This window comes from Garra rufa, chromosome 14 (genome assembly GCF_049309525.1).
Source record: "Garra rufa chromosome 14, GarRuf1.0, whole genome shotgun sequence".
In the NCBI taxonomy this organism is placed as follows: Eukaryota; Metazoa; Chordata; class Actinopteri; order Cypriniformes; family Cyprinidae; genus Garra; species Garra rufa.
The window spans coordinates 15,761,069-15,828,278 of NC_133374.1; the positions used below are offsets into that span (position 1 = coordinate 15,761,069).

General features: G+C 35.5%; 1 protein-coding gene across 1 annotated transcript; it reads left to right on the top strand.

The window, feature by feature from the left end:
• The first annotated feature begins 27,416 nt into the window (after window positions 1–27,416).
• LOC141285395 (sialate:O-sulfotransferase 1) lies at window positions 27,417–60,228 on the top strand. The gene is made up of 9 exons (XM_073818409.1): window positions 27,417–27,701; window positions 38,857–39,581; window positions 39,761–39,875; window positions 44,281–44,465; window positions 50,451–50,572; window positions 50,988–51,159; window positions 54,237–54,401; window positions 55,627–55,827; window positions 57,473–60,228. The coding sequence occupies exons 2-9, from the start codon at window positions 39,164–39,166 to the stop codon at window positions 57,823–57,825; spliced, it is 1,731 nt and encodes a 576-aa protein (XP_073674510.1). The 5' UTR covers window positions 27,417–27,701; window positions 38,857–39,163; the 3' UTR covers window positions 57,826–60,228.
• The last annotated feature ends 6,982 nt before the right edge of the window (window positions 60,229–67,210 follow it).

Genomic DNA, 67,210 nt, shown 5'->3' on the forward strand with positions numbered 1-67,210 from the left:
ACATTTACATTTTAGATGGTTACATAATTACATAAGCTGTTTCTCACTGATTATCTTCCACTTCAGTGCGCTGCAAGCTCAAGAACTGCTGCAAATGGAGTCAGTGAGTTAAACTAGAGAAACAGATTCTAATTCATGAATGAATAGTTCTTTTAAACTGATTTTGGCCAAATAAATGATTTGGTTATTACACACACATATGTGTTAACAGAACAAAAACCTTGATGTTTTGAAGGCTTGGGATTAGAATTGCAGCAGAAAAACAGAAACTGTCCCATTCCAACTATGCTCACACAAACAAGTCTCTCAGGCTCATGTGGTTTGCAGTAATCAAAGGAAAGCAAGTTCATTGCAGCCCAGACAACAGGTTCTAAACATCCTCCTCATCTGATACTCATATAGAAACAAGCTCGGAGCCCGCTGGCTACACTTCATCTCTTACACACAAGAGCCATCATCTAATACGATATGCTGTGTCCAGTCATGTAAAATGCATCGTGAGTGCACCATAATACTCTCTCCTGTCCTGCACTGCCGAGTCAGCCTGAAGAGCTTTGAACCCTGAATGAAGACGGACTGAATTAATACTGAAGTCTGAAAGCCGAATGGATCCAAGAAGCATATGGCAATGAACTGTGTTTTTATGGCTGAAGATGAAGAGGTGGGAGGGTCTTAAACCATATGCAGCCGCTGTGGAGTTTTATAATATCTGGGCACCCATAACTTTTGATCTGGATACAGTTTTTCCTCACTTTCCGTTAAAGATGAAGTGTGTATTTTTGTGTGTGTACTTTCTCCTATAAAAAAGATATATATAAACAAGTAAGTTATTTTTACTTTCAACAACGCTTGCAGCCAACAAATGCACTGAGCAGCACTGTCATCGGAACCTTATTTCTGCCACGGAATAAAAATCATAATCTCACAATTTTGACTCTTTTTTTTTTTTAGCAATCCCAGTTTACATCTCACAATTTTGACTCTTTTTTCCTCAGAAATCTCAGTTTACATCTCGCAATTACCCTTAACAGATGAAAGGACAGTACGATAAAGATATTGCTTTCCTCAGCGGACAAACAAACTGATGTTTTATTGTGAAAATGAGATTGAGCTGAAGAATGAATGCTGTATCAAATGTAGGTAATCACACTCGCTCAGTCCATCTCTCTCTCATAATGCTCTACATAATACAGTGAGCTTTTAATACAGTAAGTTTTCAATGAAGCAACTCAACATTTCTTCATTACTAGTTTTAAAGAGATGTTTTCGAAATAGTAACAGAGGCTTGGGCTCAGCTGTTAAACTGTCAAAGTGAGATTTAAATTTGCGGTGAAACGAAGTAGTTCTGCACAAAAAAGGGTTTTTTAAAGACACTACGTTGTTGTTTGTTATGTTTTTACACACTGGCGTCGAACTGTTGTACAGAGACATTGCACTATACATCACGATTTGGTCAGTCAACCGGATGCATGGTCATATTGTCGATACTTGGATGTAAACAACAGCATGAATTGCATGGTTAATGAGCTACTTACTAAATTGTTCTGCTAATTTATGCTGTCTGAACCACAGAAAAACGTGTGGAAGTTGCTAAATCATATGGAGAATGACTTAGTAAGCAGGAAAGGGTGCAATATTTTGACAAATTAAAGGTGATAAAGATACATACTAATACTACAATTACTAATTAAGAGATGAGTGTAATATTTCACCTACACGACCGGAAATAGTAAGAACAAACAGGAATGTTGTTAAGATTCTTGCCCTGGAAATCCTGGTTCAGTTTGGCCAACCACAAATGACTTTCGTTCCTCAGACAGTTTTTTTGCACTCTTCCCCTTGATTTGTTATAAGTTTTGGCAGTCTATAGTACTCCAAATGTTTTTCCCGGTCTGACCGATTAGTACAGCTCAAAACATGACAATAATTGACCATTTTCAGCAGAAATAATCAGCAAAATATGCAAGTTTCGTTTGGTTCAGTGGCATTGTTTATGTTCAGTGTCGCCAATATGGCCGATTGATGACGTGTCTGAAAACACTCCATAAACGCAATATCGCACTGGTGTAATATGGTTCTCATATAAATGATGAGAACAGATGATATATTAATAGATAATCCACTTGGCTTCAAAATGCTATTCAGTTAGAATGGGCATGGAGCCTAATAGTGGTGCAGAAATTACACTCTTCACCTTTAAGGAAGGTCAGAGAAAATGCTGCATTATTATTCTATGATGAAAACTTGAGGGAGGAATGGAGTCTGAAACTTCACCCTTGATCACATCCTCTCCACTAGATGCCTCTTTGGCCTTCATGTTAGCCCTCGTGGACAGGAAAAACCTTATGACCTTCCTTGTTTTTACCAGTCATAAATATCCAGCTGCAATATGAGTCATTGAACTGTTCATAACCAATGAAGGCCATAAAAATACAACTGAAATATTCATCACTAAAGTAGAAGTTAAAACGACTGTGTTTGTCCTGAAATTTCCACATTTCTCTGCACCTGAACCTTCACACCTGAACTTCTGTAAAAGCAATAATACAAGATGCGTTTTACTGATGTTTGGTTGCAGAACATATCAGTAAATGAAGTACATGTGAAATCTTTTGTTATGAGGCAAAAGAAGCCCATTCCCTTCCTCTCAGTGCCTCTGTTTAAGGTGCCAATTTCATACGGAGGGTCTTGGTTTGTGACATTTACAAATCTATTCCAAAAAGGTCACCTTCTTATTAGAGCCTTTTATTAACACTGGAGAAGAATGGCACGGGAAATGTCACACCTTTTATCTATAATTTTATCTATTATTCAAAGCTGCTTTTTGCTTCTGGCACTCAAGGGTTGTGTGTGTGTGTGTGTGGGGGGGGGGGGGGGGGGGTTTACTGGCACTAGCTATTCTTTGAGGAAATTTTGCCCCCAGAAGTAAGCTGAATCTGATAAAAGCTTCTTTAAAAGCCTTCTTATTTGGAAAAACATAATAAATGAATTCTTAATAAAAATCTAAAAATGCAAACATCTGAATGTAAGATTTAGGAGCAGGAGATAGAAAGTAGCATTTGGTTGTATAATAATTACTGTATTTACAACTATTACAGAAAGCTCTGAAACACTAATTTCTGGTCAGTCATGCTATATAGTTGACTGATTTCACATCAAAAAACTGCTTATGCATATTTCTGACATAGAATAATTTACATCTCACAATTTTAATTTTTTTCCTCAGAAGTCTCAGTTTTCATCTCACATTTTTTACTTTTTTTCTCAGAAATCTCAGTTTATCTCACAATTTTTACTTTTTTCTTGGAATTCTGAGTTTATCTCGCAATTCAGATTTTTTTCTCAGAAATCTGTTTACATCTTGCTATTTTTTTTTCCCTCCGAAATCTGTTTACATCTTGCAACTTTTACTTTTTTTCTATGTTTATATCTTGGAAATCTGACTTTTTTCCCCTCAGAATTCTGAGTTTGAATATTACAAATTTGACTTCTGTTTACATCTCACAATTCTGGCCCTTTTCCCCTCAGAATGGTTTACATCTTGAAATGTAGATTTTTTTCTTAAGAAATCTTAGTTTACATCTTGCAGTTTTTACTTTTTTCTTGGAATTCTGAGTTTACATCTTGCAATTCTGACTTTTTCTTCAGAATTCTGAGTTTACATCTCTCAATTGACTTTTTTCCCCTCAGAAATCTTTTACATCTCGCAATTCTTACTAGTTTATTTCTCAAAATTTTGACTTTTTTTCATAAGTCTGTTTACATCTTACAATTTTTTCTTTTTCCTCAGAATTCAGAGTTTACATTTCATAATTCATATATATTTTTTCGGTCCCACTTTATATTAAGTGTCCCTAATACCTGTGAAGTTACATGGTAACTAGATGTGTACGTAGTATGTAACTACAGTGTATGTACACATTGGTACATTGTATCTACAGCTCTAATACTGGTGTAATTACACACATGTAATAACTCACTGAATAGCATTTGTAAGTACAAATGTGTAACAGGACATTGGTAACAACACTTTTTTCACTTCTTGAAGTACACATGTGTAACAAGAATTATGTAACTACATTTTGTAACAACAATATGTACTCACAGAAGTTTTTACACTTCCACACAGTCTTCAATACTGCAGTTACCGGTTTGGAATGCCCGGAAACATTATTGAAATCGTGATGATTCCTATGTAGGCTACATATAATTTTTGTATTCATGTATTTGTGAACACTGAATTAGAATTAAAGTATCAATTTGTAATACCAGTGTACTTACATGGTAACTCCTCAGGAACTGTCTACTTAATATAAAGTGTAAAATGGTCACAACCTACAGAGTAATATATTAAATGTAAACCTCTGTGCAACACTTTAATATCAGTGTACTTACATGATAACTCCTCAGGAACTGTCTACTTAATATAAAGTGTAAAATGGTCACAACTTAGAGTAATATATCAAATGTAAACCTCTGTGCAACACTTTAATTTCAGTGTACTTACATGATAACTCCTCAGGAACTGTCTACTTAATATAAAGTGTAAAATGCTCACAACCTACAGAGTAATATATAAACTGTGTTTTCAAATGCATTATTAAATAGTTTACTTAATATGAAATTATAACTTTCCATCCTGTTCTGTGTGATTTCTGTTGCCAACTCTATTCCAAGCATATGTAAGCATAATGTTTAACAAGACTACACTTTAAATCTTTAAAATAAATAACATTTCTACAATCGTTTAACCATTTATGTAATATTAACTTCGTTTGTAGCGGTGGGACACAGCAGGCGTTTTCTGACATCCCTGCGACTAACAATAAAACCATAAAATACACCGAACACGCATCATAATTATAAAATGAAACAATTTTATTTGTGCGCTATAAGATCTTCAGAATCCATACCATTGCGAGGAACATGCCCAAATTCAAATCTTTATCTTTATTTTACGAATTCAAATACAACTAGGGATGTGCATATCGATCCTAAAGTATCGATATATCGATACTGATGCGAGTATCGAAAGTATCGATACTCAAATTGAAAATATCGATACTAAGGTGTGTTTTATTTACCAGTGATTTTGTTTATTTAACAAAAAGCCAGGAGTACAATGTGCATTTAATTGGATGCATAACCTATGTTAGAGAATAACTGTTCACGATAGAACACTTTTCCTACTCATCTGAATGCACGCAAATGATGCAAGACAGAACCAATCAATCACAGAGAGCATTCACTCCCTTTAGACAGTGCATTCAAACAGGGCTGTGTTTCCTAAAAGTATCATAAGAAATCATTGATGCTTTTGGGAACGACAGCCCTGTACAATGCTTATCAGAGGACAGAAAAAAAAAATGTTTGAGCTATTTCTCAATAAACAAACTGAAACTGAAGCTTACATAATTTGCATTTCACAAGTGCAATTACATTTCTTTAAATTAACACTTAAAGTTCATTGATCATGTTTTGTAGTAACGTTAATATAAATTATACACTGGCAGAATAAAAATGTTGTATTTTATGTGTGCAACAGCCTGTCACTGGCAGCCCCTTATGAAACCAAGTATTTTCAACTGTAGGTTTTGTAGTTACCACTAAAGTAAACATATTTTAACCACGTGTAGAAAATAAAATTTAATTAGTTGCATATTAAATGTTAAAATGCATTTCAAATATAAAGTGTAAAAGGTTATAAAAAAAGGGCATAATTACATATTTTACTCTTATTAATTTAATAAATGTAATAATTTAAAAATTAAGTTTAGAAGTATCGTATCGGTATCGATATCGATGATACTGGCCTTAAAAATATCGGTATCGTATCGAAAACAAAATAAGTGGTATCGCCCATCCCTAAATACAACCGCGTCAGGAAACGGCAGATTTTACGGCAGGAAAATCGAGCTCTCATTGGCTCTCGCCAGCATTCGTCACAGTTTACGACATGCCGTGTTTCTGGTGATATGTGTTTGGTTTGAATGTTGCGCGGGCGCATACTCTTTGGCCGCATTTACGGAGAGGATCAGGAAAATAATCTGGATAATATTTCAGCGAATAATAACTTTAATTCCGCTCTGCACCTCAAACAAACCTACTGTATTCTGCCAGAGAGGACTGCGGCTGCAAAAGCATCGTCATTTGGATTACTTTTTGGTATGGCTGTTGATATTTTTGCATTAAATAAATTATTGTAATTGCAATTTTTTGTCTGTCATGTTTTTTTTATTATTACTGTACTGAGAGAGATATGGTTAACATTAGGTTTAGAGGTAGGAGTGTGATTAGTGACTATAAAACTATTTTTATGCTATATTGTTAGTAAAAATGATAATTTCCCTGCATATATTGTTGTCAGTTACGATTTATATCCTTTTATATTTGCTATAAAATGGGTAGCTTTAGGTTTGGGGGTAGGTTAAGGGGGCTAAAAATATAAATCGTGTATTAATAAAATGATAAAAAAGGCATTGATACGAATATTTAATGAAATGAAAGATACGTAAATATTTTACGTTTTTAGCAAAACATACGTAGCTATTTGTACGTTTTAAACGTTGAAATACATCTAAATTGTGCATCTAAAAATACGTATAAATACCAACGTATAAACAATGAGACCAGGCTGGACCATTTTACACTTTATATTAAGTAGACAGTCCCTCAGGAGTTATCATGTAAGTACACTGAAATTAAAGTGTTGCACAGAGGTTTACATTTGATATATTACTCTAAGTTGTGAGCATTTTACACTTTATATTAAGTAGACAGTTCCTGAGGAGTTATCATGTAAGTACACTGAAATTAAAGTGTTGCACAGAGGTTTACATTTGATATATTACTCTGTAAGTTGTGACCATTTTACACTTTATATTAAGTAGACAGTTCCTGAGGAGTTACCATGTAAGTACACTGGTATTACAAATTGATACTTTAATTCTAATTCAGTGTTCACAAATACATGAATACAAAAATTATATGTAGCCTACATAGGAATCATCACGATTTCAATAATGTTTCAGGGTATCCCAACCTGGTAACTACAGTATTGAAGACTGTGTGGAAATGTAAAAACTTCTGTGAGTACATATTGTTGTTACAAAATGTAGTTACATAATTCTTGTTACACATGTGTACTTCCAGAAGTGAAAAAAGTGTTGTTACCAATGTCCTGTTACACATTTGTACTTACAAATGCTATTTAGTGAGTTGTTACATGTGTGTAATTACACCAGTATTAGAGCTGTAGATACAATGTACCAATGTGTACATACACTGTAGTTACATGCTACGTACACATCTAGTTACCATGTAACTTCACAGGTATTAGGGACACTTAATATAAAGTGGGACCATTTTTTCTTAGTTTATATCTAACAATTCTGACTTTTTTTCTCAGAATTCAGAGTTTACATCTTGAAATTTGGACTTTTTTTCCTGACAAATATGTTTACATCTTACAATTTTCACTTTTTTTCCCCTCAGAATTCTAAGTTTACATCTCAATTTTTTAAAAACTTTTTTTAACCCTTGGAATTCTGAGTTTACATCTTGCAATTATGACTTTTTTTTGTTTTGTTTTATTATTAGTTTACATCTTACGATTCAGTTATTTCTGCCGTGGAATTTCAATAATTTCAAATCAAATCAATGCATATTTTACGTTTTTATTAATTTGTTCAGTAGATGCTCCAAGTTGGAGTTCTAATTAGAAACATAATGGCTTTACAGTCTTACATTATAAAACACATTGCATTAAAATCAGCAGAACTTATTGGAAAGTTGATGGCAAACTAAAATATATAGGCAGTTAAAAACTAAAAACAAATAGATTTGTTTGTTTGGTCCTTTGAGAAATGTTCTCAAAGAACAATTAAAGCACATAGTGGATTGTCTGATCTAAACTTGCAGAAGTGTTGACACATTCTGTAATGTCCCTAATTGCTTGCTGTCGCTGTCATTGGGTGTTGGGGAATGTGTTGGGTGGGTGTTAGCAGTTTTAAGCAAAGCTCTCCACCACTGTGTCTCAACATGCAGCTTTCCCATTAACATTTCATCTGCATGCATTAAGCAATCAGTTACAGGTCCCCTGCCATGACTGTCAGCCTCATTACGTCGAAATCTTCCCAAGGAGTTCTTCATCCCTGCTCCCAAGAGAGCCCCCGACATCGGAGCAGTAATAATGATTAAACTGCCATCAAATGCCTGGCTGGACTCTCAAGCCCTACACCAGTAAAGCTCACCAAGTGTTCAGCGCTGAGCACTTTTTAGGTGTACTCATGGAAACAAGAAGAGAGAGAGAGTATAAGCAGTGGAAAGATGAATTTAATTTATGTTTCTGTAATAAATGGGTATTTCATGGTTCAAGGGAGGGCTGCTAATGCAGGGACGGGGTCTACTTGAAGAGTGACATTATTTTAATTGGAGAAAAAAAATCCTCTCCAGGATGCATTCGAGTGTGTGCTGTCAGACAGAAAACGATACAAATAAGGAGGTGAGCAAAGAGGGTACTTGGACCCAGTAATGAATGCTTTGTGCAAGAAATATTTAGGATAATCCTGGCAACAATGATGTTTTCTTTTTAATACTTTAGCATGAAAACAAATACTCCTTTTACACTTATAAAGGTGCTTCAAAAGGTTCTTCAAGCGATGCCATAGAAGAACCATTTTTGGTTCCATAAAGAACCATTTCTTGCTTACCTTTTTATAATCTGAAGAACCTTATTTGCCACAAAGAACCTTTTGTGAAACAGAAAGGTTCTTCAGATGTTAAAGGTTCTTTATGGAACCATTTAGACAAAAAGGTTCTTCTATGGCATCATGAGGCACCTTTATTTTTAAGAGTGTAGGTCATTCTCAAAAAATGTTGTGCTCCACACAGAGATCTGATCTCATCAACATTCATGTCTGAAATGACATGAAGAAACAGAACAAACTGAGACAGACTAAATCCAGAAGAACTGTGGCAACATCTCCAAGATGCTTCAAGAGACCTACTTGCAAAGCTACAGTACTGTTTAAAGTTTTAGGCACTTTGGTAAAATTCAGGTAGCTTTGCAGGTAGGTCTCTTGAAGCATTTTGGAGATGTTGCCACAGTTCTTCTGGATTTAGTCTGTCTCAGTTTGTTCTGTTTCTTCATGTCATTTCAGACAGACTGGATGTTGTTTGACTCCTTGTGCAAACAAAAATCTCACTGGATTATTACAAGTCATGGCAAAATGTTTGAAAATGTAAACTGACATTTCCCACTGACACACTACAGCAAAATATAGAAAGAAATAACTGACTTAATACCATTTTTAGCTGGTGAACCACCAGTGGGCCACCAGTGTTTTAATAATTTTGGCCACCACAGTACAAAATGTTTGACTTCAGAACAGTTTGCTCACATTTACTGAGTTGGTTTTTATTCTTTATTTTATTATTTCACAAATTAAGTAATGGTTCTAACATCAAAAGAATCCAAAAATATATATGAAACAAACTAATGACGATAACGCTCATTTTTCTAAAATGGCATCAGAACATAGCGTAAACTCCGGTGAGAATATGCTAGTCTTGCAAGAATCAAGTTTTGTTTACAGCAAAGGAAAACCAGTCTCCTCTTGGCTTATATTGTTTTTATATACATTTTTCTTTACAAATCCTCATTTAGTACTTTTAATTTGTGACCGGTGTTTTCTCCACATTTGCCTTTGTATATATATATGACTTTTGATTAATCTTATGAAAATTAATGTTCAGCATGGATGTAATCTTAGGGATTTGTTTGTGAGGATTGAGGGATTTCTGAATTTTCTTGGTACTGAAAAAACAATAAAAGAAACTTTTTTTGAAGCCTTTTAGCCTTTTATTTGGAGTTGGGCCGGTCATCTTTGGTAACTTTCCTATGTAAGGAAAAATAAAATTAAATGTGATATTTTGTACTGCTTCTGCATTCATACCACTTTAGTTCACATACAGTAAATGTAGTGAACCTTTGACCTCTTCTGTCATACGAAGTGCAGAGAGATGTAATATATAGAAGGAGATATGGAGGAAAGAACATAATCATTGTCATTTTTCCAATAGCATGGCAGCATTATCTCTCGCAGGCAAACCCTTGGTGTAATCCAGTTTATCCAGCGCAGCAATACTGGAATTGTTTTCCAGCCCAGGACATGGACATCAGCAGGCTGGAGTGATTGTTTGTGTAAGATTTTGAGTAACCCCCTTGTTATGACTGCCTCTGGGTTGACAGTGGCGAGGTCCAGATCCAGGCACCTGTCAAAGCATGTCTCAACAGGACCAGCTGTTTGGAGGAAGTGGCCTGTCAAAAAAACCAAGATGAAACTGCCCTGAAAAAGCACAGTAAATTGCTCTGTTGTCATTATTATTGCACGGACACAGCAATGACCTTAATCTCGAGGTCAATTTATAAATCAATAATTTGAAAATATGAATTTCCTGAAAGAACCAGTATGAACCAGAACCAGTCTGACATAGCAATGTTTGACTTAACAAACAGCATGGGTTTGGGGCAAGGCTTTTCAATTTTCTGAGAAATACCAGATGTGTCCAAAAAAAAGAAAAAAAAAAAAAAAAAGCAGTTTGGAAACAGAATTACTGTAGTATTATTTATATACTTTTTTTTTTAGTTTTAGTAATTTCGTTATGTGCTTTCATATTCATTATTTCGGGGTTCAAGTGCTTTAAGGCATTTAAGCATATATGAAAAAAAACATTAAATATTATTTAGCAAGTGTGTAAAAGCATTTTTGGCAAATACAGGTAATTAGCTCCTGAAATATGTTTTATAACATTTATGACTTTTAAAGCACCAGTTGTGGATCTGATCTCTCGAAGACTTTGCATGCTTGTTTAGAATCATCTGAAGCTTATGCTCACCATGTTTTGTGAAGTTTTGAGTTTTCATTTAGGCTTTATAGGCTTTTGGATGTATTTGGACAGGCCCCTTATCTAAACGACCCCATTATAGTTTCCCAAATAGTAAATCTCAACATTTTTTTTTTGCTAATTATTGATCTAGAGAATTGCACTGCAGTGTTTTTTTTTTTCAGACTGAGTGAAAAACTAGTTCACAAAAGTATTTCTTTTTTTACATTTTCTCAATGATTCAACAAACTGTTTGACTGACAGCAGCAGTTCTAGACGCAAAGTTCAGAATGAGCTCTATCGTACGATACAAATATTGTACGCAAAACGCACAATATACAATCGTTTATGCCCTTGAAAAGGCAATATCGCCTCCCCAATGGCCAATTACTTTCGTCAAACAGGCCCACAGTTTCGTTCCATTTGACCTCCGTTAACCTGGTCTAATAGGTGCTCAAAGTCCATCAAATGTTGATAGGAAAAACGGTTGTGTAGTTATGGCTGTTTTAATGTTTTTTTCCCCCTCTTATAGCGCCACCAAGTGTCCAAGCTCCACAACTTTTTTCTTGTGACCTCAGATTCAGTTCTTACATATGTGTTGTGAGTTTGCCAAAGATATCTCATTCCATTCAAACGTTATAGCCTGGACCTTTCGAACATTTTAGCGTCCCTTTGTGACGGACTATCGAAAGTTCAATCCTCCTGCAATAGTTTGGTTCTGATAGGCCAAAAAGCTAGGACTAATTCGCAAAAGTAAGTTTTAAAAAAAATGCAAAATACCCCAAAATTTTGCCAGGATGGATGAATCTGAGGCATGTGTCTAGCTGCGAGCCAAGGATTCTGATGACGTAAGACATGAGCCTGCGACGAATGGTGGGGTTATGAGCGATTTCGTACTTTTTATCTCTGTAGCACCCCCATCAGGCTGATTGGGGTGAGCTTTGGTGACGTTGTAGATGGTTTGACTACTACCATCCCTCCGAGTTTCAAGTCTCTACGACTTATGGTTTGGTCTACCTGATCAGTTTTACGTGGAGATTGCTGATCTTTGGCCATTCTAACAATACCAACAGGGTTTCAGATCATCCCTAATAACAAAAGCAAATTCTGTAAATAAAATCTTTTTTGCCAAGTCTCTGAAATTTTGAGAACAAAATGTTTCGACCTTGGTATTTTCAAAAGGGCATGACATTTTTAAGAATAGATTGTAGCCCTGTGACAATGCTGAGAACAAAAAGTCTTGTTTTAATGGCTTGGATATATTTCAAAAGTGGACCACACTGGCAATTCGGAAGAAGAGCTGCTTCCCTGCGTAACATGTCAATCTGTATGACCGGAGGACAGGATGCCTCGCTGGGCGCTCAGAGGAGGGTGGAACGAGTGGTGCTTAGCATTCATTAGCCACAGCTCTAACAGTAATCACACTAGAATTCTGTCAATTACGCTCATCGTCCAGACCCGGTGTCATCGGCCCATCACACAGGCTATTTTCAGCTCTGGGGTTCACAGTAAAGAGGACATGTCTCTCTCTTTCTCTCTATAGTCCAGCACAAATGACTAGCTATTTCTGTGCAGCCAATCTCAAATTCACAATCACAGATAAGCCACTTGGTTGGATGATTCTCCAGTAAACAATGCAAAAAGTGCAATATTCTCTCAATCAATGAAGTTTTGGCTGGGACTACTTGTCTAACAAATGGCAGACAGAAGGAGTGTTCGGTAACTGGTTTAAAATACAAACTGTGTACAAAAACGATTACAAGTGCTCGCCGTTTTACCGCCTCTAGTGTTCGTTTCTGTTGGAAACTGCAGTGATATGTACTTATTGGGATGTATTTCGCATCTTGCGAAAAATTTCCCACAGGTACGTTCGTTTTCGCCATGAGATCAGGCCAACAGTCATTGATAAGCCTGCAGTTTCACAGGTCAGAATGAATCAAATGAACATTTCATAAGCACTGCTTTGTGATATGAATTCAGTATTTATTGCCCCACTTTTATGAATAGAATAAGACCCATATCACTCTTGCGTTAAGTGCTAACATTGAGCAGCAAGACAATGCACATTATTTCTTAATACTAGGGCCAATCATCTTTCATTCTGCAATTGCTACAAAGTACAAAGCTGCTCTGACATCAGCTGAAGAATAAAGAGAGAAAAGATGTCCATGCAGATGATACAGGCAACACAAATGTGTTCATGTTTTCTGACACCTCCCATTTCTGATCCACAGCTGTCAGTCTGGAGCCCACCGCTCTCTTATCCTATATCTGCTGATGTGTGTTTGATGTTTGTGCGTAAGGAGTGGGTGTGTTCCTCCATCTTTATTGTAGCGGAAAACATAGCTCTTTGTACATCAAAAGCTCTGTTCCACTGTTAGCCCACACTCCGCTGACACCGAAAAGCACACAGGAGGAGATGAGAGGAAGAGAAGGAGGAGAGGGGGAAAAACAGGCCCATCAGAACAGATGTGAGAAGCGAGACTGGAGAAGCACCTGAGGGAGGGTGCATGGTGAACACATCATTAGAACAATTTACAGTCAGTGTATGATTTCAAAAGGGACACTCAAATAAGAGGCGTGCTAAAGCCGGATATACACTTCTACTCTGGATGAGGATTTGCATAAGAAGTAAATACATAAATAAAACTATATATAAATAGTAGAAATGTCAGTAAACTATGAAGGACATGAACAAAGCTTCACTATATCTCCAATAATTTGAAGCCAGTAATTTGATGTTTATAGTGTATATTTTAAAATACTGAATGATACTTTACCAAATTGGGATTCATAAAATTTTTAGCATTTTAAATTGATTCTTGACTGAAACAATTCGCCATTCAAAATTCTTGTTTAATTAAATAAAATTATTTTATGAGTAAAAAAGCTATGCACTCATATCAGTCAGAATTAGAATATAAAAACATGCACATAAAATATTCCAGTATTAAAAATATACTTCATTACTGAGCACAAACCTGCATGATATAAATAATGTATAAATGTCACAGAATCCTATCAACAATTTAGAGTCATCAAGGTCAGAAAACAAACATGCGAACATTAGCTTTTTAAAGGTCCCATATTGTCAAAATTGAAATTTCCTGGCTTTTTTCATGATAACTGAGGTCTAGGGGCTATGTAACTACCATATGAGTTTCAAAGCAGTCAATCCACAGTAAACTGCACACAGCCTGCTTAAAGTAGCTGTTCATTTTCACAAGCCACTGTGACTTCCGTAAAGATGTGACGTCCGATCTACTCAGTCACCACCCCAGCACCAATCACGTCCCACCCACCTTTTGTCAAACCCAGACAATATCGTGTCCATAACATTGCTAAGCAACAACAACACGAAAACAAGTCGAGAAAACGCTGTTCAGTCGATAGATGTCGAAACTACATCATTGCACAGGCTTCAGAACAACGTGAATATAAGAGACCAGTGGCACGTCAACTTCAGCCTCTTTCACACAGCGATTCCGGTAAATACACGGATAATGTTTCCATGATTTGTTCCGGAATTGTTTAATTTGGTTCATTCACAGTTGTTTTCCGGAATCTGTGCGTGCTTTACACACAACCCATAAAGACATGTGACGTTTGGATGTGAGATGTAATGCAACGCGTACGTTTCACTAAACTGAAACTAACCTGAACAAACTGTGCTTCAGCGCTGATAGTGAGGAGCTGGCTCTGTCTGATCGCCGCTTCATTCCACTTTGCACGTATTTTTTTGTCGTGAAGAGTCGCATGATAACGTGCATCATCACTACAACACTGCCTTTATGATTCTGGCTTTTGTTCACACAGCCCTCGTTCCCGTAATTTTCCAGAATCAGCGCGCATTGTGAAAGGGGCTTTACTAAAGCAACAGTTATGTAGCTTACTGCATTCGGTGTTTGAAAAAGAAAAAACATTAATGATCATTCTGAAATATCCTGTTGAATATCAGCAGGCTAGGCTCTTTCTATGGCTCTAGGCTCAGCCAGAGCCATATAAAAAGAGAGTTGCGACACTCCCATAGGCTTCCATAGGAACTGAGGAATGCGGAAGTAAAGCGTGTCATGGAGCGGTCAATAGTTCCAAACAACCAATAGCTCCTCCATTGAAGCCCATTCATTTCAGCGCTTCTCAAGCACAGTCGCAAGTATATTGAAGAAATTACTGCATTTCTTTACATTTTAACGCATCAGTTGACCTCTCGAAAAACTGGCCAATAGTGGTGTTTTATGAAGCGTGTTATAGTTAATGTTTATCGTTAAAAAATAAACAGTTAAACTGTAAATGCAGCTGGATAACGTGAGAAACACCGTAATAGAGACCATAACCAGATACTAGTTGTCATATTTTTATGTTTTTAGTCTTTCTGCAATCTTTCTCTCACTGTAGGAGGTTGAATGAGTTTCAGTAAAGACTGCATTCAAGAAACACGATAAAAATGTAGGCTGAATGCAATTCGTTGCCTTGTGTTTTTTAAACATTATTTTCATCTTTTCTATTATGTTAAATGCCATTTTTGCTCGCCTTTTATAATATTCACTTATGTTGTATATTTGAATATCATAAAACAAGAGTAAATTACTTTTTTTTATTTAACATTAAATCGTTAAATCGAAACATACTGTATAAAAAAAGTGTTTGATCATGTCCAAATACACATGCAGATGTATTTAACCTTAAATATTACACTAACTGTAATCTAAATACTATATTAGAAAATGTTATCTTTTAAATGGTCAGGATCATTATTGCACATATTAAGTACAAAAAAAACCTCCTCAAAATATTTACTAAATAGAACTTAACTATATATATTACAGTTATTTAATTGAATAAAAGTTACACTTAAGGTGTTTGGTCACATTTGACTGCCAAAGAGTATGAGAACATATTAATTATGTCTCTTTATCACTCCCCAGAATAAAATGCGATTGTAAAGCGTATTCAGAGAAGTTATCAATACACAATCAATGCACATTATGTGTTAATAATTACTCGAAATTGCTGCAAATATAGTAAAACTGCTGTCTATCCTATTTAACTCCATTCAAACACATTGACAGCGCGGAGCTGTTTGGAACTATTGAGAGCTCCATGAACCACGTGACCGTGCGGCGGCGAGATCAAAGCGTGTCGCAACTCTCTTTTTATATGGCTCTGGGCTCAGCTAAAGCATACATGACCGTAGTTAACTGTGATTGGCCTGGCTGTGCGTCACTCAGAAAACAACAGGCCAATCAGAAGAGAGGCTCATGAATATTAATTAGATGGGCCAAAATCTACCTGTTTTTGACAGAGCTCCTAAAAAAGGAGCTGTAAAAATATATTAAGATGGATTTTGGCACTTATACCGCAAATATATATTCTTAAGGACATTAACAACTAAAATAAACCTCCAGAAATGTGTACAATAAGGGACCTTTAATGTTTTGGGCCTAATAAAATAGACTGCGAACCTTATTATTTTTTAACATTATCGATTTTATATGTATCTTTAAATCTACCTGGTCTCATGGCGAAAAAGTACCTGCGGGAACTTTTTTCACACATAAGCACATATCAGTGCAGTTTCCAACAGGAATAAACACTAGAGGTGGTAAAACAGCTAACACTTGTTGCTTTCAAAACAGTTATGATGGTTACAGCTCCATATGTTTCGCTTTCTGGATATAACAAGCTTGCTCAGTAGCTCAGCCAGCATGGATTTAGACTTAGGATGCAGAATCATTGGGTACAAATACCATCAAAAAAACATGACTCATAATGAAAGAGCTGAAAGACTCAAAATCGAAAAAAAAACAAGCTAAAACAGCATGCTTGCGATTGTGTTTTTTCATCACATTTGCTTTTGTTCATACTATCGGGCAGGTTTAGGTGTACGGTACATTATGTTAAAATGTCATTAGAGTTATAGCACCACTCAACGACATTTCAAGTCAGAACAGTAATGACATGTACAAAACAAACGTCAAATAGTTACATTCATCTGTTCCTAGGGGAAAAAAACTAACACTTTTTTTTAACGCCACCCAATGTACATTTCACATCGAATTTGTCACAAAATGTACATGGCAGTATGTATTTTGTGTCTTGTAAAAAAGTTCCCAGAGGTTTGTTTTCATCATGAGACCAGGTTGTTTTGAATTTCGAACTTTGTCATTTCTAATTTTAAAGAACCGTGTCTATATATATATAAAAAATATATATATAAAAAATAGGTATTCATGTTTCATATTTTTATGAAACAGTCAGATCAGTTTTTAAAAAAAATAGGTATTCATGTGTGTGTGTGTGTATATATATACATATATACACACACACACACACACACACATGAATACCTATTTTTTTTAAAAACTGATCTGACTGTTTCATAAAAATATGTAAAATAAAACACAGGTCAGAGCGACTCAGAAAGAATGTTTCATAAGCACTGCTTTGTGATATGAATTCAGTATTTATTGCCCCACTTATGAATAGAATAAGACCCATATCAGTCTTGCGTTAAGTGCTAACATTGAGCAGCAAGACAATGCACACTATTTCTTAATACTAGGGACCAATCATCTGTCATTTTGCAATTGCTCCTACAAAGCTACTCTGACATCACCTCAAGAATAAAGAGAGAAAAAAATGTCCATGCAGATGATATGGATCTCCTGGAACCTGGAAATCTCATTTGTTTATATAGTGCTTTACTTAGTAGGTATAGATTGTTTAAGAGCAGCTGAAATTTAATAAACATGTTTTATGTTTTAAAATGAATTAGTTATACATTTTCAGATTTTTCCAGAAGGCAATATTGTCATTATTCATCTTTATACAATTTAATGTTGATTCAGTTTAGTTCAATAGTTGTTGATCATCATCTACCTAAGTTCCTCAGTTGACTTCAAATTTTGCTCTCATTTGACGCCAGTTGATAATATTACAGAATATGAATTGCTTTTGAAGCAACATTCCATTTTAAGCTGAAGTTATTAAAACTGACTGCACACTAGAGGGTTTTCAAATTATCGTCTCGAACGGGAGCAGTTAAATAATCGTAATGACACCACACAATAGAAGATCTTTTGGACAAAAAATTGCTTGCGACCCCCCGATCATTCTATAAAATCAGCCTTATAAAATTAAAATAAACTTCACATTGACGTAAAAAACAAACAAACAAACAACAAAAAAAAAACACTTGACCATGCTTGGGTGGAATATAATAAATTACCTGAAGCACTCAATGCCACAAGATATTGAAAAACATCTAGTCATACGTAAGCCATCACTCTTCCATGATCTGTCATAGAAGGTGGCAGATCAATATAGGACAGACTCCCTCTTCTCATCACTTCTGTCACACATCAGTCAAAGCACCTGTGTGAATAACCCACCAACCAAAAGCTATTAAAACACGATGCTCTCCCTCTCAAAGCCACAGGCTAGGAATTTCAGTCATGATGGGGTCCTGACACTTAAAGAGAGAAGGGGATTTGACTCTGGGCTTTGTCCCACCTAATCCCAGATTAATTGCACTCTAAGGCTGCAAGAGGTTTTGATGAATACATGTATCATATCTATGGCAGCTTGGTTTCATCTCCCTTGTGTGTGCATTTTTTTTTTCTTTTGGAATACATCATAGCTGTTCATTGAAACGGCTTTGCTGAAATCGTGCCCGATGGGATTGAAGTATTTCTGAAAAGGTTTGGGTCTGTTGTTTGGACAGTGCTCTTTCTTTGCCTCCCAGGGCTATTGTGATTGGAAGCTGTTGAAGGGAGATAGGGGTCCATTGACTGACAGAAGCAGGGTCCTGAAGACTGGCCATGTGGATGCACGGCAAACCCAGATGGAATTGAGCGGCGCCGCTCTCTTTCAGTCATACATCATACAGCTCCATCAAAAGTCTATCCCTCTCAGCTCAGAACAAACATGTCACTGGTCTGCACAGCACAAAAAAGAGTCCTTCAAAAAAAGTCTGTGAATGATCTAGCAGTCTCAACTAGAAATTTGTCGTTAAGTGGTGGTAAGAATGCAACGAAAATATCAGACTGTATTGATATGTGACATTTAGTCTGAAGTAGTCTTTAGTCTTACACTGAAAAAAAATACTTTCACAAATAATTACAAAGAAATGCCAAGCAAAGTGTTGAATAAAGTGTGAAATCTTGAAGAAGAAAGACTGAAAAAGCATTTTCTTGCACTTTGAATTATTATTTTTTGTAGAGTTTGAGTAAAAAAACCAAGTGAATTTTTCATGCAAATGCTTTTTTTTTGCACCACCAAAGTCATTTTTGCTTTGTATTTAAATTGCAGTCAAACACAGATTGCCATATTTACTGGACTGTACTGTTTGCTATTTAAAATGTAAGGGTAAAATGAAAATTTTCACAATTTACGCACCTTCTTTCACTTAAAATCTTTTTTTTTTTTTTTTTTTGGATCCTCAGACTGCATTGGCTAAGCGGCGTTTCAGGATGGCTCCTTTCATTGTTCACTCTGCTTGAATGGGTTTTCGATGATCCTTTCTCGTCGATTTTTCCCGGTACAGTCAGCTCACAAATGCACCTTGGTCCCCAAGTTGGTGCCAACACTGGTCCGGATATTAAAGAAAGAGAAGAGAAAGAAGAAATACAGAATCAAACTTATGTGAGAGGGTAGATGGTCGCTAGGCCATTTTAAAAGAATACAACGAGATTTTACTTATGGAAACTTATGGAGAGAAATAGTGCAGACACTGGACGAAGATGAAACTGTCCAGTGTGCTTGTGCCTATCTACCTTTATCTTCAATGCGGAATTAAGCTTATAAGCGAGACTTCCAGTTCATTAGCAACTATAGAAAAATAACGAGAAGAATAACAACGTGCAGTAAATAGTAAAATTGTTTGCACTACAAACCAGTGTGTTCATAATTAACATTATGCATTAAAATAATATGGTAAGACACACCAATTTGCAACCAATTTGAGGAGCAGGAAAACAAGCTGTTTTGTAAAACATAGTTGAACGCAGATGAGACCAGAAGCCAAACCAATAAAATTTTGCATTCAATTTTTGACTAATAATGGCCGTGCACACTCTTACATGAAAAAAGGTGGATAATCTGAAAGACTAGACAAAACTTTTTATTTTGGCTTGTGGTGAGGATTCACTCATTATTTCTGCAAATTACACTGATACACCAGTAGACAGTAGTCTTTATGACAGAATAAATCATAAAATCAACCAATTCTTCCAAAACTACTGAATATTCCATGAACAAAACAAAAGTGGCTGGCTTTATGAAGTCATTGAATTATTCACTTAACCAATTCTTTCAAAACATTAATTCGGTGAAGAACAACTCTTTATGACCAAAGTTCTCTTAAAATGACAGTTCACCCAAAAATGAAAATTCTGTCTTTAAATACTCACCCTCACTTAGTTCCAAGCCCGTAAGAGCTTTGTTTATCTTCAAAACACAAATTACGATATTTTTGATTAAATTTGAGAGCTTTCTGACCCTGCATAGACAGTAAGGCAACTGTCACATTCAAGGTCCAAAAATGTAGCAAGGACATTGTTAAAATAGCCCATGTGACATCAATGGTTCAACCTTAATTTTATGATCAATAATCAATAATAATTCAATAATTTCTACTCTTCTGTGTCAAACTCGTTCATGAGACAACCACTACGCATGGTTAGGGTGAGTAATTAATGACAGAATTTTCATTTTTGGGTGAACTATACCTTTATAGTGTTTTCACGTTGCGTCATCAATCGGCCATATTGGCGTCACTCAACGTAAACAATGCCACTGAACTGAATGAAACTCAGTTGCTGAAAATAGTCAATTATTGTTATGTTTTGGGCTGTACTAATCGGTTGGACCAGGAAAAACTTTTGGAGTACTATAAACTGCCAAAAGTTAAAACAAATCAAGGAGAAAACTGTCTGAGAAACAAAAGACATTTGATTTATGGTTGGCCAAACTGAACCAGCATTTCCAGGGCATGAATCTTGACAACATTCATGTTTGTTCTTATCACTTCTGGTCAGGTAGGTGAAATATTAGACTAATATATTTATTAATAAAGCTTGTACGTATCTATCTTTACCACCCATTAACTTTAGTTTCTCAAAATATTGCACCCTTTCCTGCTTACCAAGTCCTTCTCTATATGATTTAACAGCTTCCACGTGTTTTTTGTGGTTTAGACAACATAAATTACCAGAACAATGTATTTAGTAGCATATTAACCATGCAATCCATGCTGTTGTTTACATCCGAGTATCTACAATATGCCACACATCCGGGTAACTGACCAAATCGTGGTGCCAGTTCAAACCCCTCTATTGGTAAACCATAAAGAAGAAATTAATATAAAACTACAGTTTTTAAAGACAGTTCAAAAGATAAGGAAACATATGGGTAACAAGCATTAATACAAGAATCCGACATTCCTTATCTGTATGTGCTGTAATGCAGAAGTTATTTCCATAGCCTTGAGCCTGCAACTGATAGAAGAGAGCAAACCTAGGAAAACAGTATTATGCTTAGATTCAGCTGCATCTTTGTGTAGCATCCAATCTAGTAAAACAAATAGAAATGAAAAATATGCATACTAGCCTTCTAAACATAAAAAAGATTGGGAATAGATGTGTATTTCTGCTGGAATCCTGCTCATGTTGAAAAAGAGGGAAATTAAGCAGCAAACCAACCAGCAAAAACAGTACTAAAAATAGACAGACATATTTTTTAAATCGCAGAAATGAAGGGAAATCAATAAAAAAAAGCTGCCATCAACAAATCCTGAGATAGATAGGGATGGACAATAAAGCAAGAGAGTATTCAAAGCTTCAAAATTCAGTTAAATGATGAAATTCAGAAGAGGATATATATTCTAGACTTAGATTGAGACCCAGGATTAAATAATACATTCTTTTTCATGAACAGAAAGCTAATAATAAAGATAAATGAGAACATGTATTAATGAAATGCAAAAGTAAAACTTAAGCGATGTCCAAAACAGACAGAGAAGAAGATTTATATTGCCTGTAATTGTGTACCCAGACTCATAGGGAATGTGCAGAGGCCATCAGAAAATTTACATGCAAAACCTTGGTGGATAAAGTTGTTGTTTGACGAGAGTATTATGAAAATGAAGCAGTGTGTACTAAGGAGAATGTGTCTGCGCCAGTAATCATGTTTCACTCTCCTTTCAGTTCAGCACTGCAACTGAGGGAAATGGCAGAACTAAATGGATTTGCAAAGACCTTGATAATCAGAAGGGCGTGCTAATGTTTGGCTTGGATTTGCACACGGACAAAGTCCCTTTTGTTCGGATGTGAACCAACAGAAGAGACCGAAGAAAGCACTATACATTTGTCTTTCACTAAAAACATCTAATTTTAGTGGTTAAATACCTAAAACTCACCACATCAAAGCTTTTTATACCAAAAGCAACTAACAATAAGGGTTATAAAGTCCATTAAGTTCAGTTATCAGTATTTTGGTCTCCTGTGTGACTTGCTATTACCCAAATTGCCTCTTTTGATAAAAATATCAAAAATCATGTTATCTTTCAGTTGGGGTTAGCAATTTAATTAATATTAATCCGTCACAAGCTTATTCTCTCATATACTGGTCTACGAGGAACATGCAAAACAAAAAAGCATATCCCTCGAGTATCGTCTCATACAATAGCTTTGAACAATTACTTTCTTACACAGTGAAACTGCGATGATGTGCTAAACAAAAGGGCTGAGAGAGGCATGAAGAGATTTATGGCAATGCTTATCTTAACTTAATAAAAATGTAAATGATAGCGCAAACAGGCCTTTGAATGCTAATAAACTTATTGTTTGGTGTGAAACTGACTTTTATATTTGAAGCAAAGACCATTTGTCTTAAAGATTATTACGAAAAATTAAATGAATGTAGTGGTGCTCTAACCCCACTTTGGTAGGAGAATAAGTATCTAGGGCTCTCTCCAATTATCCTCGCAAATATAATAAGATAATTGTGGTCTAGTTATTGTACATCTGTCATATATCTGCTCATGTCTAATTTACATGAATTGAATCTATGCAAATGGCAAGGTAATGACTTCAGAGACATTGTTAGGCCGCAATGTTCGCTTTACAAACCTATTTAGCAATCAAGTGGCCGCAACGCACTTTACATATCTGGTGTTAGAAAAAGTCTACTCAACATCATTTGGCAACCTATTACACCTTCCATGCATTAGGCTGCATTCATCAGCGTCACAATCAATTTGCATACAATTTATCTTCCCACGCCCAGTCAAGCACTGTCGCAACACAAAGGACGCACAGGCACAGAAACCTATACAACGCTTTCATTCTCATTTCAGGGGGCTTTAATTCAAGACCTCTAAATTGCTTTGCATGTGTGCTGGGGGACAAAAGACTGCCAGTGCATATACCATTAGTCATCTGGCCAGTCATCGGATCTGGTTTTCTATCTAAATGCTGCCGAGGGAGTTTCCACCATATGCTAAATGTTTATGTTAAAGGAATAGCTCACCTCAAAATGAAAAAATGCTGAAAATGTACTCACCCTCAGGCCATCCAAGATGTAGATGAGCTTGTTTCTTCATTGGAACATATTTTTTAGAGTAAATGCAGCATTCCTTCACTTGCTCACCAACGGATTCTCAGCAGTAAATGGGTGCCGTTAGAAGGAGTCCAAATACTGTAGCTGATAAAAACAACAACAGTAATTCAAAAGTACTCCACACAACTTCATTTTGCATATTTCTCTCTTGATTCAGACAAGATGACTTTTCACTGGAGAAAGCAAAATTATGGATAGAGGAAACATATTTTAGCCCTGAAGCAATGGTTTGGAGTTAAAAGCCTGTTGTGGATTACTTGTGGATCAATGTGATGGTTTCATCAGAAGTTTGAAGTCTTATTCTGATGGCACCCATTCAACTTACATAATGGTTAATTTTTCTCCAAATCTGTTCAGATGAAGAAAAAAAAACTCATTAACTACAGTTGATGTCAAAAGTTTACATACACCTTTAAGAATCTGCAAAATGTTAAATATTTTACAAAAATAAGAGGATCATACAAAAAGCATGTTGTTGTTTTTTTTTAGTACTGACCTGAATAAGATACTTCACATAAAAGACATTTACATATAGTCTTAATACTGTGTTGTTACCTGAATGATCCACAGCTGTGTTTTTCTTTTTGTTTAGTGATAGTTGTTTATGAGTCCCTTGTTTGTCCTGAACAGTTAAACATCCCGTTTTTCTTCTGAAAAATCCTTCAGGTCCAACAAATTCTTTGGTTTTTCAGCATTTTTTTTTTTATTTGAACCCTTTCCAACAATGACTGTATGATTTTGAGATCCATCTCACACTGAGGACAACTGATTATAGAACTATTACAGAAGGTTCAAATGCTCACTGATGCTCCAAAAGGAAACACAATGCATTAAGAGTTTGAATTTGAAAATCAGGGTAAATTTGACTTATTTTGTCTTCTGGGAAACATGTAAGTATCTTCTGTAGCTTCTGAATGGCAGTACTACATGAAAAAAAACATTATATTAAGGCAAAATAAGAAAAATGTACACATCTTCATTCTGTTCAAAAGTTTACACCCCTGGCTCTTAATGCATCATTTTTCCTTCTGGAGTATCAGTGAGCATTTGAACCTTCTGAAATAGTTGCATATGAGTCCCTCAGTTGTCCTCAGTGTGAAAAGATGGATCTCAAAATCATACAGTCATTTTTAGAAAGGGTTAAAAAAAAAAAAACTTTTGAACAAGATCATTTTAATAAATTCAACTATTATTTTCTCTTTTGGACTATATGCAGAAGTCTTTTATGTGAAATATCTTATTCAGGTCAGTACTAAATAAAAAAACAACATGCATTTTGTATGATCTCTCTTATTTTTCTAAAATATTTACCATTTTGCAGATTCTGCAAGGTGTTTGTAAACTTTTGACTTCAACTGTATTTCTTAACTGCTGTTGTTTTCAGATCTGGATTAAACAGACTTCCATCCATTTTGTGTTTTGCATTTAAATACAGTCATTAAGTTACACCAACAGTTGTTTTTCTTCCTTCTGCTTTTTTTGGCTGCCATTTATTTATTTAATACTGTTTTAATTATATAATTGTAAATGTATGTGCTGCTGTTTAATGCATCTGCATTTGTGAGTGAGTTACACAGACATATCAGTGATTTCCATAATCATTAATTTACAACCTCAGATTTATTTATTTTCTCGCCTCTCTCAGCCACTGTTTATTTATTCATTCATTATTTATTTATTTTGCGTCTGTGTGGGTTTATGAGTGTGTGTGTGGGGGATTTGTGTACACTTGTGTGAATTACAGAGGCAGCAGTGTTTTTTAGAGCTGATAAATATGTTGGTACTTTCTTCAGAAGCATACAGTGACTTATTCTCCCAAACAACACACCATAAATCTGATGAGAAGGCTTATTGCGCTATCAACACTTATGTTAACGATTATGAATCGAGCACTCAGCCTAAACTTCATCTGATATGAAGCGATACGATATGATAATCAACTTGAAAAGGAAAGAATGGAATCTGAAAGAGTGATTTCTTCTCATTATATAGTATAGCTATATCAGTGCACCACATTTCGAGGCTCATTAACTGTGAAAGAAAAAAAAATACTCTGTTAGACAAGGGTATAATGAAATGTTCCAGATTGAGGACAAACTTTCTTCTTTAATATCTATGGTGGTTATGGCTCTGCTTTTTCAGGCTGATGTTTAGATTATATACGTTTATGAGCAGTATGATGATGCATGTGATTTTAATATTTATAGATGGTTTGCACTTACGTCACGATTTGGTCAAATACCCAGATGCACGCCATATCGCAGATACTTGAATGTAAACAACAGCATGGATTGCACAGTTAAAGGAGTAGTTCATTTTCAGAACAAAAATGTACAGATAATGTGCTTACCCTCTTGTCACCCAAGATGTTTATGTCTTTCTTTGTTCAGTCGTAAGGAAATTATGTTTTTTGAGGAAAGTTTCTGGATTTCTCTCCATATAATGGACTTCTATGGTGCCCCCGAGTTTGAACTTTCAAAATGCAGCTTCAAATGGCTCTAAACGTTTACAGCCGAGGAAAGAAGGGTCTATAGCAAAATGACTGGTTATTTTCTAAAAAAAAATTACAATTTATATAGTTTTTAACCTGAAATGGTTGTCTTGTCTAGCTCTACGTGTACTCTGTGTAGAGATTAAAAAATATATAAATTGTAAATGTTTTTAGAACATTTTAGAATCTTCCTTCTTCCTCGACTGGGATCATTTAGAGCCCTTTGAAGCTGCATTTAAACTGCATTTTGGAACTTGGGGGCACCATAGAAGTCCATTATATGGAGAGAAATCCTGAAATGTTTTCTTCAAAAACAATTTCTTTACGACTGAAAAAAGAAAGACATGAACATCTTGGATGACAAGGGGGTGAGTACATTATCTGTAAATTTGTGTTCTGAAAGTGAACTACTCCTTTAATGTACTACTGAATGCATTGTTCTGCTAATTTAGGCTGTCTAAACCATGGAAAAAAAACATGTGGAAGCTGTTAAATCATATAGAGAAGGTCCTAGTAAGCAAGAAAGGGTGCAACTGACAAATACTGCAGTTAATAGGTGGTAAAGATACATACAAGCAGTATTAGTTAGGATATTAGCTTAAATTTTTTTCCCTACCTGATCGTAAATGGTTCTTGCTCTGCAATCCTGGTTCAGTTTGGCCAACCACAAACACAGTTTGTTCCTCAGACAGTTTTTTGCACTCCTCTCCTTGATTTGTTATCATTTTTGGCAGTCTGATTAGTACAGCCTAAAATATGACAATACTTGACAATTTTCCACAGCAGAAATCTGCAAAATATGCGAGTTTCATCAGTTCAGTGCCGCCAATATGGCCAATTGATAATGCAACATGATAACACTCCATGATTGTGAGTATAGATAATATAAATAACAAAGATGTCTGACATGTACTAACTTATGGAATTATTTAAGAATAACTTAACAAATCTTTGTTTAAATAAAATAACAACACCTCCAACAGCCTCCAATCTCTCATTAACAAACGCACACACGTTATAGATCGCATTTCCATGGACACAAAATTAGATACCTTTATCTGACTAAATCTCACAATCATATTTATGTCCTGTAAATGTTTTACATAGATTTTTACACAGATACTTACACTACTGTCACCTCAGGAGGGTGGCATTCATGTATGATAGTGTCACGCGTAGCTCATTTCTAATTGGTTAAACCACAGATGTTAACTCCAGGTACGTTTTGAGTAACAGATTCCTTGAAAGTGCTCCTGATGCTCCGGTCCCAAACTCTCTCCTCCCGGTGTGGTCTAGTCCTGCTCTCTCTCTCTCTCTCTCTCTCTCTCTCTCTCTCTCTCTTTCGGCGCATGCGCAGACGGGCAGCGCTGTCCGACTTAAAAACAGCTGGGCTCTTACGTGCATTCACACAGAGAAACGTGGGACTGCAAAGCAAAGGCAATACGGCAACGGATTTAGATAAGGATTATCGCTGTTATAGTGGTTTCACATCTATGCAAAATAAGAAAATGCAAGAGGATTAGTGACACACATCAAGTGGAGCAAAATAGCAAAACAGAGTGAGAAAGCGAGATGCGGCTCGCCTCAGATGAAAGAGATGCTCATGTTCATGAAGAGACATTCAACCCAAGGAAATCTCAAGCTCTGAAATACATTTAATATGCTGAGATTGTTGTTCTTCACTGCCGAGGGGTAGTTGCGAAAGGTAAGAGAATTTCGTATGATTTAAGAAACGATAAATGCATAAAAAACGCTTTCCCTTTAACAAAAGTATTGTTTATTCTAGTATGTTTTATAGCTTCAGTCTAAATACATTGGAAAGTTGAGGTGAATTATATAATGCGTCACTTTTATACACCAATGTATCTATTCGAGTCATAGTGAGTTTTGTCCAAATTAATGCAAACAAGTGTTGATGACTGATGTCCAAGTGACTGAACCTGCTGTTTTTGCTGTGAGGATTTTCCTTCGTACTCAAATGCGTGTAGACTCTACTCATTCATAGTCTAAAAAGTACAATTAATGTTTTAGAATCGAAGAAACTGCAGTGTAATTGGTTAAAACCAAGCCTTCAGAAGTGATCAGAGTGATACATATAGAGCCAGTGAAGGTCTTCTTAAGGGTCTATGGATTAAAAAAATGCATGTATATAAATTTATTTAATTTTTAAGATCAATTATGTATTGTAGAAAAGTGTATAGAAAATCTATCTTTTTTATATTTTGAGAATCTAAATAGGAGTCCTTGAGTCTGTAAATAGAGGAATAAACCTTTTTTTATTTTTTTACACAATATCCAATCATTTTATTGTACAACATTGATTACCTTGTGCTTTGTGATATGACAAACCAGCTGTTGTATACCATGTCTTTTTTTGAAGTTGTCTGTATAAATATGTGCCCAGTGATAGGATTTGCCCATAGGAGCTGCGGTTATCTGATGAACTGCACTAACATGTGTCTTTTGAGTGCACCCAGATGCCATAGATTTCATTAGTGTTTTCCTCTCTCATCCTTCATCATTAAAGCAGTTCTTTATGGTCATGAAAAAGGAATATATCCAGACTGACTGTAAATGAGTCAGTCTTCAGCCTTCATGTCTCACAGGGTTAATCAAGATCATTTTGTCATGGTTGACCTTTCAGCAGCATACATTTACCGCCTTTGGGGCAAAGCGCCTCATCTCCAGAGGGGTATCTGTGCATTAGAGTTGTGAATAAATGCATGATCTTTCATGATTGCATTGCATCGTGATTAGTTTTTATCCATGCTTCAAACAATATGGTAACTTGTGCATGAAAGGATTATGCTTTTAAATTAATGGCACACCTTTACATGTTTAACAAAAAAAAAAAAAAAAAAAAAAAAAACTTTTTTCAACATGTGATTACATTTCTGGCTGCAAGGTCAAGTCTCTAAACAATAATTACAGCAAGAGTTTAATCTAACTCAAGCAGTCAGATAAACTGATTATTCATCCTTGAACCAGGTCTCAATTCATGTAAATATATTTAATATAATACTGTTTTTGATTAGCACATGCTGCTGTTTTCCCCTTCAGATTTCCAATGGCTTGACCAACCACTGGTGACTGCAGTGTTTCTCCAGCCTTGCTAAAACCTATTCTAAATAATGAATGCATGGAGGGTGGTTGATTGTGCGCCTAGAAATTCTTCTGGCCTTAGCACAGTTTGCCAGGGACAGTCTTATTTCCCTTCCGTCTCCTGTGGTCTCGAAAGCCTGATGGAAGTGTTCTGAATAGATTGAATGGACTGTTTTTGCCATGGCTATTAATATTTATTTGCAAATTTTGGAAAGAGCCTTGTTGTAATTTTCATTTTGGGCTGTCAAAAAACCTGCAGGGGGTTTGGAAGCCTGGACAACTGTATTCTAAAACTATATGTGACCCTGGACCACAAAACCAGTCTTAAGTAGCACGGGTATATTTGTAGTAATAGCCAAAAATACATTGTATGGGTCAAAATTATAAATTTTTCTTTTATGCCAAAAATCATTAGAATATTAAGTAAAGATCATGTACCTTGAAGATATTTAGTAAATTTCCTCCCGTAAATATCCTAAATTAACTTTTGATTAATAATATGCATTGGTAAGAACTTAATTTGGACAACTTTAAAGGCCATTTTCTCAATATTTTGATTTTTTTTGCACCATCAGATTTTCAAATATTTTCACAACCAAATATTGTCCTATCCTAAAAAAAACACACACCAATAGAAAGCTTATTTATTCTTATTCCTTCAGATGATGTATAAATCCCGATTTCAAAAAACTGACCCTCATATCACAAAAACTCAAAGCGAGAATTCACTAAAAATAACTGATATCATAGTTTATTTGCATATACCCAGATCCACACTCTTGAATCCATTTTTAAAATACAAAAAATGTGTTTGCCTGCACCACATAGCTGGATATCTGTTATTACAAGGATTTTCTTCATCATCTGATCATCATTTGATAAATTACTGCTGCCATGATCAATAAAATCACATGTAAATGTCTCATTAAAACAATAATTGCACTAGATGTAAAGCAGAGTTTTGTATATAATAAACAATTATAAGTTTACTATACCTAAAAATGAAAATTCTGTTATTAATTACTGACCTGGGAACATTTCAGTTGCGTTGCTGTCTATGGAGGTTCAGAGAGCTCTTGGATTTCATCCAAAATATGAATGAATGAATGAATGAATGAATGAAGCATTTATATAGCGCTTTCATTGTGTATTGCCGTACACCCAAAGCGCTTTACAATCATATAGGGGATCTCTCCTCAACCATCACCAGTGTGCAGCATTAAGAATTAATATCTTAATTTGTGTTCTGAAGATGAAGATGATTACAGTTTTGAGTAATTAATGACAGAATTTTCATTTTTGAGTGAACTAACCCTAATAATAAGCCTAATTTACATAGAAAAGATCATCAGTAATTCAAGTTGAACTGAACTGCAGATTGTTGCACTTAAAATGGTTAATTTGCTCCTTAAAGGGAAAGTTCTGGCAATAAAAAAAGAAAATTGTATCATTTACTCACCATCATTCTTTCCAAGTCTTTCCAAAGCTTTCGATTCTTCTGCAAAACAGAAAAGAATATATTTCAACAGATGTTTGCTCAAACAATCATTTTGGTGACCATTGGCTAAAAAAACCATTGGCATTTCTCAAAATATCTGCTTTTGTGTTCCTGCTATCCCTTTAAGGGCTTATACTACCTTTAGGAACTAGGAACTAACAAAAGCGGAAGATAGGATAGTAATAATGCAGCTTGTTAAATTTCATTGTACAGAACCAGACAGCTGAGTCTGCACAGATGAAAGACTTCACAGTCGATTCGTGATGAGAAACCACTACATTTACTTACTGCAGCAGCTGAAAAAAAATGAAGACATTACACTGGAGAAAGAAAGGGCTACATTTCTTGGAAGGCAGTGTCATCCTCTGCAGCCGATGGTGATGAGTTCCTGCAAAATACATGGAAATAATACTGCAGTCTTGTCAGTTTGTGTCAGCGAGCACTACTGTATATGCATGCGTGTGTGTTGTGGTTTGCCAGGACTTGCTTCCGTCTCCCAGAAGAGGTTACAGAATGATCACACTTACTTGTCTGTGGTCTGTGGGTGTTAAAGCGCTCTGGTGTCAGTACTTCGGCTACACCGCTTCGTCCACACATCCGTTGTAGTTTAGTGGTCAATAAACCGGTGTCCAGGGGCCGGCAGTCGCCATCTTTTCAGTCAGCATTTATTGAGCGAATTTTAGTTATAGTGCCTTGTTTATGGCCGGGCTGTAAATCTGCAAATGTAAATGTGCCTCAAGCAACACAAAGCATAAATAATCAAAGACAGACTATTCCTAACAAAATTTTAATGCATCGTCTAATTTATCTCCTTTCCTCTCTTGCCGCTGTAAGTGTCTAGTAAATACTGGACGTGAACCAGCGAAATGGAACATGTTTGAAATGTATCCGAGTATACGGACGTATGCGTGTATGTGTGTTTTGAAAAAGCTTTATGAGTTTTTAACCAAAAGCTCAGTTGGCTCAAAAGCAAAATTGGACCAAATTAAGAACTAATAAACAGTTTGGTTTATATGGAGCTTTTGGACGCTGCAGTGAAATCAATCCCTGAAGTGGATGATCAATAGTTTGAGTAGGCTGTGAATAAAGTGATTGACAATCACCTGCGGTTCAGCTCACAGCTGGAGGTTCCTCTTTTTCCAGAGGATTTGGATTAAGCATTACGCATGATTTTTTAAATAATTCACGTTGAGCGTTTCAAATCAGATGGACACATCTTCTCCGAAACGAAGGCAGAGTATTTGATCTGAAATGAACTTAATAACATGTTGCGTATTTTTGATTTATTTTCCTTAGCTTTAAACTGATATCATGCCAAATAAGATGCAGTTTTGATAAGTGAACTCTTAATTAGTTGTCTCGACTGCTCTTGGAACCTTTGCATACACTATTTTGAATGCGTTGACAGGCTGCCAATCAGCGAACCGCTGGAAATGTCTCTTTAAATCTCTTTGATTAGATTATTCAACCCTGGGGTGTGATGCTGAGCAAGATTATTAGCAAGGACATATGACAGAATATATGAAAGGCATACTGCTACAAACTAATTTGGCGATTTCATTCGCACTGCAGTATAGAATCTAAAAATCGTGTGGTTGCATCTAAATTAAATGAGTCAAAATGTTATTTAGCATCATTGAATCAGCCTGCGTGTGAGCACTTTTTACAGTGCATTAGGAATGAGAAGAAACGAGTGCAATATAAAATGTTTCTCCTCCCTCATTTCTTGGATTTGGCCTTGAAAATATATATTAAAGGAGGACAGATTGGGGTCACTGCGGGCCAGGGGAACAGCGGGCCACCTGTCATATATCTGGCGCCCCGCTGTGACACTCTTTAGAAGCAAGATTATGACAGTGGAAACCTTAAACATTTCCTACTGAAATGCTTCATTGAGAGATATTAAAGAGGAGCACATAACAGCCAGATGGTCAGAGATGGTGGCAAGATGCTTAGATGAGAGAAAAGAGAGCTTTCCAGGCAGCATCTGAGCTCCAGGGTCAGTCCCATCAGCCTCTGAGATGGAAGTGTGGCTGCCCTGCTGTAAGTGAGATGATAACACGCTGGGAAAGCAGATGAAGACAAATGAGTGCACCAGTCTGGACCTACAGCACCCGCTCGTTGCCGTCCACCGACAGCCACGAAGGCTCAGCGCCTTGCTATTACAACTCGAGAGTTTTGCGGCATATGCCACGAGAGCAACAGCAAAATAGACTAATAAATAATACATCAAATAAAGGCGAGTAACATTTGCTTTCGAACTTAATGCCCTTTGAAATGCACCGTGGAGTTGTCAGACTTCCCTGAACGGAAAATGGAAATGACCTTGGCTCTGCATTATTATTCATAAATGCATTTGTTTCTGTGTGAAATGCAATACCATTTACTGGCAAACACACAACAGAGCGAAAGGGAAGATAAAATAAGATGAATTCTGTGTCTCACGCATCTCACAGCTATAACATTCATTAACGGACCATCCTTATAATTAATCGAGCCGCCTCCCTTTGGCTCCATTAATTACAGTTATTTAAAGGGAATAATATTCTAAAAAAAAAAAAAAAAGCTTGGGACTACAGCCAAATTCTCCGGTTTACCAATATGAGAAGAAACTCATCCCTCATAAACACACCATGGCCTCAATTCTGCTTCATTTTTCAAAAGTGAAAATCCTAGTTGAGTATTTTAATTTCAAAGCAAGTAAAAAAAGAAGAAGAAAAAAATCAGCTATAATGAATGAAGCCTAAGACAAACTCAAACATAGCAGCAAACACATAAATAAAATGAATACGCTGTTAGGAACAAATAGTTAATGTTATAATGTTATAAAATGAAATATGTATTTGATTGCTTGCTATAGAGATGAAAGAGGAGCAGAAATAATGATTTATTTCAGTAGGATTTGACATTAAGTGCCCACTAAGAGCCCATATAAATATACAAAATCTGCCCTACGGCGAAAACACAATGCCCTTACATACGTGTTGCGTAATCTCATTCATTATGTGTGTATTTGTATATTTAATAACTCATAAAGGGTGACTATATTTATACTTGGGTTGTCAATCTGGTAAAATTTTTTAATGAAATTGATTGCGTAATTTTAAAAGATTTATGTAAAAAATTGCTGAGAGAAAATTTGAATTGTTTTTTTTTTAGCATCTCGCGCCATGAGCGCCACATTTTTTAAGATTGTATGCCAATACATAGAAATTCAAATTTGGAAATGTCTAGATGTTGAACACAAGAACATGTCTTGATAAAGGGTTCCTTAATTTATGCTGATTTTCAGCTATCAGTAATGATAAATATAATGAATAAACCTTTACACAAACTCAAGCATTGTAGCAAAAGAGTAAATGAAATACTCTATTCTCCTAGGAAAAATTGCTAGTTAGTTGTACCTTGATTTTATTCTGCCCAGTGTTACAAAAAGTAATATGTATTTGATTGCTTGCTACAGAGATGAAAGAGGAGCAGAAATAATGATTTATTTCAGTAGGATTTGACATTAGGTGCCCACTAAGAGCCAATATAAATATACAAAATCTGCCCTACGGCGAAAACACACAGCTCTTACATATGTGTTGCGTAATCTCTTTCATTATGTGTGTATTTGTATATTCAATAACTCATAAAGGGTGAATATATTTATACTTGGGTAGTCAATCAGTTAAATTTGACTTAATTTTAATTTAATTTAATGGAATTGATTGCAGAATTTTAAAACATTTGCATAGGATCTCAAAATAGCTGAGAAAAAAATTTATTTAAAAATGTTTTTTTTAGCATCTCATGCCATTAGCACCACATTTTTAAGATTGTGATAGACAAAAACTGTTTAAATTTAGAAATCTGTTACAAAATGTAATATGTATGCTCCAGAGATGAAAGAGGAACGGTAATAATGATTCATTTGACATTAAGTGCCCACTAAGAGCCCATATAAATTATAAAACAGTTCAAATTCCAAAGCATCTTATTTAACTCAATTTTGTCTAGATGCTGAACACAAAAACATGTCTTGAATGAACGGTTCCTTAATCTATGCTGTCAGCTCTCTGTAACTCTGGTTTATATAAACGTAAGCAGCTTTTCATATTTGTATATATTATTTAAAAGCTAAATTATGTATACACAGGGAAGAAACGGTTAATGAGAACATGATGTTGCAAATAATTCAACTGAAAAACATAGATTCATACAGTATGAATATGACATGTTAAATGATCCGTTTCTACATTTTTTAGACCTTGCAGTACTATTACTTTCTAAAGCTGATTTTGAAAATAAGGTAAATAAAGGTTTAGAAGGGCAGATGCAGTGGGTGTTATTTTGATTTCTGTCAACTATGCATGCATCCTCTGTCTTGTAAAGGATAGATTTGTTAGAAGCTGCTCCATGTACTGGCAGAGGGGGAAAAAACTACCAGACGCCAGTCACTCACTGTTCATAGCTAGAAGAATAATGAGCCCTCAGGCTGATTGACATTCTCTGCCGCCTCGTAGTTATGGTTTCCTCTGGTGCTGGCGAGGACACCCGCCCCTGCATCTCAAGCGTTTATGCAAATCTAGGCCTTTTGCCAGCACTAGGCCTGAAAAGAAGGGGTTGGGGGGCTCAAAAGGGGTTCAGTGAGCAAAGCTGTGCTTGTATGGAGAGCTGCTACTGGCCTGAAGCTGTAAAATGAGATTCAAAAAGAATAAATCAAAATAGAACTGTGAATCATGACAAAAAGTATATTTAATGAGAAAAAAATGTAAGCGGGATGTAAGGGGTCAGTGGAAAAGGAAAGCCATTTCAAAGAAAAAACAAAATGCATTTTCATTACCCCCCTTTGGATTATCGTTTAAGAACAGAAACTTGCATTAAGAAAGTAAATAGGGTCCATTTGACTTGAAGACCAGCTTGATTAAAATTGGAAAGGAAAGGAAAGGGGGTGAGTGAGGCCAAGTATGGTGACCCATACAAGGAATTTGTGCTCTGCATTTAACCCATCCAAGTGCACACACACAGTAGTGAACACACACACACCGTGAACACACACCCGGAGCAGTGGGCAGCCATTGCTGCGGCGCCCGGGGAGCAGTTGGGGGATCGGTGCCTTGCTCAAGGGACTCACCTCAGCCGTGGTATTGAGGGTGGAGAGAGTGCTGTACATTCACTCCCCCCACCTACAATCCCTGCCGGACCTGAGACTCGAACCTGCAACCTTTGGGTTACAAGTCCGAATCTCTAACCATTAGGCCACGGCTGCCTTGGTTAGATATTCTGTTTTTACTCTCCTTTAAGTCTTACGAATTAAATCAAATTCATATTCATGTGATTATGTGTTTAATGCGTAATCAGTGTGTGGCTCAGCGTGCGTTTCATCTTCTGAGAACCCAGACATGTTCTAGATGAAATAGACTGGGAGAATATGTGGGGCACACAGTGGGCTCTGTAGAGCTAGACTTGCCTGATTGGCAAGAATGAATGGAAGCGAGGGACAGCCCACCCCTGAGTTCAGTTAGGCTTGTTACAGGGTTTGTTTTTCAAGTTTTTGCCACACAAAAGGATCTCAGTGGAGCTGAAATAATAGGCTGAAAGTTTCAAGAATGTCTAAAGCGAATGTAAGGAAAAAAGTGCTGCAAGTTATAGAAACTACTTGACTCAGATTAGCACTAAACCAGATTTCTTTTCATTTCAGTCAGCCAGCTAATTAGCTGCGTTATTTAAAAGGATAGTTCACCCAAGAATTAAAATTCTGTCATTAATTACTTACCCTCATGTCATTCCAAACCCGTAAGACTTTCATTCATCGTCGCACAAAGATATTTTAGATGAAATCCAAGAGCTTTCTGACTCTGCGTAGACAGCGATGCAACTGACATGTTCAAAGGCCATATGTGACATCAGTGGTTCAATCGTAATTTTATGATGCTATGAGAACACATTTGTGCTCAAAGAAAACAAAAATAATGACTTTATTAAACAGTTTCTTCTCTTCCGTGCTTTCATAAGAGTAGAAAATAAATTGTTGAACTGTCAGAAAATGTCACTTGCGTTGCTGTCTATGCAGGGTCAAAAAGCTCTCGGATTTCATCAAAATATCGTCTTCAGCAGGACGCCTGAAGTTTACAGAATTAAATAAATTCTAATCAAATCATGACAAACTACACCAAAAGTATTGGGACACCCCGTTCTAATGAACAGGTTTGACTACTGTAGAAATTTCCATAATGATATTCTAGGGGATTGTGTGCTTCTAATTTGATAGCAACAGCTTTGACACGACAATGCCTCTGGCAAGGTTCAAAAAGAAATAATTGAATGATGATGAAGAAATGAGTCAGTGTGGAAGAGCTTGACTGGTCTGCAGATAGCTAAGTCCTATTCCCAGCTGGACATCTCGGGAGTGACTTTGAATGCAGACTTTGAGCCAAAAACTCATCACCAAACACCAATGACTTGTAACTATGGGTGCAGTCATTTTGGACACATCCAAAACGGTTGGAAAAGAGATGGAAATGCAATTTATAAATACAAGAATTGTTTCCATCTTTGTTGCCACAGTTTTGGAAGTGCCTTTTTCTGTTCTAAAGAAGGGGCGTCCCAATACAATTGTCCATATAGTGTATGTACAAGTCATTGATGTTTGGTGATGAGTTTTTGGCTTAAGAACTGCATTTAAAGTCACACCAGAGGTGTTCAACTGAGATTAGATCTTTGCTTTCTGCAGACCAGTCTAGTTCTTCCACACTGAGTGAATCAATTATTTCTTTTTGAACCTTGCCTTATACACAAAGGCATAGTCATGTTAGAATTGAAAAGGGTCCTGTCAAAACTGTTGCTGTAAAATTAGAAGCTCACAATCCCCTAGAATATCATTATATGATTATAAGATTTATTATAAAATTTGTACTCATGGAAATTACTAAATTAGTCATACCTGTTTATTAGAAGGGGGCGTCCCAATACTTTTGGCAATATAATGTACATATCGTTGGAAAGGTCTAAGACTCCTAAACAGATATTTAACCAGTTTTGTGCTACAAATTATGTAGGAAAAGTAATAGATTAATTTATGACAAGAGTGCACCTCAAAAATCTACATTATAACAGGAGTTCTTTGTCACAAAAAGACTTTCTTCGTTGCCTTTTTCCCTATCATGCTTTAGAAATCATAAGAAACTATATATCAGTTGAAAACTTAAAATCTCAAAATTCATCCTTTGAAACAAATGACAAAAAACTTTAAGTTTGCATAGTGCATTTTCATGTCTGTGTTCAAAAAATTGTGTTTAATTTTTGTTCTGAAGATGAACGAAGGTCTAATGGGTTTTAAACGATATGAGGGTGAGTAATTAATGACTTTTTTTTTTTTAAATTAACTATCCCTTTTAAATCATTTAGCTCATTACTGAAATCCTTAATTATTACTATTCTTTATTGACTTTTCTTTATTGAGTTTCTTTCAGTAATTTTCATTTGTTGAGCTTTGATAATGTATACTTTCAACATTTTCAATCCTCACCAGATGAGGGTTAAAAATTTTTGGGTCAGTAAAATGTTTTAATGTTTTTGAAAAAGTATTTTATGCTCACCAAGGCTGCATATATTTGATTAAAAAAAAAAGTAAAATAGTATTTTCTAAAAATATAAACCATTTACATAACTGTTATATTTTAATATCATTTATTCATGTGATGGAAAATTCAGCAGTCATTACTCCAGTCTACGATGTCGCATAATCCTTCAAAAATCATGATGATTTTATTAACAATGTTGAAAAAAGTTGTGTTGGTTAATGTGTTTCTGGAAAATATGATACATTATTGCAACATATTTGCAAAGAAATTGCATTTGTTGTCAAAAACTTTGAAATGACTTTCCCACAGACTTAACTTTGTTATATACACGCACAGTCGCACACAGACTTTTAAAAATCCCAATTGGTTTATACTTCCTCTGGGGCTGTCAGACCCCCTACCCCTAGCCCTCCAATAGCTTCCGCCTCGATTAGGAGACTGCAGTGTGCCCTCTTAGACTTTTCACATCTGCTGTGTACTCATAAAGACAGACAGGAGCACAAACAGGTAATGCTTCTCCAGCCAGCGAGGGCCTGCTCTCTCCTCTTAATGGAGACATACTACCAGAATAACTGCCACACACTCTCTCTATATTTCTTTCTTGTCTCTAGCACTCCGGTCTATCCCTGAAAATAAAAAAAGTGAAAGATGTTCTTCGACTTGCGTCTAACTGCTTTCTATTTTCCCACCAGGTTCCCCGAAGTCTTTGAGCCGTAAGAGCTCCAAGTACATTCTGCCACAAGTACTTCTGTCATCAAGGGGATGTAACGCCACAGCCGAGTTTTCACTTAATCCTCTCACAGGTAAACGGCGGGACATTTTGCCGGAGGAATTTTGCGCTCAAAGAGTTTTTAAACAGAATGTGAATAAGGTATCAGTAGTAGAGCTTGCTAGAGAATGAAGCACCTGGAATAGGTCTCTGCCTTTTTTTGTTGGAACAATGGCAGCATGAAATCGTAGACTCAAGAGGTTTTTCCACTAACCTGGAAGGAGGGCAACATGGCAAAGCCCTTCTACAGGCTTCAGCGCTTCTTGCGACGGACTCAGCTGCTCTTCTTGTTCCTCGGTGTCGCATACATTATGGCTGGAAGCGTCCTTCTTCTGCAGAGACACGGATTGGTGGTGTCACAGCGTGGGACGAGCAGTTACTTTCCATTGCCGTCTTTGCCATCTCCTCCCAGGGCCCTGGAGGCGCCTGCCCTCCGGACAAGTTATGGAATAATGGGTGCTCGGCTCGCCGGAAAGGGGATGGGATACCAAAGCGTTTTGTCAGAAGACAGCGCCGGGCCACAATGGCTGATCTCACGAAACCAGGAGATCCGATATCTGAGACGCCGCTGGTTCCACAGCCTCATGTCGGAGCAAGAAGCATCCAGAGTGGAGAAAGTTCTGCCGAAAAGAAAAATCAGACACAAAGGTGAAACTCTGTGCTAAATGAGCTGTGTGCTTTTCAGAATGACAAATTGGTTGTTTATGATAATTGGTTTATTTTCACAATTATCTCCATTCCAAGCTGTGCTGCAGAATCTTCCCATCTGTTTGCATGGAAAAAGGTCACGTTCTGAATTTCTGATGCGATTGTTATTCTCCGCTCAGGCACGTACGTTGGCTGCTTTCTGGATGACGGCAAAGACCGGGCGCTCAAAGGGATGGTGTTTTACGACTTCCGGAAAATGACCAGCACGTTGTGTCAGGACACCTGTACTGAAAGGTATGTGATTAATACGCTGTATACTCAAATTCACACAGCTTTTGTTTTAATCGCGGAGCAGGCGAAAAGCAGATGGACATCTGTTGCCTGGAGGCTCCTCGGTGCTCATCTTAAATCAAGAAATAATGAAACAGTGTTTAGGGAAAAGAACATGCAGTGTGCATCCCTGTGCCAGCTGGCGGAGCTCATGCTGGGAATTGGATCAGGCCCAATTATGGAGCACGGCTCTGGACCTGGACTCTGCTGATGCTGGAGGAGAAACATCTATCTGCCGTGATGGAGTATACACTTTCTCAAGTTCTTAGGCCGGCGGATAATTGACCACCAGAGAACAAGTGTGAGGCAGACTGACCTCCTGTAATTACCCCCAACGTTTCAGAGTTTATTTAATTACTTGGGTGACATTTGCAATGTTCAGGGGAAATCTAAATAGTCCATTAGAAAACATGAAACCTAACATGCGCTGCAGATGATCTTCTTTGTTCATGCTGACATAGTCACTTCCTATGAAGAGAGAAATCATATAATTAACAGTGCTGACAACTTTAAGGCAATATTATGTTCTTGCATTACAGATGGTCTATATAGACTGTACAAAGACCAAACAAACAAACTATTAATTTTTTAGTTACTTCAAATGACCAGTGGATGCAAATACAAAAAATGTAAAAAAAAAAAAAAAAAAAAATATATATATATATATATATTGAACACCAGCCTCAGAATTAGTATCATTAAATATTTAGTTTTTACTATATAATTATTATATAATAAAATTTTAACTATATAATATTTTGTTATATATATAATTTCATTATAGATTTATTATAATTTTATTATTTATTAAATAGTCTTTTTTTAAAAATTTTAAGAAAGATTTGTTTTAGGATTTTTTTTAAATAAGTCTACCAAGGCAGCATTTATTTGATTAAAATACAGTAAAATCAGCAATATTGTGGAATATTTTTACAATTTTAAATAACTGTTTTCTATTTGAATATATTTTACAATTTAATTAATATCTGTGATGGCAAAGCTGAATTTTCAGCAGCCATTACTCCAGTCTTCAGCGTCACTTGATTTTTCAAAAATCATTTTAGTATACTGATTTGAACAGTATTTATTTGACATTAAGTGATTTTATAAGTCATTATAAAGCTCTTTTCATCACTTTTGATTGGACAAATCTTACCTTTTTCTATTAAAAAAATCTTACTTTTGAATGGTAGTGTACACTACCAGTCTAAGGTTTTAAACAGTATGTTTTTTTTGTAATGTTTTAAATGTAAATGTTTAAAGTCTTTTCTGCACACCAAGCCTTCATTTATTTGATCCAAAGTACAACAAAACAGTAAAATGTTGAAATATTTTTCTGTATAAAATAAGTTTTCTATTTGAATATATTTTAAAATGTCATTTATTCCAGTGATTTCAAAGCTGATTTTTTAGCATCATTACTCCAGTCACATGATCCTTCAGAAATCATTCTATTATTCTGATTTGCTGCTAAAAAATATTATTATGTTGAAAACAGCTGCGTAGAATTGTTTCAGGTTTCTTTGATGAATAAAAGGTTCAGAAGAACAGCATTTATCTGAAATCTATTGTAACATTATAAATGTCTTTATCATCCTTTAGCATCCTTCCTAAATAAAAGTATTAAGTGTATAATGTTACAAAAGCTTTTTATTTCAGATAAATCCTAATATTTGAAAGTTTCTATTCAAAGAATCCTGAAAAAATATGTACTCATATGTTTTTAAATATTCATAATAATTGATAATAATAACAATAAAATGTTTCTTGAACAGCAACTCATCATAATAGAATGATTTCTGAAGGATCTTGTGACACTGAAGACTGAAGTAATGATGCTGAAAATTTAGCTTTGATCACAGGAAAAAATACATTTTGAAATATATTCAAAAAGAAAACAGTTATTTTAATTAGATTTTTTTTTTCAAAATTTCACTGTTTTTGCTGCACTTCGGATCAAATAAATGCTGGCTTGGTCGGCAAAAGACACTTCTTTAAAAACATTAAAAACCTTACTGTTCAAAACCTTTTGACTGGTAGTGTAGTTTATCAAACATGTCTAAAAGTTCCCACATTAAAAAACAATGGATTGGCCTCTAATGCTGTAAAAATAGGACACCATATTTATGCAGCATATTTATATCTAAGAAAATGTTTTCATTAATACTCTATGATTGCTCAGACTGAAAAGTATCTAACATCCCAGCCCAGCATTGTCATATACTGATAGGTGACAGGGAAAAAATCTTCTCTTGTTCAATGTCTGCAGGTACATGTCTGCTCAGACTGAGCGATTAATTCAGAGCACAGATTAACAGTGGGAATGTCCCTGGCTGGGTTGCCATGGCAGTGCCAATGCCATGTTTCATGCAGAGGATCAGGGAAACAATTTGCAGAGGGGCTCAAGCTAATACCTGTTGAGCCCTACTCCAACATGCTTGAATGGAATCGTGCTGCGCCTTTTTTCAATCTCCAAAAAAGTCAAGAGGGCCAGAGGACAAAAGCTTCGAGATGGAGGAAGATCATTGTGGTTAACCGTTGATGCCAACTTGCAGTCAGTGTCATAGATCCAGAAGCCTGTACAGGTCTCCATTTATTGATAAAGATGAGATGGAGATGTATGCAGGCGCTTCCTAGACAGGCTTGTTACTGTGAGATAGCTGACCAGGTGGTCTGCAGTGGCACCCTGAGAAGGGTTGCTACTACAAAGTGGCTTAGGCTAGCACAGCAGGGTATGGGAACGGTGAGACAGATGTTTGGCTCAGCAAACTGGCCAATCACCAGCTGTTAACCCCTCGAGCTCACAGGCAGGGATGGATGCTGGTGGACTTGAACAGAATTCCTACTAGGTTTGGTCTTTTTTTAAAGGGTTAGTTCACCCAAAAATGAAAATTAGCCCATTATTTAGTCACCCTCCAGGAATCCTAGGTGTATATGACTGACTTCTCTCAGACGAATGCAGTCAGAGTTATATTAAAAATATAAAAAATTATCCTGGCACTTCCAAGCTTTATAATGGCATGGGCGGGTGTTTCTCTTCAACAGTCCAAAGCAAGTCCAATAAAGTGCATCCATTCATAATAAAAAGTGCCTTTTATTATGGATGGATGCACTTTATTGGACTGTTGAAGAAAAACACCCGCCCATGCCATTATAAAGCTTGGAAGTGCCAGGATAATTTTTAATATAACTCAGATTGCATTTGTCTGAAAGAAGAAAGTCATATACACCTATTATGCCTGGAGAGTGAGTAAATAAGGGGCAAATTTTCAATTTCAGCTGAACTAACCCTTTAAGGGTTTTAGCGTGAGTTACAAAGTGCTTTTCTGGGAGAACCAAAGAATCCACTGACATGCAGTTCACCAAAGAACAGATTTGGAAATTTAGCATTACATCACTTGCTCACCAATGGATCCTTTGAAGTTAAAGGGTGCCGTCAGAATGACAGTGATGATAAACATTGCTGTAATCCACACAACTTCAGTCAGTCAGTTAACATCTTGTGAAACGAAAATCTGCTTGCTTGTAAAAAAACTAATTCATCAAAGTACTCTAAACCGTTGCTTGCGGGGGGCGGGTTAGGGGGGAATCAACCTAAGAATGGCTTATAGTTTTTTTTTAAATACAATATTGCATACCCCTAAATACAATTCAAAACTAGAATCTATTTTTTTACATCATTTGAAAACATAGACATAGTTCTCCTAAAAATGAAAACTCAAAAGTCATTAATTACTTACACGTTGTTCTAAACCCATAAGACCTTTGTTCATCTTCAGAGCACAAATTAAGATATTTTTGATGAAATCCAAGAGATTTTCTGACCCTGCTTAGACAGTATTGCAACTGACACGTTTAAGGCCCAGAAAGGTAGTTAAGACATGATTAAAATAGTCCATGTGACATCAGTGGTTCAACCTAAGCTTTATGAAGTTATAAGAATACTTTCTGTGCGTAGAGAAAACAAAAATAACATCAACAGCACCTTACGCATGCGTCATGAAGAAATTGTTGAACAAAGTCTGTATTTTTGTGTTCTTTTAACAATGTTCTTACTACCTTTCTGGGCCTTGAACGTGTCAGCTGCATTGTTGTCTATGCAGGGACAGATAGCTCTCGAATTTCATCAAAAATATCTTAATTTGTGTTCCGAAGATGAACGAAGGTCTTATGGGTTTGGAATGACATGAAGGTGAGAAATTAATGACAGAAAATACATTTTTGGATGAACTCTCTCTTTAGCATTTGCATTTCTTTCATTATGACAAATGTAATATTGTTTTGTGTTAGGAATGAAAGAGTTTTGCTATAAATATTCATGCTATTCATGTGAGTAATAATTAGATTTTGAATGTTTTGTTTTACACAGCGGGTACCAGTTCGCTGGCCTTGAATATGGGTCCGAGTGTTACTGTGGCAACCGCATCGCAAGTGCTCGGATGAAAGAGGAGGAGTGTAACTTGGACTGCAAAGGCGAGAAGGGCGCCATCTGTGGAGGTGTGTCCCGTCTGTCCGTTTACAAGGTGGAGGAGGTTCTTCCTGGCCAGCGGAGATGTGAGTGCTTGAAATAAGTTTACCTTTATGCAGGGCGGAACTTCTCACCCTGTCATGCATGGCGCTAGCAGTGCACTGGGAAGCATACAAAACAGCATTCTGAAAGAGAATAAATATTGACTGTAAATATCCCCAATATATTTAGATATATGCTGATTAAAATCCTGGGTTGTGGCATTTTTCCAGCAATAAAATAAAATGTTAAAAATAATTATTGATGATTGAAAGAAAAACATAAATAATACTATAAATTAAATGTAAATATGAATGCATTATCTGTACTTTTTGCAGTCCTGTTATAAAATTTGGGCCATATCAGTATAGTTCAAAATCTTGATTTCTGTGAAATAAAATTAAATCCTGTTTTCCTAATTCTCTAGCAATTAAATAAATTAAAATAATAAAATACAGTTTTTCTCAATTTTTCCCAATAAAATAAAATAAATAATCATGGTTTCTGTAATTTTCTATCTATAAAATAAAATAATAAAATGTTAAAATAGTTCTCCATGAATTAATAAAAAGTGTTTCTAATGCTTTTGATAAAAGCATCTGCCAGATGAATTCATGTAAATGGGTCAAAGATGAAAAAGGGGTTAAGCATAAAAACAATAAGTGTAATACTGCTTTAAATTGTTGTTGTTTACCAAAAATATTAAAAAGTTTTCTGTGTAATTTAATAGCAATATCAGACATTTTTCCCTAATTTACTGTAGACAGCCACTAAAATGTCATGCAGTGTAACAATCTTGTCGGTCATATTTACAACAAAAATCAATTTATGACATATTAAAAGACTAATTACTTTAACCCCAAATACTAATTAGTTGTAATTCAAAACTTTTTAAATTTGCCACAATTTTTTATTAATTTAAAACACAATACAATTTAATATGCTCCCTTATTCTTTTATATATTTTAATATATACAAGTCAGAATAAGCATGTTGTTTATAATGTTTACATAAATATTGTGTTACACTGAATGACAATGCAACATTATTTCAACCAAATTTTGACATTTTATTTTGAAAAAAACTTATTTGAAACCTTACTTTACTTACATTTAATGTGCTTTCTATGGACATAAAATCACATTTGTAAATGTCTTTTGACATGGGCATCTTAACATCTTTGACCCATATATAAATGCATTATATACAAAATGGGGGATATATCTAAATACAGTTCAAAATCTTGATTTCTGGGACTTTCTATTAAAAAATACATTTAAAAACTAAATTAAAAAAAAATCTAGCATGAATTCATCATGAATGAAAGAAAAAGCTTTAACTAATTATTTGGATAAAAGCATTTACCAAATAAATAAATGTAAATATGAATGCATTGTCTGCACTTTTTGCAGCCACATTTGACACGTCTGAATATATGACTTAATTGTAATTTTCTAGCAATAAAATAAAATGAAATAATTAAGTAAATCAAATGAAATACTTGTTTTTGTAAAATAATAAAACGTTAAAATAATTAACCATAAATTAATAAAACATGTTTATAATGCTTTTGATAGCATCTATCAGATGAATTAATGTAAATATGAATGCATTATTTGCTCTGTTACAAAATGTGGCATATATCTAAATACAGTTCTAATTTTTTTTTCTGTGACTTTGTGATAAAACAAAATTATAAAAAAAAAATTATAAATTAAATATTAAATAATATTAAATAGAAAATAAATAAATAAAAAATACTTTAGATAAAAGCAGCACTGCTTCTGGTAATGCACAGTCTGTCATTGGAGCTTTTGATGTGGCCATATGTTTGAAACTGGTTCCTTCATCAGTCTCTTCCACATGCTGTTGGACCTCGGTGTTCTGACCCAGTGTCCCTCTGCAGTTTCAGGCCAACTGGATTCGGCCCAGCACAACACTCACAGACACAGCTATTAAGCATTGACCATATGTTTTGTGGCCTAAATTGAAAAAGCTATCCATTGTAGCAGATAATAATGTCTTGTTAAGAGGGATTTTTGCATTGTTCGGGCCGTTGCTTTTAAGATGTTTATGCAATGCAACAGAAAAGCCATAAAGAGGTCTCTAAATGATTGTTTTAATTGTAATGCTAACATATGCTAAAAATTGTGAAGTAAAGGGGACACCGGGGGCAGCCGTAGCACTTTAAATTACTTCAGTGACACTCTTTAATGAGCTGTGACACAGATTCCTCTCAACCTGAGAAAAAGGAGTCTGATCATTTTACCTTATCCTTCTGCGGTCTAAAATTAAAATAGTACGGCTGAATTGGGCAAATTAAATCTTTAAAACGCATAATGAGCAAAAATGTGTCTAGTCAGAATTGTGAATATATTTAAAAAAAAACTGACTTATGCTCACCAAGGCGGCATTCATTTGATCAAAACTACAGTAAAATATACTGTAAAATATTATTACGATTTAAAATTATTCCAAAGAAAGAATCGCTTTTCCACACCTGTGTCCCTGACCGTGGTCTGACTTGTTTTGTTATAGTTGAACAGTCTACCTCCTATTTTAGTAAGAAGTTCAGAGACTCACCCGAGGCCTGCGGAGCTCCTCTGCGCTTTGTTTTAATAGTGTTTTGTTTGATGTTTTCGTGCAGCTGTGCCTCATTTATGGTCCTCACAAAGAATCATGTGATCGCTTCAAAAGCAAACGGCGGTCTGCAGGGCCTCTTCATTTATTTGGAGAGGCAAACAAAAGCCCTGGGGTTTCGGTTACAGAGTGCTTGTTTACCCTGCAGAGGTGACAAAGTGTCATGAAGGCCCTGAGCACACTCTCTAATGCAGATACAAACGTCTTAAATCACAGTATTCACTCACATCTGTTATTTGTCGATGAGGTGAATCTGTTTCTCCACCGGGCTTGTTCGCTCTAGGCTCTGTAGAGAGTTATGTCGAGAAAACATTTATATACAGAATACACACTTGTTATAGTTATACAATGGTGCAGAAATGTATTGTTTGATTTAGGCAGGGTTCTTTTTTTTAATCATCCCTGATAGCACACATACGTCTCGGAGACGTCTATTTGACATCTGGATTTACATCTGCAAGACGTAGTTTGCTCATCTGCAATATGTCTATTGGACGTTTCATATCAGATGTCAAATAGATGTCTATTAGATGTTTTTAAGATGTTAATGATTTAGAATGTATGTAAAACTGACATCTTAGAAACTATATATATACACAGTCGTGGCCAAAAGTTTTGAGAATTACATAAATATTGGAAATTGGAAAAGTTGCTGCTTAAGTTTTTATAATAGCAATTTGCATATACTCCAGAATGTTATGAAGAGTGATCAGATGAATTGCATAGTCCTTTGCCATGAAAATTAACTTAATCCCGAAAAAAACTTTCCACTGCATTGTTAAGGGCGTCCAAGAAAGTCCAGCAAGCGCCAGGATCGTCTCCTAAAGAGGATTGAGCTGCGGGATCGGAGTGCCACCAGTGCAGAGCTTGCTCAGGAATGGCGGCAGGCAGGTGTGAGCGCATCTGCACGCACAGTGAGGCCAAGACTTTTGGAAGATGGCCTGGTGTCAAGAAGGGCAGCAAAGAAGCCACTTCTCTCCAAAAAAAAAAAAACATCAGGGACAGATTGATCTTCTGCAAAAAGTATGGCGAATGGACTGCTGAGGACTGGGGCAAAATCATATTCTCCGATGAAGCCTCTTTGTTTGATTGTTTGGGGCATCTGGAAAAAGGCTTGTCCGGAGAAGAAAAGGTGAGCGCTACCATCAGTCCTGTGTCATGCCAACAGTAAAGCATCCTGAGACCATTCATGTGTGGGGTTGCTTCTCATCCAAGGGAGTGGGCTCACTCACAATTTTGCCCAAACACACAGCCATGAATAAAGAATGGTACCAAAACACCCTCCAACAGCAACTTCTTTCAACAATCCAACAACAGTTTGAAGAACAATGCATTTTCCAGCAAGATGGAGCACCGTGCCATAAGGCAAAAGTGATAACTAAGTGGCTCAGGGACCAAAACTTTGACATTTTGGGTCCATGGCCTGGAAACTCCCCAGATCTTAAAACTTGTGGTCAATCCTCAAGAGGCGGGTGGACAAACAAAAACCCACTAATTCTGACAAACTCCAAGAAGTGATTATGAAAGAATGGGTTGCTATCAGTCAGGATTTGGCCCAGAAGTTGATTGAGAGCATGCCCAGTGGAATTGCAGAGGTCCTGAAAAAGAAGGGCCAACACTGCAAATACTGACTCTTTGCATAAATGTCATGTAATTGTCGATAAAAGCCTTTGAAACGTATGAAGTGCTTGTAATTATATTTCAGTACATCACAGAAACAACTGAAACAAAGATCTAAAAGCAGTTGAGCAGCAAACTTTGTGTAAACTAATATTTGTGTCATTCTCAAAACTTTTGGCCACGACTGTATATATACACATACAGACATACAAATTTTAACTGGAATGAAAATCTACAATATAAAAAAAATGATTCAAATGATTCAAAATACCAATAAAATTCATAATAGTATCTCAAACACTCAAAACTGACAGTAAAGTCATTTATAATATTACAAAAAAAAAAATTTTTTTGTACATTGTATTCATTCAAGAGAATCTTGAAAAAAGTATCATGGTTTTGTTTTTTAAAATATAAACATTTAAATGGTGCCTGTCATAAAAACTTGATGTATTTATTCAAACATAAATTAAATATTGAAGAACAGTTATATATAATTGTATATGAATATATTATATGGTGCATATATTTAGCAAAATTCTCCCATCTAGAGATTTTTCGGGCTGACTAACGAGTGGTCACGAATGTTTTTTACTGAGGTAAATGTGACATTACGTGACATTGTTTACAAGCTGTTATACTGAGCGGTTGAAACACTATTGAGCGATTACATGAGACAGAATACGTATTTCGGTAAGTTGTACTCTTTCTATTAACATACCTTTGGATGTTTATTCGCGCTTTCATCTTAAAACTGGTATTAACACAGAGGAGATGATCCGGTCAGTTGACAATTCTCTTGAAACTGAAGCGCTACAGCAATCTCTCACTCCACATATTAAACAGCGCCAAAAAGGCATTTATTGTTTGAATACTGTAAATAAAAAAAATTGACAGAATTTGAAATCTGAGACTTCCGTATCAAAAGTAACAAAGCACACTGCTTATTGTGATTTATTGGATGGAATAATCAATATCATTTAGTAAAAATAAGAATCCCTAATAGTTTCCACAAAGATATTAAGCAGCACAGCTGTTTTCAACATTGATCATAAAAAATGTTTCTTAAGCAGCATATTAGAATGATTTCTGATGCATTGAAGTGACATTGAAGACTGAAATTTAAGCTTTGCCATCACAGGAATACATTACATTTTAAAACATATTCAAAAAAAAAAAAAAAAAAAAAAAGTTATTTTAAATTGGAATAATATTTCACACATCAAATAAACAAAGCCTTGGTGAGCATAAAAGACATATTTCAAAAACACCCGTAAATCTTTTGAATGGTAGTGTATATCAGCTAAACATTATTATTATTAATATTTACGTTGTGTGCATCTGCTATCTTGGGAAGCTTGAAATCAAAATGTCAATTTACAGCATAGTGAATTTCATCAAATCCATTCCTTCCCTTACATTCGAAAGCACCTGCTAAAAAACATGCAGCTGTGCCTGAAAAGGGTTTGAAAAAAGCTGAAGCAACTCGGAAAAAAATGATGAATTTATCCACACTAGATAGAGTAGTTTCCTATTTCTGTGAAATGTGGCTTCTTTGCGGTTCACTCATTACCCATACGGCCTGATTCCTTGAACTGTTTGATATTTCTTTGAAGATCTATGAGTTTTTTTTCTCTTCTTATACTTAATTACGCATTCACTGCAGCATTCCAAACCTTAGAGCAATGAATTGAGTGTTGGCACAAAATCTTGTTCCTACACTATTTTTCTCCTGTCAATCAGCAATGTTCTCCATTCTCCTCTGCCTTCAGACAGGAACGTGCGCTACCGAGGCTGCTTCAAAAAACCTGACAACACAACAGCAGCTTCCCTGGCTCATGCCGCCCAGCCCAATCTCACCTCCCAGTGGTGCATTGAAACCTGCATGGATCAGGTCTGACTCTTTTTTTTGACTGTATCAATACTAGATTTATGTGGACTGGATATGGTCTCTTGCTCTGCTAGGTGCAAACCTGATATTTTTTCCCACACTTCTGAACACAATCTGCTTGTTTAAACTTTAATGTGTCTCCAGAGAGCACAAATTTGCTCTGTAATCAATCTTCTACACAGTTTTATCGCCTTGATTGCGGTATAATTTGAGCCCTTTTTATCAGATGGTCATGCTTTGTTGCACTCTGGCAACATGGTCAATTGATTCTTCCTCATCTTTAGCTGAGAAACTAATTGCACTGCTTGAGAGCATTTTCAGATAATGATAACTCAAAATAGTTGTAATTTAAAGTATGGATTGAGGTTGGCTCTTGGTGTCATTCATATGCATATTCACTCTCTCTCTCTCTTATCAGGAGTTTCCTCTGGCCCTGGTCAGGAAGCCCGACTGTTTTTGCGGCTACGCCACCCCGCGCTTCACTCTTCACGAGCCGGTGAAAGAGGAGCTCTGTGCTGTGGAAAACAGCAGTCTGCCTATCCTGGGTTCCCATCAGCTCTTCCTCCAGGTTTATCAGACACCTGTTCAAGGTAAGACTCTGTGGAAACCTTCTCACTGATCTTAATAATTACCTCTGTGCTCACATTTCCCCACACGGGCAGTTTATTCTTCTCACATAGAGCTCAGCCTTGAGATGTATGATAGAATTAAACAGGCCGTCTGCTCCTTCAATTCAAAGATTGTTTCTTTGGGAAGCCACGAAAGACAGTAAAAGTGAATAATACCTTTTTAGGTATACCTTGCAATGATAAACTTTCCAACAACACATAATAGCCTAAAGGCATCCGCATTTCTGTAAAGCACCCATATATCTGAGACTGACACTGCTTGAAAAAGAATAAGCAAGAGCTGGGGCCTCATTTATAAAGACTTGCGTAGAAACCATCCTTGATTTTATCTAAGAACTTTTCTGATTTGATCGTAAGAGCGATTCAGAGAAACGAACGTACACACGAAATCCATTCGTACGCCAGTCATTCGGTTATAAATCAAAAATGATCGTGGAATTGTGTGCAGCTGAATGTTCCGCCGTCGAAACGCCCCTGCTTAATTAAGTAACATATAAAATGAGCTCATTCCTAAAGCAAAAACTCTGTGACAATGGCAAGTTAAAAGGAGCGCAAGAAATCAAATTATAGTGGGGCTGAACTATCTGCAATACCAGGCATTACCACAAGGAAACGGTCATTTCTGTATATTTCAATTATTGTTTTTTTTTGTATTCAGTCATAATTAAATGGACCAAATTTACCAAGTAAATATCTGTAATACAATGGTTTTATCTTTCTTTCCCCAACTTATTGTTGCAATAGGAGGCACGTCAACACAAGAAAGACAATTGTTAACAATTGTTGTTAAAGAGATAGTTCACCCAAAAATGAAAATTCTGTCATTAATTGCTCACCTCGATGTTGTTCCAAACCTGTAAGACCTTCGTTCATCTTTGGAACATAAATGAAGGTATTTTTGATGAAATCCAAGAGCTTTCTGACCCTGCATAGACAGCAAAGCAGCTGACATGTTTAAGGCCCAGAAAGGTAGTAAAGAATAGGGATGTGCGATATTGTCTGCAATAATATTGTAACTGTTGTTTTAACGATGTGCGATTTGACATTATCGAGTATATTATGAAAAGCAAACAAACATTACATTGCATGATTAAGTCTATAGGTTAAACTAGTGCATCTGCACATTTAGTGTGTATTCTTTCACTGCATGATTCAGTCTGTTAAAATGCATTTAGAATGATCACATAATCTAAGACAGTGGTTCTCAATCCTGGTCCTGGAGGACCCCTGCTCTGCACATTTTGCATGTCTCTCTTATTTAACACACCTGATTGAGATCTTCAGCTTGTTAGTTCAGTTCATGGATCTACTAATGAGCTGATGATCTCAATCAGGTGTGTTAAATAAGGGAGACATGCAAAATGTGCAGAGCAGGGGTCCCCCAGGACCAGGATTGAGAACCACTGATCTAAGATATGGGGGCATAAAATGTATGTATTTATATCATTTCATATAGTTAATCAATAAAATGCGAAGAGAGTTTTTTTCCCTCCAAAATCAGCATTACAAATGTGATATTGATTTTATACAACAGTTCAATAAACAAGAAGTTAGTATTAACTGACGTTTTAGACACTGTATTTCCTGTTTTTGCTCTATTTTGGCAACAAAAATGATTCCAAACACAGCCACAGCTCTGTTTTGTGTCTCTAAAGAACATGACTGTGTTTCGTTCCTGAATAAATGAACCGTTTAAATGATCTGGTTCAGATACAATGACTCACTTAACAGTGACTTGCTGGCGGTTTTAATTTCACATTTAAAGGATCTTTTAATTTTAAAATAATTCCAAATATCAGTATTCAACATTTTATGTTTAAAATATCAAAACATTATTGATGTATTTGTAACTGCAGGTTACAGCATTCCATGTTCCTCTGAGCTGCATTAAACAGTGTGTAAATACGGCTAAATGCCACTTAAAGATGAATTTTGTTGATACTGATTTCATTTGCTTGGTAACAGCCCAAATGTCTCATCATTGTAGTTGACTGGTTAAATGTAAGAATTTGACTCAAAAATTATGCACTTTTAAAAAATGGCTTTATAAAGGTAAAAATGCCCAAAAAGGTAAAAAAAAAAAAATGCATTTAAACTTATTGGAAAAGATTAATTTCTATCACTGCTGTAAACTAACCACAAAGAATATTAAGAGTCAGCTGTCCATGGTAAGATACCAGCACAATAACACCTCCAGCAAAAATAAATCTAATTATCATTATTGATAAAATCCCAGAAAACATCGAGATTTTTTTTTGTCAATATCTTTAAAATAGTCCATGTGACATCAGTGGTTCAACTGTACTTTTATGAAGCTACGAGAATATTTTTTGTGCTCAAAGAAAACAAAAATACTTATAAATAAATATTTTTTTGTGGTACTCTTATTAACGCGTGTCGAAGACTGACGTGGAAAAGAAATAATTGTTGAGTAAAGTCATTATTTTTGTTTTCTTTTTGCATAAAAAGTATTCTTGTAGCTTCGTAAAATAACGGTTGAACCACTGATGGACTTACATGGACTATTTTAATGATGTCCTTACAAATTTTCTAGGCCTTAAACATGTCAGCTGCATTGCTGTCTATGCAGGGTCAGAAAGCTCTTGGATATAATCAAAAATATCTTAATTTGTGTTCCAAAGATGAACGAAGATCTTATAGGTTTGGAACAACCTGAGGGTGAGTAATTAATGACAGAATGTTCATCTTTGGGTAAACTATCCCTTTAAAAAAACCTTTAGCTATTCTTACCTACCACCAGGATCCGTCTGAAGGCGATGCAGAGCTGTATGTGCTACTTGAACAGCTTGAAAAGCACAGCATAATGAAAAATACAATTTTAATGTACATCTTAAAATAATTGTATTCATTTTTAAGATTAAGACAAGTTCTAGTTTTATCATATAACCCTTTGCAAATGGTTTCATAGCTTTTTTTTTAACCATAGAATACTGTCTGGCTGATTAATAATTAGTTGTTATATGGTAACTTACTTTATTTAAGTGCCAAATAAATATTAGAAATGTCTTACTGTCCAGATTCCAGATGCACAGAGAAGAAGTTTCTACCTGAGAAGTCCAGCTCACTGGTGGCTTTGTCCAGTTTTCCTGGTGCGGGGAACACCTGGGTGAGGCATCTGATCGAGCTTGCCACAGGCTACTACACAGGCAGTTACTACTTTGATGGCACACTCTACAATAGAGGTAACAGTATTACCACTTTATCAGTGATCATAAATCTTACCATTTTAGAAGCTTGCAAGCATCTTTGACAGAAGCAATCTTTCTCGCAATTCAAACCACTCTGAAAAATATTACTGCACAGACAATGGATAGGATGAATGTATCATCATTGCCATCTTTTTGCACATAAACAGGCTGATGTCTCTAATGGAAAGTGTAATCTGCCACCACAAGGTCATGGTATTAATTGCACATTACTAAGGACATACTTTAGAAAATAGATTATGTATATATGGTGAAACAGAACAAACTGAGACAGACTAAATCCAGAAGAACTGTGGCAATGTCTCCGAGATGCTTCAAGAAGCCTACCTGCAAAGCTACAGTACTGTTAAAAGTTTTAGGCACTTGTGTAAAAATGCTGTAAAATGAAGATGCGGTCAAAAATAATGTCAGAAATAGATCTTCTTTATAATTTAACTTCCATTAAATTATTGTTTAAAGCAGCTTTTGCCCTAGGTGCACTTGCGCAAAGTGTTTTCATGTAGCTTTGCAAGTAGGTCTCCTGAAGCATCTTGGAGACGTTGCCACAGTTCTTCTGGATTTAGTCTGTCTCAGTTTGTTCTGTTTCTTCATATCATTCTGATGAGATCAGATCTCTGTGTGGAGCATTGACTCCTTGTGCAAACAAAATTCTCACTGGATTATTACAATTAATGGCAAAATAAATGTTTGGAAAAGTGAACTGATCTTTCCTACTGACACATGAAAGAAAAAGATAGAAATAACTGACTAAACATTATTTTAGCTGGTGAAAATACTAGTTTTCCAATCATTTTGGTTTTTTTTTTTTTTTTAGAAGTTTTGGAATGATTTATTAAAATCACCAGAGCCTTTTTTGTAAAGTTTCCCAACATTTTTCTTCAACTCCCACCATGCAGCAATCTCAGATCGCGTGATAATGTGCATTTGGGCACAGCTGACCTTCTCTTTTCTTTCAAATGCCAAACTTTATTGAGCTTTTTTTTTCAATCATTAAAGAACTTGACCTGCCTTGAAAGTCACAGTGCCTTTTTAAATCCATCACAGAACCTGACACATTTGCCTGAGGGGGGCCGTGGAGCCCATGCCTGGACTAACACCATTTTTGATGCAGTTTCTGGAACATATGTGTTTGGATTCACTGAGCGGCCGCCACATGCAGTTGGCTGTATATTCTAATCCTTTTCTCCTCCCAACTGTGCAGGCTTCAAGGGTGAGAAAGATTACTGGAAGAGTGGAAGAACCATCTGTGTGAAGACACATGAGAGCGGCCAGCGGGATATAGAGATGTATGACTCAGCAATACTGTTGATAAGAAACCCCTACCGCTCACTCATGGCTGAGTTCAACCGCAAGTGCGCTGGGCATCTTGGTTACGCTTCTGATCAGCACTGGAAGAGCAAAGGTATTATGAGTACAGTATAAGCTCAGAACATTTGCAGGGTCTGTGAGACACACACACTGTACTTTTTTTTGGTGTATTTTTTGTAATTTACTTTGTGTAATAGTTTTTGTTATATATTACCATTTAGTTTTAATTTAATTTTTATTTCAGTTTGTTTTAGTTTTGATTTATTACCAGTTCCAAATTACCAGTAATCTTGTAATTGCAGAGAAGTAATTTTGTTATGTGCTTTTGTCATTTTTATTAGTTTTTTTGTCTTTTTATATATTAATATTTAGTTTTAATTTCAGTTTTAGTTCATTTTTCACCAGTTAGTTAACATTCAAAAGCTTGTGCAATTAATCTTGCAATCGCAGAGTAGTAATTTCATGTGCTTTTGTAATTTTTTATTAGTTTTTGTTCTTTTTATATATTACATTTTTATTTCAGTTTTAGTTTGTTCATTTTTAGTTCTTGTAATCGCAGAGTTGTAATTTTGTGCTTTTGTAACTTATATATTACCGTTTAGTTTAAATTACATTTTTATTTCAGTTTTAATTTGTTCAATTTTTTTTTATTAATAGTTAGTTAACATTCAAACACTTGTGAAATTTATTTAGAAATTTCAGAGTAGAAATTTTATATGCTTTTGTAATTTATCAGTTTTTGTTCTTTTTACGAATTACTATTTAGTTTTAATTTAATTTTTATTTCAGTTTAATAAAAAAAAATTACCAGTTAGTTAACATTCAAAAGCTTGTGCAATTAATCTGTGCTTTCTGCATTTTTATTTGTTTTTGATCTGTTTATATTTATATTTTGGTCTTGTTTGATATATTACCATTTACTTTTAATAAAATTTTTATTTCATTTGTACTTTTAGTTCATTTTTAGTCCCTTTTACTAGTTAGTTAACATTGACATGTGCAATTAATCTTGTTATCGCAGATAAATTACTTTTAATGGTTATCGCACAATATTAGAGATTTTATATATTGTAATATCCATTTTTCATACTGTACGTTGTGATGCCGGAATTAACTTGTAGCATATTTATATATTGGTTTTAGTATTTATTACAACAAGAATAAATAAATACAGTTGAAGTCAAAAGTTTACATACACCTTGCAAAATCTGCAAAATGTTAATTATTTTAGCAAAATAAGAGGGATCATACAAAATGCTTGTTATTTTTTATTTAGTACTGACCTGAATAAGATACTTCACATATAAATGTTTACATATAGTCCACAGGAGAAAACAATAGTTAAAATTATAAAAATGACCTTATTCAAAAGTTTACATACACCTGATTCTTAATACTGTTTTGTTACCCGAATGATCCACAGCTGTGTTTTTTTATTTTGTTTGTTTTTTGTGATAGTTGTTTATGAGTGCCTTGTTTGTGCTGAACAGTTAAACTTTTCTTCAGAAAAAAAAAAAAAAAACACCACAAAAGAAAAAAATAAATAAATAACATGCGTTTGTATGATCCCTTTTATTTCGGTAAAATAATTAACATTTTGCAGATTCTGCAAGGTGTATGTAAACTTTTGACTTCAACTGTAAATAACTTTTAATGAAATGGGATTATATAGGTGGTAGCATATAGTGTGAATCTTTTACGTAATGTTTCTTACTGTCCTACTTTCTTTTTTCATCTAGAATGGCCTGAATTTGTGGGTAGTTATGCCTCCTGGTGGGCTTCTCACGTGTTGGACTGGCTGCGTTACGGAAAGAAACTTCTAGTGGTGCATTATGAGGACTTGCAGGAGTCACTGGTGCCAACATTACGATCCATCACCTCATTCCTCAATACCAGTGTCAGTGAAGACCGTCTCCTCTGTGCCGAATGCAACAAGGATGGCCACTTCAAGCGCTCAGGTGTGCGACGGCCCACCTTTGACCCCTTCACCCCAGATATGAAACGGCTGATTGATGGCTACATCAGCACTGTGGACCAGGCGCTCAGAGCCAGCAACCATTCTGGCTTGCCAAAGGAGTATCTCCCAAGATGATAAGTCCAGAAGCTCCAGTGCTACAAAATCTGATGTCCAGGAGCTATTTTTGATACGTTATTTCCTCACATACTGAGGTCAAAAACAATGCCATATGATGCTGGTGCACTTTGAGAGTGTCGTGTTTTTACGGCGGTACGTGGATGAGTCTGTGAAAGGAAGCTTAACTTTATTGCCACACCATGGTGAATAATTATAAAGATTAGGTTTGACGACTGCACACTTGAACTTGAGACTCTAGTCAGAGGCAAAATAAGTTCTCCTTCCTCCTTTGGGAAGAAACTTGAGTGCTTAATTACATACTTCACTTACAAGTCAACAAGAGGCCTAATAAACAACAGATGTAATCGCTTATGAACTAATCTGTAGATGATAATGACATGTCTACCACAAAAACAACACTTTTATTACTATACAGTGACATTTTTTACTTTGTAGGGACAATTTAAACCATTTACGAAGCTCATATCATAAATGCAAGGCTGAATGTAACCTATTAGCATAACACAGACACTGCAAAAATGATTTTAGTGTTTTTGTCTTTTTTCTTAAAACAAGATAAATATACTTTGAGAAGCAAAATGAAAAGTATAGTTTAGCCAAAAGTCATTAATTACTCACCCTCATGTCGTTTCAAAGGTCCTGTAAGACCTTTGTTCATCTTCTGAAAACAAATTAGGATATTTTTGATGAAATCCAAGAGCTTTCTGACCTTTTTTGCTTCTCTCGAGATATTTGTACTGTAAAACATGTCAAAAATACAGAGTAAAAAAATCATTTTTGTAGTGTATTGACGACAAGGTTGAGGACGACAACAACATGTCTATGATAGTAATGGCCCTGACAGATGCAAAACGTAATATTACGTTGTGGAGTAGTAGAATAACAACCATGTTTTCCCTCTAAACCTCCGAGATCAAAAAAATATGACATGGCAAACAGACTTAGCATACATCAAAGTCAAACGAATGGTGACTGTCCCCATCCCGCTAGATTCCTTCAGAATGGAACGAAAGCTTTCAGCCGGACTAGACAAGACTTGCCTTGCGGAATGACGCTAGCCTGATGCTAATCCTCCCAGAGCTGATTAGCACGCCGCCAGCATGCTCCAGATGTGTCTGGATTAAGCGCTGGTGTAATACTCTTTTGCACATTGCCAAACTGGGATCAGCTGCAAATTCAGACAATGTCACTGTAGTGCTGGTGGCAGGAATCCCATTGGGGGGCTGTTTCTGCAGAGTTATTCAACAAGACACAAAAGATCAATCGGTTAGCATCATTCAGTGAAGGCTAAATAAAAATGTCTAACTGTTTGGGTTTGGTCCAGCATTTAATACCAGTGTGTAACTTTAAACAAACACTCCCCCCATCTGTCACTGGACTGGTTGGGATGTTCATCTATTTAATAGTGCCATAGCCATACTATTTACACTGAATCAACTAAGCTGGGATGGAAGAAAATTGGGAAAAAAGTACATATTTAAAGGGAAAGTTCATCTTGAATGGAAAATTCTGTCATCATTTACTCACCCTCGTGTTGTTGCATGAGTTATTTTAGCAATATTTATATACTATTATAGTATTTATGAATATTTTGAATTAGCTTTTTTAAAATATTTTCAGCATTCATTTTTATGGAAGCCTACTGAATAAAAAAAAAGGTAGTTGCAACTTTTTATTTCACAATTCTAACTTTTTTTCTCAGAATTATTTGAAATAAACTCGTAATTCTGACTTTTTTCTCAGAAATATGTAATATAAGCTCACAATTCTGACTTTTTTCTCAGAATTACGATTTAATCTCACAATTCTTAATGTTTTTCTCAAAATTGCATGATATATACTCGCAATTCTGACTTTTTTTTAGAATTACGTGATATAAATTTGCAATTCTGACTTTTTTCAGAATTACGTGATATGAACTAGCAATTCTACCTTTTTCTCAAAATTGCATGATATAAACTCGCAATTCTGATTTTTTTTTCCTCATAATTCCATGATATAAAGTGATATAAACTCACAATTCTGACTTTTTTTCTCAGAATTATGTGATATAAACTAGCAATTCTGACTTTTTTTCCTCACAGTTGCTTTACATAAACTCACAATTCGGACTTTTTCTCAGAATAATGTGATATAAACTCGCAATTCTGACTTTTTTTCTCACAATTGCTTTATATAAACTCAATTCTGACTTTTTCTCAGAATTACTTGAAATAAACTCACAATTCTGACTTTTTTCTCAGAATTAGGTGATATAAACTCTCAATTCTGACTTTTTTTCCTCAGAATTATGTTATAAAGTAGCAATTCTGACTTTTTTCTCACAATTGCTTTATATAAACTCAATTCTGACTTTTTCTCAGAATTACTTGAAATAAACTCACAATTCTGACTTTTTTCTCAAAATTGCATGATATAAACTATATATAAAATTTTTTCCATTAATATGTAATTAAAACTCGCAATTCTGACTTATTTTATAATTCTGAGTCAGAATTACAAGTTTATATTACAGAATTCTGACTTTTTCTCAGAATTGTCATACAAACTCGCAATTCTGACTTTCTTCTCAGAATTGGGTGATATAAACTCACAATTGCGACTTTATAACATGCAATTGTGAGTTAAGTCAGAACTGTGAGATAAACAGTCGCAATTCTGAGAACATATCAGTCTTTTTTCCCCTCAGAACTAGACTATTACTCACAACTACTATTTTATCTCATAATTCTGAGAATAAAGCATCTAAGTTGCGAGATATAAGCTCATATGAGTAAGAGGTCAGAATTGCGAGTTTATGTCTTACAGTTTTGACTTTATTTCTCGCAATTGCAAGTTTGTATCATGCAATTCAGAGAAAAAAAGGCAAAATTGTAAGATAAAAAGTTGCAATTAGCATTATTTATTTATTTTTTATTTTTTTTAATTTAGTGGCGGAAATGGTTTTCCATACATTTTAGTTTATGTCATTTTGGAATATTCTAATATATATTTTTACCTAGCTTAATTTGATTTATGTTCTAGTTTTAGTACTTCAACTTATTTTAGTTAACATTTATAATTTTTGTTTTATTTTTTTTTACATTTTTTACATTTAGTTCATGTAATTTACTGACACTGGTATATTTTATTTCAGCTTTAATTAAATTAACAAAAAACCAAGAGCATACAATGGAAGTCAGTGAGGACCAAAATAGCACTGGACCTGAATGACTTTCATTATACAAAAAAAAGTCTTCAAAATACCATCTTCATTTAATTTTAACTGTATTGTATTTATTTGCTTATTTATTTTTGGTGTCTCTGAGTGTGTGTGTTCCATAAACTAGAAAAAGTCATACAATGACTTAGAGGTGAGTAAATTTCATTTCTGGGTGAACTATCCCTTTAAGCCTTTTTATTAACTATAAATCGTTCAATTTCTTTGGCACCCATGACATTTTAGGGCCCTTATGGATTGCTAAAAAGAGATATACATCAGTGAGCTTAACAGAAGTATAATTAATGAGCCATATATAAGGTTTAATGAAATATATCAGATTGGCTTTAGGTTGGATCTATAAGCCTCTGCTGTGGAGAATAAAATGCCTTGCGCCCCGTATGAATTATAAATGAAATCCATTGCGCCCCCACTGTGATTTCCTGCAGGTTTGGTGCTGAGGTCATTGTGTCTTGCCTGGAGAACTGTGACAGATTAATGTCTAAATGAAACAGATTTTTATTTCCGTGCATATCTTGTAGATCGCTGCAGTATACGGTGCACATATGCGCTACGTCGATACGTGTAAGGTAGTGTGCGGTCGCCTGTGTCTTGTGTTCATGTTCTGGTGCCTCATTCCATGGACAAAAAAATCCAGTTCCTTCATGAATTATGTTTGCTGAACGTTCCCCAGCAGCAGATAGGTTATTCTACTGCTGTGCTAGGCATAATGAGCTCAAGTCTACTTTTTTTTTTAATTTTCATAAACTCTCTTGACGTCGGTCAGACCCTGTGACTGCTATTCACTCACACAGATGCTATTGAGAGGGGCCGGCCCCCAAGGTTTTACTGCTGTTGTGAAAACACAATGAATAAAATTCATGATGCAAGCGGGTGTCTTTTTTCATCTTCTCAGAAGTGGTGACAAAAGATGTTTGAGAGCATTAAGTCACTTGAATGTTTCAAAGACTCGCTGAAGATATTCAGAGGAAAATAAATCCGACAGATGCCTGGGAGACTGAAACATCCTGAATTACTACTTCATCGTTTACTGAGCAATGCGACCACTTCACTTGCTCACCAATGGATCCTCTGCAGCGAATGGGTGCCGTCAGAATGGGAGTCCAAACAGATGATAAAAACACCTCAGAATGTGTTAATTGATGGAGTCATAGCTATTTGGACTCTCATTTTGACGGCACCCATTCATTTGTGAGCAAGTGATGTAATGCTAAATTTCTCTAAATCTGTTCCGATGAAGAAACAAATCTACATCTTGGATGGCCTGAGGGTGAGTACATTTTTTGGTTGAACTACTCCTTTAACTATAATATATAATATCCAAACCTCAGGGTTAACTCTGCAAAAATGGTTCTTATAAAGGGACTTTCTGTCCTACGTTTGTCACCTTTTTTAGAAGACAGGGCGCCTGCATCTGTCTTGCATCAGTCTTTAATCACATTTTTGTTCCCTCTCCTTGATCATTGCTTTGAGCCCCCTCGGAGCGCAGCAAACAGTAAAAGGCCTTGCTGTTCATTCCCCTGTGTCATTTGAAGCTGCAGGCAATCTGTCTTTTAAATATGGCTACGTGCCTCTCTCATGGTAGCAGAAGTTCAGTGCGGCTGACTCTTGCCCTAACACATGCGTATGTACAGTTCAAACATGACTGAGATGAGAAAGATGTATTTACCAAAGCAGGAGAATACAGAAGGGTCATCTGAATAGGTTAGTAGTGGTTGTGCTACATAAAAAAGATTTTAAACTATAGCGTTTATGTGTTTTTGATGAATACATTCATAAATTTAGAAATATAAAAATACTTCCAAGGATCCACAATATATTGGTACCATATTGACCAATTCTCATTTATTTATTAATGTTTTAACTAATATTTGCAGCATGTGATACTGGATATATATCCAGTCAAAAGTTTTTGAACAGTAAGATTTTGAATGTTTTTTTAAGTCTCTTCTGCTCACCAAGCCTGCATTTATTTGATCCAAAGTACAGCAAAAACAGTACAACTTTCTATTTGAAAATTTTTTAAAATGTTATTTATTCCTGTGATTTCAAAGCTGAAATTTTAGCATCATTACTCCAGTTACTGTACACGATCCCTCCGAAATCATTCTAATATTCTGATTTGCTGCTCAAGAAACATTTTATTATTATTATTGTGTGAAAACAGCTAAGTAGAATTTCTTCAGGTTTCTTTGATGAATAGAACATTCAGAAGAACAGAAATCTATCTGAAATAGAAACCCTGACATTAGAAATGTCACTTTTTCCAAAAAAAAAAAAAAAAAAAAAAAAATGATACTGATTTCAAGCTTTTGATTGGTATTATTTCAGAAAAATGCTGATCTTTGGATCTTTTTATTCATCATTCTATTCAAAAATACACTCAACTGTTTTAAATATTGATATTACTGGGATTCAAGTGTTTAAAGGCATTTAAGCACATATGAAAAGTGAAATATGACATATGTAGCAAGACTTTTTTGCCAATACAGGCAATTTACCATAAAAATATTATGTTTTGTAATGTTTATGACTGTTATAGCACCAGCTGTGGTCCGATCTCCTTAAAACTTTGCATGCTTGTTGAGAATCACCTGTCGCATGTGCTCACCAGGTTTCGTGAAGTTTTGCATTGTCCTTTAGGCTTTATAGGATTTTATAAATTTGAACGACCCTGTTATAGCTTCCCAAAGGGTATATTTCAACATTTTTTGTGATAATTATTGACCTAGAGAATTCGGAGAATTGTACTGCAGTGTTTTTTTTTCCAGATGCAAAAAAACCTACTAGTTTGCAAAAGTATGTTTTTTACATATTCTCAATCATTTAACAAACGATTGACAGCAGTGTTTCTAGATGCAAAGTTGTCCGGAATGAGGAGTTCTGTCATAAGATATGAATATCGCATGTTTGTGCAAAAAAGCGTGCAATGTACAATCAACAAACTTCATAGTTTTTTTTTTTTTTTTTTTAGGTAAGTAAATGTTTTTATAGATACTTGTGACACTTAGGACCAAGACCGTGCACATCAATTTCCATGTCGATAGGACAAATAGTTGTGTATGTTTCTTCCCTTTTATAGCACCACCAAGTGGCCAAGCTCCGCTATTTTTGTACTGCGACCTCAGATTTACATAAGTGTTCTGAGTTTTTTTTTATTTATTTTTTTATAACTATCGATATTCGCTCTCCAGAGAATCTTTCTGCACTGGTTTGGTTCAGATCGGGTGAAAAACCTAGGAATAGTTTGCAAAAGTAGGTTTTGCAAAAAATCCAAAATACCCGAAAATCTCGCCAGGCTCACGCTGGAAAGTGAGGCATGAGCCAAGGTTTCCAGCGAAATAAGACACTTGAGCCTGCGACTGATGGTTTAGGAGTTATGAGCGATTTCATACTTTTGATTGCTGTAGCGCCCTCGTCAGGCCGATTGGGGCGAGCGTTGGTGACGTTGTCGGCAGTGTAAGTACTAACATCCCTCCAAGTTTCAAGTCTCTCTGCACCAATCGATGTTTAAGTGTTTCTTAAACAGCAAATCAGAATATTAGAATATTTTCTGAAGGATGTGACACTGAATACTGGAGTAATGATGCTGAAAATTTAGCTTTGATTACAAATAAATGCAGGCTTGGTGAGCAGAAGAGTTAAAAAACTTACTGTTCAAAAACTGGTGGTATATATATATATATATATATTAGTGGTGGGCCGTATTTATCAAAATAAATGCAGGCTTGGTGAGCAGAAGAGTTAAAAAACTTACTGTTCAAAAACTGGTGGTATATATATATATATATATATATATATATATATTAGGGCCGGGACTCGATTAAAAAAATTAATCTAATTAATTAGAGGCTTTGTAATTAATTAATCGAAATTAATCGCATTTTAATCGCATATAAATATTTGACCTGAGAACAGTGAGAAGTAAGTTTTTTCATATGGATTTTTAGTATACCATTGAATAATGACTGAATACATAAACTTAAGCAACAAAATATTGTTTATTTTTGTTCAACCAAGTCCAACAGACCAGTGCAATATTGCCATTAAGTGTAGCAATAGGATACAGTGTTTCCCCTAGGTTTCCATACTTTTTTTTTCTCTGTACTTTACCCTACTTTCTGTAATAGCGAAAACATTTATTTCAGTGAAAAAATAAATCCAAAACTCTCTATTTTAACATTTTGAACAATAGGGCTTTACAATCTTTTGCTATTTTTTTTTTTTTTTAAGAAATTCTTGTGTTTTAATTTTTCTCATAATCAAATGAAAGCATAAACATTTATTTATTTTTAATCAAATGAAAAATAAGCCTTTTTAATTTTTGGCAAACAAACAGAGGTTTGCTGTTAAAATCAATAAATAATAATAATTTAACATTTAAATAATAATCGTAGTATTTTTTTCTACAATTAAGTGGTTAATCATGTTGTTTTATTTATTTTTTATCATTGTTTTTTGTCAATTATTTAAATAGGAATATTGTTCTGTTTCATGTTAAACCGTACTTTTATTTTGACAGGTTGCCGTGAAGTTTCTGTGTGTAAAGTATGATATGATGCTAGTTTTCTCAAATGAAACGGTAAAAGTGACACTGACAGTAGCTTTGGAGATTGAGTCTATCTGTTCATTTGAGATGCAAATGCCAAAAATTAACGGGAGCGTCACGCGTGCAGTAAAAAAAAAAACGCGTCTCTGCCATTCTAACATACAGAGGCAAACGGTACATGCAGGATTCATATTAAAACGGTCTTTTTGCATTTCAGTTTTCACAGACACTAGTCCATATCGCGATTTGAATTAAGTGACAGGCCAACTTTTGATTTATCAATCCAAAAATCGGCGAATTTACGTGGCATTCCGCGCTATAGTAAATTCGGTTTTTATGAATGGAGTCCGCGATCCAGTCCGTGTTTTCTTGGAGGAGACATTGTAAACGCGCCCCCCTAAGATAATGGTAGGGGAAACACTGGGATATTTAGAAATATACTAGCCTACATTTCAGAAATTCAGGTACCCTATAAGTAGGTAGACCTTCTGTAAAAGCATTGAGGTGATACATGAGGCTCGATGTGCTGCGGTGATATGCGCATTCCTTTGTCTGAACGCTAGTTGGTGCTCCAGTATAATTGGTCCACTGAAACTCATCCAGTGAGAAACGTTCCGCGGTGCAAAATTAAGTGCGATTAAAATGCGTTAAAAAAAATTAACGCGTTATTTTTGTGTAATTAATTAATCTAAATTAACGCGTTAAAGTCCCGGCCCTAATATATATATATATATATATATATATATATATATATATATATATATATATATATTAGTGGTGGGCCGTATTTATCAAAATAAATGCAGGCTTGGTGAGCAGAAGAGTTAAAAAACTTACTGTTCAAAAACTGGTGGTATATATATATATATATATATATATATATATATATATATATTAGTGGTGGGCTGTTATCGGCGTTAACGTGAGACTCTTATCGGGCGATAAAAAAAATATCGCCATTAATCTATTCTCAAAGTTGGGTTGGGAGCTGGGTCTAAACTACGCAAGATATGACTTTCACCTTGATATTTTAGCGCGGATGACGTATACCTAGTCGAATTGCACTGTAGGGGGCGAGAACGAGTCTTCAACTTCTGTGAAATTACCACATCAAATGAGACGTGCTGACATTGATGCAGTTATGAAGCCGCTTCAGGGCAGGTGCTTTGCTAGACCCTTTTTACTGGGGCACATGAGTTATAATTTACTTTGATAATCCCGAAATAAAGACATTAAACTATATGCAACAACTGAATTGACGCTTCTAAAAGCAACGCAGTTTAATGGAAGACTATGCACACAGAAATCCATGCCCGTGCGCGTCTGTGTATTTAACGGCAACACGCATGTCGTGCAGCCTTTTGCGCACAAGTACTTGGTTACACAATTTTGTATAGGTAATTATGTTGTAAATGCAATTGTCAAGCAGTTTGTGATGCATTTTGGAAACAGGAGATGAGCGCCTGATCTAATGCGCCACCTGGCCCATTCTAGAAGACTTACTTTTAGTCATTATTTGGGTAGCACACATATTCTGAATGCCTTCAGCAGAATTCAAATTAGCCATTTTAATCTAGATTAATCTAGACTAATTCCAAGATTTAATCTAGATT

Coding starts and splice junctions, on each gene's coding strand:
- LOC141285395 (XM_073818409.1), top strand. CDS start 39,164: ATGGCAAAGCCCTTCTACAGGCTTCAGCGCTTCTTGCGACGGACTCAG. Junction 44,466..50,450: donor TCTTCCTGGCCAGCGGAGAT/GTGAGTGCTTGA, acceptor CTCTGCCTTCAG/ACAGGAACGTGCGCTACCGA. Junction 54,402..55,626: donor TGGCACACTCTACAATAGAG/GTAACAGTATTA, acceptor CCAACTGTGCAG/GCTTCAAGGGTGAGAAAGAT.